At 35.6% G+C, this 72,089-nt stretch overlaps 1 protein-coding gene across 2 annotated transcripts; it reads right to left on the reverse strand.

Annotated features, from left to right (window-relative positions):
- Positions 1-470: 470 nt before the first annotated feature.
- Rgs21 (regulator of G-protein signalling 21) lies at positions 471-48,448 on the reverse strand. Of its 2 annotated transcripts, NM_001290269.1 has the most exons (5): positions 48,143-48,448; positions 26,091-26,163; positions 22,006-22,082; positions 17,611-17,777; positions 471-674 (listed from the first exon to the last, which is right to left on the reverse strand). In NM_001290269.1, exons 2-5 carry the CDS (start codon positions 26,099-26,101, stop codon positions 471-473), a joined length of 459 nt encoding a protein of 152 aa, NP_001277198.1. In that variant the 5' UTR covers positions 26,102-26,163; positions 48,143-48,448. The 2 variants fall into 2 exon arrangements, 1 of the variants encoding a protein (NP_001277198.1); NR_110891.1 differs by lacking the exon at positions 22,006-22,082.
- Positions 48,449-72,089: the final 23,641 nt, after the last annotated feature.

Raw genomic sequence — 72,089 nt, forward strand, 5'->3', positions numbered from 1 at the left:
TAAAGCCACAGTAGTTCAGATACTTATCACATTATTAGTTATAGTTCATAAGGAATAGTTGAATCCAGCTAATGAAAAATTTTGTTTTGGTTAAGAATTTTCTTTTTACAGAATTAAGGTTTTTGAATAATGCAAATGGTATTTTAAATGTTGTATATAATGCTAGGCAGTCCTCAACTCGATGGCATGAAGATTTGTATATTTTCTGGAAATTATAATATATAAAAATATTCACTTATGGTGGAAAAGTTTTATTTATCTTCATCAACTTACTCTGTATTCTCCCAGAAGATTGTTAAGAACCTGATACAATGACTAAATTTGCAATATGTAACTAATATAGCCATATATATGTGTGTGAATATATATATGAATTCTTATAAAGTAAAACTTTTCCAAACCCTGAAATGTATTGTATAGTTTGTATGTTTTATATGGTAGCTTTTCGTATACTATTTTATTTACCTTCTTTACAGGAAAGGCAGCCATCTTTTATGATTTCCAACCTGTTGGCTATTTACCAATTTCTTATAAATTTCTGACTTTAGAAAACGAGGGAATGAATCCTTGGCCATCAGACTATAGATTAATTTCTGAGCCTCATCAAAGCATTTTGGAGTTGGTTCAGCAATATTCCTTGAGATGAGGTCTCTGGTACTGAAGTCAATGTTAATCTGTAGAGAAAAGATAGCATGTCATTACATGAGATTCAAACTTTATCAGGATACTAGATATACTTAACTGCTGAAAAAATTTTAAACAAAGTTATTGGATAGAAAATTGCAGCAAGGTCATGCATTTATTTTTTGACACAATGAACACATTCTTGGTTTTAAAATTTATTATAGCTTGAGAGGATTGGTATTGATAGGAAACTGTTAAAGCTGGCCTTTAATATTTTTAGATGCCAGCAATTTTATTATTTTATTTTATTTTTCCATTTATTTATTTATTTATTTATTTATTTATTTATTTATTTATTTATTTTTTCAGTCCAGTTGTTATCCCTTCCGGTTCGCCCTCCCACATCCGTACCCATTCCTTCTCCCCCTCCCTGACTCCAAGAGGTTGTAGCCATCCTGTACCCATCCCAATATTTTAACGAGGCAAAATGAAAATGCAAAAAAGACTCATGATAATCTGAGATGCCTCTTCCTCATTCCAGTTTATTTTTCTAAAACTTTGACCTGAATTCCAAGCATGTGTTTACATAGGAATAGCCATAATATCCTAGATTGTGTGTCACCATTCTCCATATACTCAGTAAACCTGTGGTTTCCTAAAGTATTGCTCTTCTATTTTGTTTCTTTCTACTTGACAAAAGTGCAGCAAGTTATATGTTTTCTTCATTGCCATCATACCTTCTGCAGGTGAAAATGTACACATGGTGCATTACACATACACACACAGAGACAACAAACAACAACTACAACTACAACACCACCACCATACCAAGAAAGGCCTAATAGAGACCTATTACGTTATAATACCTCATTCACCTGAAGAACTGCTGAAGTATAAATCAAGTTTTTCAGTACTTCATCATTTCCACCCATATTTCAGAATATTTCAACAGCAAAAATTTTATTCAAGGCAACTGAGTTAAACTAAAAATATTCATGAGATCTAAAATATATTTGAATCTTAATATCATAAGCTTCCCAAAGGCAGGTGCTGTATATCATTTATCATCATTTCTGGTACTTAGGTGAATACTTACCACAAAATAAGAAACCAATAGAAATTTATGAATCAGAATGAAAACATCTCAGGAGAAAATGTGAGAGTTGATAGAGTGCTACAATTTGGGGATTTAGTAAAAGAAAACTAACAAATATCACTTATACAGCATTGAAGTGAAGCTAAATGATAGGTAGATTGAGATGAAATTAAGTTCAATTCAGGTTGTAACTTGCTATGTGTCTAAAAGATCAAATTTGTGGTTTTAATTTCCAAGGCAGAAAAGTGAACAATAAGGTCTCTTACCTTAAAGTGTTTTGTTTGCTAATGAATAAATATTATAAAATATTTTAGTGAATATTATTTTAAGGAAAAATAATAAAATATAACTAAATTGAAGAAGACATTAAAAGTGCATGATTACGTTTCATATAGTTTCCTTTGATGAGGATTTCAGACTCTCACTGGTCCCAGATCCATCTATAATTTTATTCTTTTGATCAGTTCCTTTGGTCCTCCCTCAAAGATCCAGATAAAATGTTGAAACTTTTGTAAACATTCCCCAAACCTAGTGTCAATTGTCCCTTCTTCATATAAGATATCACATGGCTATTTTCAAACTTGATGCCTCAGTGACCTTGGACCTTGGTACTGCTGAGCTTCTGTTTTCTGATATTAGTCTATTTTTAGTCTGAATCAGAGGATGTCACTAAAGTGAATTGTAGAAGAATTTTAATCCAGCAATTGCTGGTCTGGCAAGGGATCACACCCAAAAATATGATCCAGCCAGAATGCAGACATGACCTGGGCTACTGTATGAACTGACAGAAATAACAACATGCTCTTAGTATACACCTTTAATCTTTATCAATGAAAGCAAGGTTAGTTTGTAGAAGAAAGCAGTCAGGCTTGAAAGTGACCTTTAAATGAGGACAAAGTGATGAATAAGAGGAAGATTTGATAGAATAAGTCACAGATAGGATACACCCAGCTCACATGAGAATAATAGAAGAAGAGAGGCTACTTAAGAGTAACAAGAAAGAAAGATGATGTGCTGTGTGGTGGGTGTTATGTGTTTATGGCAATTTTCCTTGGGGAGTTCTATGAATCCAGGTTACTTAGGGAACAAGGTAAACACTGGTGAATGAAGAATAGCCACAGTATGAGAAGGAGTCAAATGATTAGAACATATTGCCAAAGTTAGTATGAGGCCAGGAAGAAGAATGTAGCCAGAAGCCAAAAGAATCCAACTTGAGTCAGTCAGCTTGGAGAGGAGGTTGAGCCAAAATAGTTGAGTTGAACAAACCAGCCAGAGTTCAGAAAATGCTAGAAAGGGTGAATTTATTCAGCAGTAAATATGGGAGGCTGAAATATTTTAGGTCTAGGTTAACAGATGGAGACTGGAAGCTGAAGCCTTCAAGGACTGGGCCTGCAGAGGCTTAGATTATATAGAGGCTAGAAGCTTCCAGGCCTTGACCTAGGGATAGTTATAAATGCGTTGGGATCAGCCCAAGCCATGCATACCTAAAGCTTGGGTCTCATCTCATCCCTTCATTAGAAAATAATAAGTAAAATAAAAGTGACACATTTACAGGGAGATACACTAATTATTGGAGGTGTCTATTATGTGCCATATGCTGTCTCTATTTTGGGGAAAGATACCTGATGAAATTAAATAAATCATAATTAAAACTGAACAATAAAAAGATATCTAAGAATTTGGAGAAAGATTTCTGACAGACAATACAGTAAAGATTTTAGGTAGTAAAGAGCTACTTTCTTAGATGTCTAGGGTGTAATATGAAAGAGAAGAAGTGCAAGATGTTAAGGGGAGTCCCAGCCAGGTCTAGTATATCTTATGCTCAGCGAAAAGGAATTTAGCCTTCTTTGTAGTAGAATGGAAGAACATTGACTACTATCAGGAACTTGTCTTGTTTTGTGAACACCTAGGCTAACCAATTAAAAAATAAATATAGGAATATGTGAATATAAGCTTCCATTTGTTTTAGTTAGATATGTAAAAATTCTTCAACAGCATCACAAATGATTTATATTCTCCAAATGATGTGTGAAACAACTTATCCTATTATGACATTCTACAGAAGAGGTTTGACTGACAATAACATTCTTTGATGCCTATTGTATAGTCATGTATACTGTTATCACATCATTATCATCACCTCCACAGTCATCATCCTCATGATCATAGTCACGCTTGATTTAGGCATTCATGACCCTTGCTATGTAGTCCTGAGTTACTTGATTCTTCTGTTCTGTGTCTACTCTTGAGCCACTAGCACTATCACTGAGATGTATCCCCTCTGCCTCTATGTACACTTTGTATCCCCACAAAACTATACAATTCCCAGCATATTCTTTACATTTTGCTGCTTCTGACATTTTTTCATTTATCCTGCTTAGCCTAATCATTTTTTTTCTCATCTAAGTCTTTCACAAGACTTTTTGAGTTTAAGGTTAAATTCAAGTCACATTTTCTTTGTGGAATTATGAATAGATTAAAAAATGATGACTTCACAAAAGGTTTTCTGTCACAGAAAATCTGTCAGACAGTTACACTTTTTGCATTCCTCACAAGGCTAAAGACCCAATGACTACATATTGTAAAAATTCAAATGAAGAAATGGTGGGATATTTATTCAAAATCATTCTAAAATTTTAAAAGAATTCCATTTAAATGCATTAATGCTAACTAATATTTCTATCAAAAACATTTGTGACTTGCTTGTTTCCTTTCCAAGGAACTGCCACCCTCAGCTCTTGATATCTCAGTGATGAGCAGGAGATAATCAGTAGTTTTATGAAGACGTGTCTTGGCAATTCTGCTTAATGCCCGTGACAAAAACATCACACCCACATGTTTATATAAATGTCATTACTTTCTTTACTTGTTCAAGCTTGACATAGAAGAGTTATTCCAGATAACTTTTTCTTTTCTAATAATTATCTAGTATGTAGTGTGTGTGTGTGTGTGTGTGTGTGTGTGTGTGTGTGTGTGTGTGTATGAGAGAGAGAGAGAGACAGAGAGAGACAGAGACAGAGAGAGACAGAGAGAGAGAGACAGAGAGACACAGAGAGAGACAGAGAGAGAAACAGAGAGAGACAGAGAGAGAGACAGAGAGAGACAGAGAGACAGAGAGACAGAGAGAGACAGAGAGAGACAGAGAGAGAGACAGAGAGAGTAAATTGTGCCTTTGATCCTAGAGTTTTACAGCAATTCTTTTTAGTTTTGGTCTTGTGCCTACAGTTTAGGTTTTACTACATAAACTATTCCCTTCCTCTACGTTATTTCTTATAACATCTTTTCCTTTCAACCTCGTGGATGGCATTACCAATTTCTTAACTGTTTATTAACTGTTTATTATATGAATATTTATCTGGAATTCCATTAATTTTCTGTGATATGTATGTGAAACATCCCACCATTACATCTGTTTCTGTCACTCTCTGTTTTCAATATTTTGATTGTCCCTGCTTGTAATAGTAACTTTTACTTGTCTGATGTAATTGTCATCTCAAATGCTTACTGCCTCTGTCTGATAACTTATGCCTAGTCCTGGAAGCTTCGATAGTCTTTTTTTTTTCCATTTTTTATTAGGTATTTAGCTCATTTACATTTCCAATGCTATACCAAAAGTCCCCCATACCCACCTACCCCCACTCCCCTACCCACCCACTCCCCCTTTTTGGCCCTGGTGTTCCCCTGTACTGGGGTATATAAAGTTTGCGTGTCCAATGGGCCTCTCTTTTCAGTGATGGCTGACTAGGCCATCTTTTGATACATATGCAGCTAGAGTCAAGAGCTCCGGGGTACAGTCTTACCTAGCCCTAGAATATTTTCAGACTCTGATACTTATTACTGAATAAGTTCACCCTTTCTTGTTCATTGTGAGCTCTGGATGGCTGACTCAATACACTGTTCTGTCTCAAACTGCTCTTCAAGCTGACTGATTCAATCTGCCCTCTCTCTGGGCCTCTGACTGAATTGTGCTTGGTCTCTAACTTTAGCAATCTGTTCTGATCTTCTGGCTCATTCTCATTCTCTTTTTTATTCTGTCTTCACATGTGTCTTGCTTATTTTTTGTCTCTGTAAAACTCTCCCTGTAAAAGTGCCTCCTCTTTCCCTCTGCACTGACCCTCAAGTAGCTTCCCTTTCCTCTTTCTTCTCATGAGAGTTGGGCATATTCTAGTCTGTCAAATCTTTCTCTGATCCATCAGTTTGTCTGCTACTCAATTAAACCTCACTCTCAAACATGGGTGAGTCCTTCTACAAACTAACTTTACCTTCATTATTTGTCATACATATGTGTGCTAACTGATAAGCCATGCCACAATTAGAAACTGGTTTTTGGTTTTGTTTTGTTTTGTTTTGTTTTCCCCAGTAAATCTCATAATCCTAGAGTTCACAATGTGATCAAGTATCCTGCAAACACCTGGTAATATCCCAAAACACACTACTGCATTTTCTGTTCCAAAATGAGTCTCACATAAATATCTTTCAAATTGTTTTCCCACCTAAACTTCTCCTGCCTGTGTATCCCTGTAGCATTTTTTCTCCATACGCTTGATTTTACAATGAGTATTCCTCCTAAAACCTTCCTGTGTCACAGAAAGGGTGTTTCTGTTATTTTCTTGTTATTGTGTATAATGTTGGTGTAGAAGTTTTAAGAAATTGGGTTTATGCTTAAACAGATTTGGGTACAAAAGCTTTAGTTAATGTTAAGTGTTTAGTTTTGATTACTGAGGAAGGAGATTTGTTATGAGAAAAGTATTCAACAATTCAGGGGATGGAATTAACCTGTCTTTTATTTACTATCTTTCCAAGGTTTTCCTAATCATTCATTCTCTACATATCTCAAAAATATCAGCAGAATGTATATTTATTTCCAGTACTTTATTCTCTCTTTTCTTTCTAGTTTTATTTTCCTTATCACCTATGTCTTTTCCAATGATAAAAATTTTTGAATAATGGATTCAATTCTAAAGTAATTTGCAAGATTAAATAAAGATGACTTTAAATATGAAAAAAATTCAAGTGGAATATTAGTAGTAGTGTGCTAATTGTTTATGTGGATCTTTTATGCTGTTACATATACCTGTAAGGTGATTACAGCTATTTACCTTATTGTTTAGGAAAGTGTATCATATATTTAAAAATATAAACTATTTCCTGAGTTCAATTTATTTAGGGTATTTAATGAACAGTTGTATACAACAGTGTTAGAATCTGAGGATACCAAGAAAATCAAGATGTGACTAGGAGGACAGATTTTGAGAAAGCAATCGAAAAGAAAAAAACAAATATGCTTTCTAGAAACAGGTCTCTCCCAAGGAAGTGAAATTTGAAACTGGGCTTTGCATTATTATCATGTGTATGAAATCCGGGGCATGTCTGTAGGAGGACTCATTGAAAGAAGCCTGTTGGGCTTCAAAGGAATAAAGGCAATAGCTAAGCAATTTAAGTAGGTCATAAGCCCTGTAGCACTATAACACTTTTTTTATATATCATCAGAGAAAGGAGGAGAATTTTAAGTAAGGTAATAAAGTGAACACGTGTTTAAATAATCACTGATTCTGGGTGAGCTTACTAGCCAGGTCTGAATGAGGACGGCAATCTAGAAACCTTATCAGACAGGTGGGCAATAGATGGTAGTTAGAGAGTGATGCTGCAGGGACAGCGCATGTATTTTCCAAACACATTTAGTAGGTAGAGAAAGGAAGACTTATTATCTAATCCTTGTGACCTGAGGGCATGTCTTAAGAATGGCTGGCCTTGAGGAATATTCTAAAGAATGATAGAAAATGCTGATTAGATATGGACTCTTTAAAAAGGGAAGATGAAGAGATGGCTTACAACATCTAGTCAAAACAATGGCAAACCAGAAATACCATTAAGAGATTTAAAGGATATTAGCAGATGAAAGCTTTGAATGGGAAATAACACTTAGCTTTCAGTTTTCACACACACACACACACACACACACACACACACACACACACCAATTATATATTACATATTGACAATATAAAATTGTTTATATGAGAGTAACTATATAACAATTTATATTACTATAAATGGACATTTGCTTTTGTTTGTATAGTCTTTGATTTCAGAAATAGTATTTTATTTGTATATATTTTAAAAGGTTATCTTATATAACAGACTGATGTCAGTCTAAGAAAGCAGGACATAAGACTGTTATTCTTTGAAATGAGAGTTGTGATGTTATCACAACCATTTTGAGGTTTTTAAAATCCTGTTGGTTTTTGAAAAGGCCTTTGCAAGGTTGACATGGAGAATGAACAATTTGTTGCATTGAGAAAATGGCACTATAGATGTTGTAGTTATTTAAAACATTTCTATTTTAAGATCCAGAATATTTTAATACTCATGATTTTGGTTAGCTAAAAATTATGAAAGTCAAATTTCTTTTTTGTACACCCACAGTTTTAAATTCTTTCACCTTTCAACAAATTATTTTCACAGGAAGAATATATCTTAAAGATCACCTGTTGGGTCTCTCTTTTAATCTTAAACTCTAATATATATATATATATAATTTGAGTGGAAAATTTTCAGTTTTGCTCCCAAATTAAATATAGGTGGTCTATCCTCATTTAGAATGCATAGAGTAGCAGGAGATTCTCATTGAGCAAAGATGTAAGCATGCATGAGTAAAATGCTTTGCCAAAACTGAGCATTTAGCATCTGAGATGTCATTCACAACAATGTATAAAAATTACTATTTAAATCAAAGTCATCTGTAATCATGTTTTTGGTTACTTAATTCCATTTAATCACCACTAGTACCTCTTGTATTACTTCATTTTTGGCATCATTAAAGGCAAATGAAAATCCTGAAATATATTCTCAAGGTTTGTGATTAAAGAGAACATAGCTTTTGCAGCATCTACAAGGAATACATGACTACTCAAGACTGTATCTACTTGTTGTTATCAGTGGTTTTGGTGACAGAAATAGATGACACAAGTTGGGAAGCATTGTTAACACATTAAATCAGGCAAGAGAAAGAAAGGGAATAGAATTAAAAAGCACCTTCGTTAATTAGACAAGTAGTCAAAGCAAAGATGGAATTGAATAAGAACCAGATGCCTCTGCAGCTTCTGTGGGAAAAAGAGCTGACACACATAAAATCACGATGCACACAGATTTCTAAGTATACATGCTTGGGATGTTATCTTATTGTTAGTGACACTGGGAAAATGTCAGACGGCGTGCTCTTACCAGCACAAACCTGGTTGCCCTGATTTAAAAAACACGAGACAGCTTAAAGAATACATGAGGTTTGTGTTTTTAATCTGAAAAAAAAATGTAAGTTGTTTTTCTGAACAAATATACAATTGGAAGAAACATTCATGTCACCCTTTGCCTCCTAAGACCACATTTGAATTTGGACTTCAAAGTCTAAGATGTTATAGAAATTAGAGAAAATATGAGAAGGAAAATTAAATATTTCATCGAAATGAAAATGGATTTTATGTGACTGTTTATGTGTTTTATGCCTTTACGATAAATAGCAAGGTTCCCAGGCTATGTCATAAACACTTAAAAATGAGTCGTAGATTGAGAAGAAAGAAATTGAAAGCTAGAAGCATGAGCTGAAGACCTCTTTCTTCACCAATCCTGGTAGCTGGGAGGCTTATTATTATTATTTTTTAATGATTTCTTTGTTTGTTTGTTATTTGCGTGCATCCCTAAAGTTCAGATCATTTTCTCCTGCACAGTAGATGCTCGTAACATTTCTCTGAGGCAGTGAATACATGTCCTGATAAAATAAGACAGTCCACGTAAAATCACTTGACAACTACTTTAGTTCTTGTTCTCTCTCTCTCTCTTTCTCTTTATTATCTGTTTGTCTTCATCTGTCATCTCTGATACTCATTTTTAAAAGAGATCCCTTTAACTGAAGATAGATGAAATGGTAGTGCAGAATTCAAGGTGATATGGAAGGGGTTTTATACACCCTGCCAAACAGCTGCTAGCTGCTATCACTACTAAGGTAAATTGCTCTGGGTTTGGATAGTCCTTTCTTTGACTCTTTCCTTCTCATTCTTCTGTCCTTTACATATATTCTCAAATCCTGGTCAAGGTTTACTAATTTGTCTTTCTGATACACATTTTTCTAATCTCCAAACTCAGATTTTCCCATTATATTATATCCTTGTATCTTATTTTATTCTATTTTTATTTTAGAATGATTGTGAAATCTACTGTAATTCTTTAAATTCCAAGGCTTCCAAAAAAGTTGGGAAGCTGATTTACTGAAGAAGTGATATCATCTCTTTTCTTAGATGTACCAACACAGTGTGTAGCATGCACACAACTGTCAAAGAATAAATAAAATGGAAGGCAACTAAGAAATGAACAAAAAGAATATATTTGGAGATGACTAGATTTGGGAGTAATTTGTTAGCTATCAATAGCTGGTAAATAAAAAAGTAATTCTCAAGGTGACTTCAACACATTGGAGAATCGACAATAAAATGATATCTATTAATGAATGTAGGATGGAAAATACAAAGTATTATTCCAGAAAAACGAATATCTGCACACTCATTTTCAAAGGCTCTGCTCTATCAGCATGTCACATACCTGTTTCTTTACTCAGTTCAATTTCAAACTAAGTTATTTGAAATAAAGTATAATTTAATACCCTATGCTGGAGTCATCATGTCTGTCCAGATACAATGCAGTTTCATCTATCTTATACTTAATATTGTATTTTAAGCCATTTTTCTAATTAAAAAATGGAGAAAACCAATTATTAAACACCTCATTCTTTTTATATATCCTTATTCTCACAGGTAAATGCTGTTTGTACCCTTCATTAAAGGAACTCTTTTTGTAATTGATGAGACATACAAGTGGAAAAACTAGAAATTAAATAACTGTGGTGTGCTTATTCATTACTGGTGCACTATAATGCACTGCCTCTATCTAAGGCTCAGGAAATACTGGGACAGCAGACAGTTGTAAGTGACAGAATACAAGGAATCTCTTGCACCAATATAAGGAGAAGTTGCATCCAATAACAATGGTTGACATGTCAACAGGGATGGGGGAAATTTCACAAAGAACCACCCTTAGATGCAGAAGTTGAGAATGAATCAGTTTTCTTTGGGCATAAGACCTTGCAAGTTCATTCAAGCTCAAGTGTTCAGCTTTAAATACATGTAAATATGAGCAGCACTAAAGGTATACAGTAGGATGTGTATAAATGTATATATATATAAATAATGATTAAAGAACAACTTAGGGTTTTAAGAGGGAGTATGTGGGTATGGGAGGAGTTGAAAAGAAGAAAGATGGTGAATATTATGTAATCATAATAGCCATATATGAAATTGCTTTGAACATTTTTAAAAAGTAAGATAAAATATAAGAATAAAATAAGAAAATGTTGCTTGGTTGGTAATATTTGTTTTTATTAGTTTAATTAGTCCAATATCTATCAATTGAACTCAGGGCCTTGTGCACGCTCATTATTCACTGTGACATAAGATTGTACCTCTGGATTTATATAATTTATAAATATTTTGGTTTGATTGCACAGCTTTCTAATCTTACAGAATGGAAAGGATCTTCCGGCTACTAGTACTAGTGAGTATAACCATAAACTTGATACTACTGTCATTTTTTTACAAGATTTATTTGTTTTATTTTAGGTGTGTGAGTGTTTTGTCTTCATATGTGTATGTGAACCATATGAAGCTTGGTGTCTGTGGAGGTCAGAAGAGAGGTTGGATTCCCTGGAACTAGGGTAACAAAAGATAGTTTCAAGCTAACATATCGGTGCTGGGATACAAACTCAGATCTGCTGCAAGTACTACTTACTGCAGAGTTAAATATCCATCTCCTAATAATTTCCTTATTAATGACATATAAGACCATTGGTGAAAAATTAAGATAGTATTATAATTTATTTTATAGGATAAACAGTTTTTCAGAGCCAGTTAATATTTTGGCCTCACACTAACTAAATGTGTAATAATGTTCCAAACTGAATTATGACTAAGTACAACCAATATTGAGAATTACATTTTCTATTTAACATTTTTTCTTTTATTATTATTAATCATTCTATTCGTTTACATCTCAAATGATATCCCATTTTCTGGTTATTCCCTCTACCAATCCCCCATCCCATGATATCCTACTTCTAGGTTACCCTTCCACCATCCACCATCACATGTCTGTTCTCCCATTTCCTTTTTGCATATATGAGAGTGTTACCCCACCCATTCATACTCTACCACCCCACCTATCCAGCATCCCCCTACTCTGGGGCATCAAGTATCCCTGGGACCAAGCACCTCTCCTCCTATTGCTGTTGGGCAAGGCCATCCTCTGCTACATATGTATCTGGAGCCATAGATCCCTCCAAGTATACTCCTTAGTTGGTGGTCTAATCTCTGTGAGAACTGGGTGGCCAGGCCAACCTATGTTGTTCTTTCTTTCCTACTCCCAAATGCTTTTCACATAAATCAGTGAAACATGAAAAAAAAAAGTTGTCTAAAATGTTCAAAATGTCTCGTCATCTACTCAACAAAATAACCGGGTCATACAATTTGCTTCATGAAACTTATTTTGCTTAGCCCATTGTGGTGGGATTTCCTCAACGAATTTCTCCTTTGAATGGCAGATGGTTTTTTATCACATTTTTTACAGTGTATATTTACACTTCCCTCTATTAAAGCCTTAAAAATTAGTCTTTATCTTTACGGAAATCTACAAGTGAGATTTTTAATACTTTAAACATTAATAGCTCACATAAGGAAATGCTTATATAAAAGTACAATTAAATATTTTAGAATATCAAAGATGGGATAATTTCTACTCAGAATATTTCATTGATCACTGTTCTATCCGCTTTATGTACATAGGTTATTTCCCTGTTTTAGATGAGGAAAGTGAATCTCAGAGGTGAAAGGCTCCACAGCAAAAATTTGGCACTATATTTGAACTTGAGATATATCCAAGCATTAGGAAAAGTGCTATGTCAGAGGATCTTGTGGTTAAAGGGGGAAGCAGAGGGAAGATGACAAGATGAAAGAGAGTGTGTAAAATGCTGCAATAATTACATCTGTCATAGAACCTGAAAGGCCAGGTTTTATATGTAGTCTCTACCTGTTAGGTTGGTATTCTGACAACCATATGAACAGTTTTTGTACAAGTGTCAGTAATGAATTTTAGTACAGTCTAGATGCAGTCAATTAAAATTAAGTCAGTAGCATTTTTACAGCTAAAAAAATAGACATGAGTGTTTGGAAGAAAAGAAGACTTAATAGACACCTAGAAAACATGTCTCTACCTCTTTTCTTCATGTATAGGATTTTCTTCCAAGAAATTGATTATAATTTAATTTTTTATCAGAGTCAGTTATATTCATATGAGATGAATATAGAATAAAGGAGAATAGCCTCTTATGAACTGCTCTGAAATTAACTTTCTATTTACAAAAATCATTGTGTCTTCTAACCCAATTATAAGAAAAACATGTAGTCTCAAATTTACCTACCAGATATATCTAGAATCTTTCCCATCACTTCTTTGTTGCAGGATTTCCCCTGTCCAATCACTTTAGGGCAGTGGCAGACTTGAGACTGGACAAGAGAAGGGAGGCAGAGCGAAGAGTTGAGACAGAGAGAGAGAGGTCTCAGGAGGAGAGAGAGAACCAGAATGGAGGTTGAAGTGGTGTTATTAAAAGGTTAGAATAATGGGATTAAAGCTTTATCATTATCATTTGGCTCTGAAATTATTGCATTGGAATCTTGTAAATTGTGTTATTATTGATACACAAATCTGATTGGGTAATTAAACATTAAGAGTCTTGATTCTACCAGGTAATGAGGTGTTGATATGGTTAACCAGGGTGCATGGGGTGTTGTGTGAAAGCGAGAGGAACTGCGGTGTCAGGGTGTCCCAGAGATAGCCATGTGGCCTCACAGGGCTGGCGAGTTGGTGGGCAGAGAGGTTAGCTCTTGAGAGATGTAGGTGGAAGCAGGAGCACAGGAGCATGGCCTGGCCCCGTTGAGAGTTGTTGGGTTCACAACAATTCTTTATCTCCAACAATGGAAATAATGATCTCAAACCTATTCTCCATCCTTCGGCTGACATTAGCAGTTTTAAAATACTTGCAAGTTCTGAAAGTACCACAATGCTTTATACCACAGTGGTAAACTCTAGTATGTCTTCAATATGAAATATTCTCGCTTCATTTTCTTTTCAGAAAGCATGGATTATGTTTCAAGACCTCCCTCTTTAATCAGTGAGCTACTCTGGAAATCGATTCTATAACTTTCTATGTGGTTATAATCTCTCTTTGCAGCTATGGCAAGAGTTAACTTTAAGTGTGTTTTATTATTATATGCCCCCTTTCTATTTGTGCAGTGTATATAATATCTTTGATATGTAATTGAAAGTCAATAATGATTTGACAAATTAGTTGGTAAATAAAACAAAACATTCAAGTGCCCTGAGTCTTTTGCATTAGAAAGAGTTAATGGTAAATAATAGAAATGAGAGTGGTTATACACACACACACACACACACACACACACACACACACACACACCACTGATATCAATGAATTTTGTCATGTTTAAATGCATACTTCAGAGTCATTTTGTAGCAGTATAACCATTACTTGAAAAGGTTTCATAAATTTATTTGTATTTTATTTAGTTAATTAGATGTGTAAAATATTAAAACCTATAAACGTTTTATTTATGGAAACAACAATTGCATTGTGTAGGTAAATTTTTACTGAGGATGTTTATTTCAGAAGGAAAAGTTGGGGAATAAGCAAGTGTTTGTCAAAATTGTTATTTATAATCTTGACTTTAGCTGCATTATTTTACATTTTCAATTTTTATTTTATTCATGTGTATTGATGTTTTGCCAGTATATGTGACTATGTACCACATATTTGCCTGTAATCCTTGGATGTCGAGGAGGACATCAGACTGTGTTCTGTTCTGTGGATGCTGGGAATTAAACCCTGATCCTCTGTAAGACCATTGAGTGCTCTTTACCACTGAACAATCTCTTTAGCCTCTCAGCTGTAGTTTTAAAATTATATTTTTATCATCTTTTTCGTGATGTTTACTGTTATATTAAAGTAGCCACTGCTAATTATATTTGTAAGGAAGAAAAAACCACTGGCTTTGAAATGAGGATCACAATGAAATACATTTTTCAGGGTTGCTTTCAATCTTTTAGGAAATGGCACATTAATCAACTTGACAAACCATAATACTACATTTTCAATTTTCCAGAATTATTTATTGATTTTTAGGTGGTGACTTGGAAATGAATGTTGAAGCATCTCCACATGAGTTGAAGTTCTTTTCTACCCCCTGTGAATTCCAAGCCACACTTGAATAGTTCTTGGGTCTGTTAGTGTTATAGCAAACTAGTAACAACTGCAGTAATTAATGTCCATCTAAAAGTTGAACTTGCTATAACTTTGTGTCCTAGATTCTTAATCAATGTATTTGCATTCTATTTAACTTACTCAATACCTATAAGAACTGACACTTTACTCTCAGCACAAATCCTAATGTTGGATCAGAAAATATACTAACTATTAGTGACACATACGATTTCCTTACATTTGTAGGAAGGGTCATTGGTACTATGAGCTAATTTTTGATATTACTGGGTTAATAGATCTTCCTATTTTCCCACTACTTATTTATTAAAAGTTTTGACTTTGTGTTACATATTTCAAGGTATCTTCATCAACTTTAACATGTAAACGGCTTAAATACCATTAACAATTAATACTATACTATTTGGTATCCAATCCTTGTACTGAAAATTAAACCAAACACTAATGAAACTTTCTATATCAGAAATATCATTAAAGGGCTCAGTGAAAAACATTCTTACCCAAGTATGATGGTCTGAGTTTGAGTTTCCAGCCCACAAATAGTGTTGGGCATGATTGTAACCCTCATGCTGACGGGTTAGAGATAGATGCATTCTGGTAGCTAGTTTGACAGACAGTTTAGCCAAAACAGTAAACTCAAGTTGCAATGAGAAACCTTGTCTCAAAAATTAAGGTAGACAATCAATTCACGTGCTCTTTCCTGGGAAAGACCTTCTCTCCTTTCTGCATTTTTGATTACTTCCAATTCTTCATGTAGTGGTAAGGTCTGTGTCCATTTTGGCGTGGATGAAAAATGGAAGACACAAATTTGAAGGAGAACAGGGAGGGGTATATGGGAGGTTTTAGAATGAGTAAAGGGAAAGGTTTGTAAATGTAATTATTTTATAATCTCAAAAAATAAATAAAATTTAGAAGTTAAGGTAGATGGTTGGATAGTAACATATCTGGAAGTTCATGCCTGGAATATACAATACAGCTGAGTGAATCTATACATAAATATTCATGAATGCAAAACACATATGTGTACACAATAAAAATTAAAAATGAACAATATTTCAAAAGATATTGTCTGAATCATTCTAGAATTCCCTGTAGAGGGATTTTTTAAGCCAGCAACATGGCTTCTCTGGCTGGAATAAAGAGATGCTCTTATTATACTCCAAACAGTGTAGCTGTAAACTTAGGTTATAGAAGGAAGCAGCCATGTTTGAAAGTAATGTGTAATTGAGGGGCAGACAAAATGATGAATCAGGGATTGACAAAAATGAGTCAGAGGTAGGATACACACAGCTCTCTTGAGGACAGACAAGAAAGTCTACTACTTAAGAACAGTGAAGCAAGAGAGAATTGAATCAGTTCTGCTCAGTCAGGTGAGTTCAATTAGTACAGTTTGGAGCAGTTCAATTCAGTCATTTGATAGTTCAGTGAGTGCAATGTCTTAGAGTTGAATGTATTTGTGATTTCAAGCAGTTCTGTGCAGGTCAGCAGAGACAGTTGAAGCCAGAGAATAAGAAGGAGCCAGGAGATTAGAACAAGTTGCCAGAGTTAGTATAAGGCCAAGCAGAACAATTCAGTGAGAAGCTGAAGAGAGCCAGACCGAATTTGTCAGTTCACAGAGAACTTTGAACCAGAACAGGAATTGAACCAGCTAGCCAGAGTTCAAAAAAGCTAGAAATGGTGAATTTATTCAATAGTAATTCTCTGAGATGATAATGACATCACACGAATAAGCTACTCTTACATTCCTCCTTGAGATGTGTTGTATTTTGCTGATTTTTAAGTTGCATACAAGGGACTTACTCACTTCCTAAAGATATCTGGCTCATTTTTAAACAAAAGTTTCATGCTCCCTTTTGGAACATATTACATTCTATAATGGAAACTTCTCAGAAATTAAAAATGAAAACTGGTGATATTCCAGTGGTAAGATTGTTTTCTTTCACATGTATTATTTTCTTTAAAAATGCTGGCATTAAATATATTTATATATTGGAGTCTACTGATAATTTTTAATCTATAAAGAAGAAATGATTAGGTTACTCTCTTTTTTTAATTAGGTATTTTCCTCATTTACATTTCCAATGCTATACCAAAAGTCCCCCATACCCACCTACCCCCACTCCCCTACCCATCCACTCCCCCTTTTTGGCCCTGGCATTCCCCTGTACTGGGGCATATAAAGTTTCCAAGTCCAATGGGCCTCTCTTTCCAGTGATGGCCGACTAGGCCATCTTTTGATACATATGCAGCTAGAGTCAAGAGCTCCGGGATACTGGTTAGTTCATATTGTTGTTCCACCTATAGGGTTGCAGTTCCCTTTAGTTCCTTGGGTGCTTTCTCTAGCTCCTCCATTGGGGGCCCTGTGATCCATTCAATAGCTTACTGTGAGCATCCACTTCTGTGTTTGCTAGGCCCCTTTAGATGGAGTTAACTCCATTTCTAAATGTGAAGAGCTTTTGAGTGATGCAACTTCATTATTCTGAGATATTTCACTAACCTCTTTTGGTGCATCAGCTACGATGAATTCGGAGTAAATCGTCTTAGCTTTGGTAGCAATCTTTTCTCTACATTCTGTTTTCTTGAAGTCTTCACAGGCAAGCCAGAACTCAACATTTTCTTCACTATATTCTGATTTTAGAAATGTTCGGAAAGCATCCAATCCAGCTACAACATATTTAAGAAAACATTTCATCATCTATAAAATAGCAACATTCCCCAAATAAGTCCATTGCATCAAATGAGAATTTATTGATATAACATCTACTGGCAAACATTTATCATCAAGACAATGTAATATTTTTATCATTTTCATATTAGAAAACTTAGTTTTTTGTGAGAAATCATAAGTCCAAGATATTTTCATTTATACTTTAAAATTAACTTAATTAACAAAATATATATTTTCTATTTCTAGATCTGACTTATTTTTCAGAGAATGTCTTGGATGACTAGTGCCTTGGGCTATTGAACTGCTTAGCTCAAGTTAATTATGTTATATTAATTAGGCTAAGAATATATTTCTTTGATGTAAGCTTTTGAGAAGAAATTTGAAACTGAGGGAATGAAATATGTTAGTTGGGGCTCAAAGGAGAAGACACAATGTTTGCATTGATTATATTGGACAAATATGATCTTTAAACCAAGACAGTAACTGGCAAGGCTTTGGGATTGAGTCTTTATTCTCCTCTTCTTTGGACAATTTTAATTCTGAAAGACAAGAAAGGGGGATATTTTTTCCATTGTTGCTTTAAGCAGTGTTCTCAATGTGAGATGCCACATGATCATGTTTTCTTATGAGCATTCATTTCTCTGTTGACTTTGGAGTAGGGGCTACATGGGCCCACTTATTTGCAGGCTCAGTTCCTTTAACTTGACCGGGATAGAGAAAGGACCCAAGGAGCTGAAGGGGTTTGCAGCTCCATAGGAGGAACAAAAATATGAACCAACCAGTACCTCCAGAGCTCCCAGGGACTAAACCACCAACCAAAGAGTGCACATGGAGGGACTCAAGGCTCCAGCCACAGAGGTAGCAGAGGATGGCCTTGTGGGACATCAATGGGAGGAGAGGCCGTTGGCCTTGTGAAGGCTCGATGCACCAGTGTAGGGGAATGCCAGGACAGGGAAGCGGGAGTGGGTGGGTTAGTGAGCAGGGGAGAGGGTATAGGATAGAGCGGGTTTTGGAGGGGAAATGAGGAAAGGGGAAAAATTTGAAATGTAAATAATGAAAATATCTAATAGTAAAAAGAAAAAGAGAAAATAATCTCAGTTCCATCTTTACATACAGCGTAAAATGTCCAACATATACCCCATTATCACACATGCTTTCAAATATGCAGCAAATTTCTGACCTTGATAAATATTTATGTGTTTAAAATTGCTGCTTAGTTTTCTATATTGCTGTAGTCCTCATAAAAATGTGCCTGTGGAGTTCTTGTGTGAAATATTCACAGCTAACTTGAAAAGGTGATTCTTACCCAGTGTTTTCAGCTGCGTATGATTGAGAGTATGACAATAGCTACATGCCAAGTTTGAAAGACTAAGTTAAGATCCCTTATTTTGACTATGCTCTTCAGGTATCTTAAAGTCATGCTATTCAGCTTTTCCATTTGGATTTGGTCAGATATTCTTGTAAATTGAGACTTAATGTTGGATTAGGAACATGTTCTTCACAGGACCAAGGGCCTCCTATAGATGACCGACTAGGCCATCCTCTGCTACATATGCAGCTAGAGCCATGAATCCCACCATGTGTACACTTTGGTTGGTGGTTTAGTCCCTGGGAGCTCTGGGCGGGGGTACTGGTTAGTTCATATTGTTGTGCCACCTATGGGGCTTCAAACCCCTTTAGCTCCTCGGGTACTTTTTCTAGCTCCTTCACTGGGGACTCTGTGCTCCGTCTAATGGGTGGCTGTGAAGGTTCAATGCCCTAGTATAGGGGAATGCCAGGGCCAGGAAGCAGGAGTTGGTGGGTTGGTGAGCAGCGGGAGGGGGAAGGGATAGGTGGAGGGAGTTTTTAGAGGTGAAACCAGGAAAGGGAATAACATTGGAAATGTAAATAAAGAAAATATCTAAATAAAAAATGGAACAAGTTCTTCTTGATTTTGTCACTGAGGAATTTGCTTTCTGAAAACACTGGGGATTGTGCTCTGAGCACTTGTTTTCCCAGTGCAGGCTGAAGGAGTTACTCCCTGCCCCCTTGTCTAATCATCTGGAAGATGTAAAATTATGAAAATTCAGGGGTTGAAAGACTGACTAGGAATAGAAGAAAATATGAAAGGAATTGGGGCTGTCTCATTTTTATAGTTTGTGCAGGTGGGAAACAAAAGTGAAATTTAGTAAGAAAAATATAAAATAAATCATAGATTTCTAGGACAAAATCTCAAGTGTCTAAAACGCTGTATAACAGTGGCATGATATTTTTCTTACATGAAGTAGTATAAAAAGGAAATTTAATTATAAATATATAACAGATACTAATTAAAATTCTTGAAATAAACGTAAGAATGTAGTTGTCATTATTAATTATTATTAATCATATGAAAATTAAATTAACTGTCTACTAAACTTTTCTGTCAAAATTTTAGATTTTTAAATTTGTAGTAAAAGGTAAAACTTTCTCTGAAAAGAATCCAAACATTGCTGGATTTTTGAAGTCCAAACGTATATGATAATGTATTCACTGATAAAGAAATAATACTTCCATTCTTGCATGATAATATTGTGGGTGTTACTAGAATGAATCATGCTCTTCTCCTCAAGGATTTTTATGAGTGCATCCTAGCGATATGGACATCAGGAATCAGGAAATGACCTCCTTTTCTGCTTCCCTTTAGTTTCTAGAAAGGCTGACACTGAACAATGCTCCCTTCCATACCTTAGTTTGCACCCAAGGAGCAAAATCAACAATTAACTTTCAGGTCATGAAGCTCTGTTCCTCTATTCAATATTTCACTGACTTTCCTGTTTTAGACACTTTTTAATTTGAAAACATTTCAAATCTGTCTGGCCTAACATATTACATGTAATAAAATCCATTCTTGAGGGCATTGTGCAGGAGAAGATGACTTTATTTGTTTCACCATCATAGAGGACATTAAGTTGGATAGAAATTAAAAAACTACCAGGAAAGCCAAGTCAACATAGGGGCAAAGTTAGTAAAAATGTTTAAGTAGTTTTCTAATATACTAAGTATTTAAAGGGTTAAAAATAAATTACACTATTATTATTTATCTTGATTTACAAAGCTGTATTAACTAGCTATTTAAAAGAATTTATAACTTTGGTCTTTTGTTACACAAGTGCAATTCTCTATATCTTAGATCTCTATATCTTAGATATCTATATCTCCTCACTTCTGTTCTGCATATCTGTTGTACAGAAATCATTTTCTCTGCTGTGGAGGAACCATGTCCATCACAACCAGGAGAGGGAGGGACTCTAAGAGTCACTTACCAAACTGGACGTAATCCCTTGGTTACACACTGAAGAACATAGGAAAGTTCCCATTCTAACTTAGAGGTGTTTCATATCCAAAGCATTTTCAATGAATGTCTTTAATTGTACTTGAGGTAGTAGGTAGATTGATTTAGGATTTAGCCAGTAAAAATTAACTCTTCAGAGTATCCTAATGCATTTAATTCAATCTAACTTTAAGTTTGAACAAACAGCAGTGCAGAATGTGCCCCGTTTTATTATTTTACACTTTTATGATACTTTACTAATTTTAAAAAGAAATGTTACTTTGTTAATACAATGGATACTCTAAATAAGATCCGTCTACTGTCTGTAGTCCCATTCCTCTCAGGATAAATGTACCTTGAAGCAGATTGATTATTAGATAAATAGGAATTGTGGAAAAGTTTGTGACTATTTTGTGTACAAAAATGCATGTCAATTTTAAAGTATTTTTATATCTAATTGATCACAATTGCCACACTGAACTACACTTTTATATATAAACACATTTTCATTAATAAAATATAAAATGTTTTTGTATTTAGTCAAAAAATGTCATTTATTTTAAATATACAATAATTTTCTAGTTTAGCTCATGAGATTGAAAAATAAGTGGTTAATTTAAATTTCCTGTTGTTGATAATTTGTATAGTTCTTTCAGCTTTTTATTATTGGCAGCAATGATCAAATTCATCTAATTATGGGCTAAAATAATGGAAAGCTTCTTATTTTTTTATCATGTTGATTTCCCTTGCATTCATGTTTGAACTACTGACCAATGTCATTTAGACTAAATTAAATCTATTTTGACTCCAAGATCTTAAATTTTTATGCTTCAAATGCTGATCAATATCATATTTCATGAAATATTTGGCATTTTCAAGGTTTAGTGAATTGTGTTTATCATCTTTAAAATGCATGATTGCTTGAATCTTACCTTGGTTAGCTAAGAGTGAGTCCATATTTTCAGACCATGCCAGTGTTTCCGTAGTTGGAGACCTGTAGAAACAGCATCTACCCTTGACAATAGCATTGTGATCTTTTTCTTTGATAAATTATAGTAATACTTGAGCTGAAGGTATTTTTTACACTACATCATTAAAATGAGCCGTTGATGAAACAAGAAAATGTCAACAAAAATTACGTAGTGTTTTTTCAATGTGGAATATAATTTGATATCAGGAAATTATTTGTCAATCTAGCTAACAGTGCTAATATTTGTACATAATAAGTTATACTATTGGCACCAGAGAAACATTGGTTTTGTGAAGCAATTATAAACTTTTCTGAATATATTACTAATTATGTATCTGTGGATAGGGGCTTCTGATAGCAATCAAAAGGAATGAATGGTTTTTAAGTTTTCATAGCATACAAATTTGTTAATTTAATAATCATGAATATTTAGAAATGTCTAATGTGATGATGTTTGACTTTGGTATTTTGTTGTAGTTACCCGATTCTGAATCAGATTTTACTTCTTTGTTTGGTAGACTAGTTCTGGTCTGGTTTGCTTAAAGGTAGGAATCTGTCAAAAGATTGTGATATATTTTTTTCAAATCAGTAAAAATTTTGAACTGAGGTTTTCTGAAGAAGGTATACATTGGGGGATATTACATAAAATAATAAATCAGCTTTAAGATATAAACTTTGTGAGATACAAATATACCATGTATTATTCCTTTTAACAGATAAAGATCCTGATGAAAAAGCCCTTATCCACAGGAAGCCATGCCAAGCAAAGGAGTTCAATTATGTCGTTATGATGTACAAACAGAAAGGAGCTGGCTAACTAAATTATATATTTAAACAATTGACAATAAAGTACAGATGATCTCACTTCCAGCTATCCTTATAAATGTTGCATTGCATATCATTTTGTTGCATTGGATATTGATAATTCTAAGTATGGTTTGGTGAAGTGCTTATTATGCTTTTATTTCTTATTGTTTATAATTACTTCAGTTTTTTTGTATGCTTTTTAATGGGTTGACTGTGTTTCCCCACTGTTTTAATATTAGTTGTACTTTCATATAATACGAGGATTGAGGAAAGGCTACTGGGAATTTATTTTTCTTTCTTCTTTTACTGACATTTTCTAGCTCAAATTTCCAGTCTAAGTGATGGGCTTTGGATCTCTATTTTTCCTTTATCTTACTAATATTTGAAAGCACAGGTTGTCTAGGAGACTTTTTGCAATGCTGGTCTCTAAATAAAATGGACATGTAAAAAGAATTGCATTGTTTAGTTTTCATTGTTCATAAATTAAACGTTAGTCATAATCCTGGATTTAAATTCACATTGAAGTGCTTTTGTGTGTTTAAACTGTTACTTCACTATGATTATGTTGTATTACATGACTCTCAAACTGTTTTGTTGTAATTCTAAAATTATCATAAAGGTCAATTAAATTGCACTTGTATAAAAATAGTCTTTGCAGGCAGAAATACAGTGGTTGGTGTAATATTTAAATTATATGAAACTCAACCTCTGCAGAGAATATGCTAATGCATAGGGCAGAGAGGAACTTGGCCATCAGTATATCCTTCAGAATGAGGAGTAGCTATCAGAAACAGAGAAATAGCAAATCCAATCTAGTATAAATGTCTACGTCTCCATTTATATGTAGGTTCTTTAATAAGACATACAAATAGTTATTTTCTAGCACCCAGAAGAATGTGGCTAGGCCAAGAAGTTAATGCTCAAAATCTAGATAGTGGCTGGTGTAAGACCGAGGAAAAGGATGTCGGAAGGACAGAATGAAAAAGCTTGCTAAAAAGTGTAGGCAAATTGTTCAGGTGAACATCCTACAGTGCAAAGGAAGCAGAGACAGAGTGTGACAGCATTCCCGAAGGACCACAGAACAGCAGGACCTCCCTGTCACCCCTAAGGGAAGGGACGGCAAAGATTGTACCCTGCGCCTTTAGGTAGAGCCAAGAAGAGCTGGAGCATGGAGGCCTGTCAATAAGCAATTGCCTTTCAGATTTTCAGCATTGTGTAAAAACAGGAAGAAGTCTGGAAGCAAGAGTGGAGTTAAGAACAAAAGGAAGAACGTAGTTTTGAATTACAGAGCTGTCCTTAAAGTGCTCTGTATTCTGTAGATATACACACAGAATATTAGACATCCTACAATTAGAGTTGGTAGAGTGTCCTACTCTAAATTCAGGTCAGGAAATGTTGACTTGGCTTTAAAGGCGTAAGCTGCTGTTAGCTCTCAGAAGGGACACCCCCGTGGCTTTAGAAGATTCCTGGACGGCTCACTTTTCGGCCTGCTTTTCATCTACAAGATTCAGTTTTGAATATTTATTACACTGTTAGAGCTGGAAGAACTGCAGTGCTTCCTTTTCCAGAAACTAGGTAGACTGTAGCTGTTTTAGTAAATACTATTTCCTACTATTAAAAAATTTTAATTTGGGTTTCTTATGAGTTTGTTTCTTTGGAAGGATGAGTTTTGGTATCAATAAATAAAGCAAAAGCTAATAATTGTCAGAACACTAAAGTGTACAACTGTGCCTTGAATATTTATAGTATACTCGGGGTCACATTAAGCATGTCACATATCTTTCATCAGTTAATAGTGACAATAATAGTGTATTGAATTCTCCTGTTACCAGTGGGCTATAATGCTATAAATGCTAGTGACTTGGACAGTATCACGCAGATAGTAATGAGTAGAGTTAATGTTTAAAAACAAGCCTGATAAGACCCTTACTTTTTGCAGATTTCTTCTCCAAAAACTTAAGTTAGTACATATGCATTCTTTTGGGGACCCATACAGTAATTTTCCTGCAGTATAATGTCACACAAATCACCCAGATACTGTATACAATACTTACATTGTAACAACTAATTACTCAAAAGAAAGTTTATGAAATACATTCTTATAGCTTTTAAATTATGAAATAAATGTAGAAATTTTTTAGTTTAGATGTGCATATAAGAGAAATACAAGCATGTGTTTTATAAAATGCAGCTATACAAATATTAATGAAATCCATTAAATAAAAATTAGAGAATAAGGAATCATAGGTATTTAAAACTATAGAGGATTCATTGATTTTCTTAACTTGTGTGTTAACTGAAATAAATGGTCAAATAAATTATTATTTTTCTGCTTTTCATTTTATTTGTGTGTTACTTATAAACGTAATGGAGGTATATGTGCTTCTTTTCCTTTGTGTGTGTGTGTGTGTGCATGAGAGAGAGAGAGAGAGAGAGAGAGAGAGAGAGAGAGAGAGAACTTTATAAAAGTCTGGTGCTTTAATCAGAGTAACTTTCCATGTGTGTATGGTTTGCCAGAAAATTCACTGTGTATTTGGAGCCAAAATCGCACTTAGTATTTCATGGGGTTTTGGCTGATTTCCTGCCTGTTTTCTTCATTAAGCAAGTGCCACCAAGGCCGGCAGTACTCATATTATATGTCCAGAGAAGAGCCAGACCAGATGGGAACTGCGTGAAAGCTACCAGTTATCTTGCTAATTGAGCCAGCTAGAACCAGTTGTATTGCATTAAAAAATGTGGAATCCAACAACTTAGCTGTTCACACTCAATTAGCAGTGTGCTGGAGAATGGAAAACTCAAGCGAGGAGTTCATGTGCCCGAGGAAGCGACAGCTGCTTCCTTACCCAGCACTGTCTAGCCATGTAAAAGCTTCTTAATAAGTACTGTGATAATGAATAACTCTTACGAAAATCATATATGTTGTATCTCTAACTCACTACTTTGAAAAACATGATGAAAAGAGAGGTCAACTTTCTGTTGACTTTATTTATTTATTTATTTATTTATTTATTTCTAGTAAACAGAGGATTTAGAAACAAAGCAAGCCACACATTGTGGACATACTTTAGAAAGGAAAATGTGATAGAGAAAGGCAAAAAATAAAATGACGTTACAGTGAAAGGCAACAATTAGCATTTTTTTTTATCACAAACAAAGGCAGCACGTCATATAGACTACTGAAGCCTCAAGGGTTTCATGTATACATCTTCTGAGATAAAAGAGCTTTAAACAGCAACTCACTTCACTGGCATTGTGCGTCCCACTGTCTGCCTGTCACAGATGATGCAGTTTCTCTTTCTGACTGATCTTCAAGCTGAAGGTACATGACAGCAGGAATATTACAATTAGTATGCAAATACCCGTCCCTGGGTTACAAGTTGTCATTTTTTAAGTCCTGCTAGTCTCAGGTTTTATCATTTTGTTAAGTTCACTCTCATCAAAACAGTTTAACTTCCAAGGAACCCACAATTCTTTGAATAAATGTGACATTTCTCTGAGTTGGGCATAAAATAATAATTATTCCATTAGAATAATAATTCTGCTAGTTTACATGCTAAATTTCCTATGCATTCATTGATATGAAAACTATCATTTTCAAGATATTCAATAGTATGATATTATTCCATGTGCTTAATAATCACGTTCAGGCTTTTATTATGTACTAAAGATTGTTCCTTTTCCTCTATTTTTTGATTTTGTGAGGCTGGCTCCACCTTTTAGCGCACTCAAACAACCACCTAAGTTAAAATTTTTACTGACTAACAAACATATTCTAGGAAATGCATTATTCTGTTACCTCTAATTTTGTTCAGCTGCTCATAGCTTAATGACAAGAATTTCTCTAGTATTTTAAGCTATGAATCTCATTTAATTTATGCCCATATATTTTAATCCAACACGGATGCTTAAAATAATAATGTCAACATATTTACCACAATAAAGTCCAGAGGCCAGTGTCTTAGTAAATGATGACTGGTCTCCCTATTCTTTGTCAAGCTTTGATTGCAGTATAATAATGGTTAACAGTGAAAACAGACCTCCTTTTAACGTGGAGTTGAAACATTCCTATTTGTTGCTTTATAAACATTCCTAGTATTTGAATTATGCTGGAGTGCTGAGGCTAATGGAAATAGAAGTGATGACCTAAACACTCAGGGTATTATTAAGCAGTGAAATCATCAATTAACTCAATTGATTTTGTTACTTTAAGCACCATTAAGTAATGTTCTTATGACATGGATAAACTGAGTCATTAAACATGTTTTGATTTCTTTGTATTGCTGTCGAGGGATAATACAACACTAAGTTTATAATACACGTTTGAAATTATTTTCAGTATACATATATTAGAAAAAATTTAAATTTTAGATGTTTTCTTTGTAAAGTCAGTCAAAATATTTAAAAACTAGGAGGCAGAGAAAGCTTATTTTTTATTGAAACTCTAAGATGAAATTGAAATATAGGCTTTAAGTTCAATAAAATTATTTTGTCAAATCCTTCTATAAATCACAATCACTATGTACCTCACTGTGACATTCTGTTCCCTTTAAAAGGCTTCTGTTCGTTCAGAATGAATTTCTGAATTGACTACATTTCTATAGTTATGATTATGAAGGATTTATTGTTTCTGACTTTTTCACCAGCCTTTCTTTAGAATCATAACTGTAGAAAGATAGTTATTCAGAAAAAATTTAAAAAACAAATTTTGTGTATCAAAATGAAGATTCATATTCAAATGAGCAGGAAAACAAACTTTCTTTGGAGGTTAAATGTTCAAAACATTCTTATAGATAAGTGCTCAAATGAAGACATTGGACATCTAACCATCACTAGTTGGTTTGTTTTAATTTTAAAATTGGATATTTTCTTATTTTAAATTCCTTTTTTAAAATTAGATGTTTTCTTTATTTACCTTTCAAATGTTATCCCCTTTCCTGTTTTCCCCTCTGAAAACCCCCTATCCCCTTCCACCTACCCCTGCTCACAAACTCATCCACTCCTGTTCCTGACCCTGGTATTCTCCTGAACTGCTGTACTGGGGCATGGAACCTTCACAGGCCCCAGGGCCTCTCTTCCCATTGATGACCAACTAGGCCTTCCTGTGCTACATATGCAGCTAGAGCCACGAGTCCCACCATGTGTACGCTTTGCTCTTTGGTTGGTAGTTTAGTCTCAGAGAGCTCTGGGGGTACTGGTTAGTTCATATTGTTGTTTCTCTTATGGGGCTGCAAACCCTTTCAGCTCCTTGGGCCCTTTCTCTAGCTCCTTCATTGGGGACTCTGCGCTCAGTGCAATAGATGGCTGTGAGTATCCACTTCTGGTTTTGTCAGGCACTGGCAGTGTTTCTCAGGAGACAGCTATATCAGGCTCCTGTCAGCAAGCACTTGTTGGCATCCACAATAGTATTTGGGTTGGGTGATTGTGTATGGGATGGATCCCCTTGTGGGGCAGTCTCTGGGTGGTCATTCCTTCAGTTGCTGCTCCACACTCTGTCTCTGTAAGTCCTGATATGCACTCGCCAGTAAGTGGATATTAGCCCAGAAGCAAGGAATACCCAAGATACAATCCACAAACCACATGAAACTCAAGAAGAAGGAAGACCAAGGTGTGGATATTTTGATCTTTCTTAGAAGGCGGAGCAAAATACCCATGGAAGGACATTTTCTTTATTTACCTTTCAAAGGTTATCCCCTTCCCCTGTTCCCCCCCCCAAAACCCCGTGTCTCATCCCCCCTCTCCTCCTGCTTCTATGAGGGTGCTCACCCACCCACTTCTGCCTTCCAGTCCTGTAATTCCCCTACACTGGGGCTAGTTTTTAATTCACTGGTTTTCACTTCAGTATCAGAGCTTCCACTCAGTGCTGGAAGTCGCCTATCATCTTTCTAAACGTACTGGCATGCTCCTACCTAGATAATATGAATATTTTACATGGCAAAGGAACCCAGTGTAATTATCTGGGGTCATTTCAGAGGAATGGAAGGAGGGTTTGAATGAATAGAAAGATGTTTGTGAATGAAACTTGAGATTTTGTTTTTCCATAAACCTATGTCCTTTTATTTACTGTTTTGGGATCCTGACTAATTTTTTATATTCTCTGGCCTTTGTAATCATAACTGTAGAAAGGTAGTTTATTTTATTTTAAAGTTTTTCACTTTTTTGTATTGTGTTTCTAATTAATTTATTTGCATCAAATGCTGGCCCTGTTTCCCCCTCATAGACACCCTGCCCACTACCCTCTCCCCTTCTCAGAAACATGAGATTGAAACAGTATGAGAAGCAGCCAAGTGCTAAGGAACTTAAATGGCATCTAGACTTAAACCAAGGGTTAGGGAATGGAGGTTTTCATCAGACCATCAAGTTGTCTACCATAACAGCAGTCTGATTTAACTCTCACTCTAATTTGGGCTGTGATACCCAGGGCTTGAAGATTTTTAAGACATGAAGTGTGAGGTGTGGTCATTTCTTATATCAGCAATAGGTGTCTGATATACCCTGGGAAATCTCCTTAAATTTTAAAAAGATGGGCATATAATAAAATAAGTATAAATTTAGAGTGTAGATCAGAGATTTCATAGAAAAATATGACTTTTAAAAGTTTGGCACATTGATCTTGACTTCTTTGATCCTCATTTTAGTGAAATCAAATGCTACCTACATCACAAGGTTCTGATATGAGGATAAAGAGAGCTGTACATAATAAATCAGTGTGTTTTGATGTTACTATTTATAAATGATTGTTTTATTCTTTCTCCCAATCTTAAAACCCTTTATGGACCCATTGTTGAGATGCTCGAGTAAAGACGATTAGGGGGAGCACAGGTACCTGGAGCTTCTGTGGGGAGAAAGGAATTGTACTGTACCAATTCTTAGAATGTCAGCACGCTAAGTGTCTTAGGGACACCAACATTTACATGATGAATTTGAGGTTGATAATTTTGGAAATTGCCACGCTCAAGTTGTATGTGGGATGAATGGGGAAAATGTGAGAGTAAAGGCGAGTGTGAATGAACATCGTCGGGAAGTATAAATGTATGTTTCAATTAAAGTAATTCATTTGTTTATTGCTCATTTATTTACATCTGAAACACTGCCTGCCCTCTGGTCCCCTTTCTAGAGTCCCTCTCCCCATCTCCCTCTCCTTCTCTCCAGAGAGGGTGGAGCCAATCCTTCATGATAATATATATATATATATATATATATATATATATATATATATTACACAAACACACACCCTCTTTTATGCTTACAGACAGGAGCCTACAACTGTCCCCTGAGAAGCTCTACCCAACAGCTGATTGAAACACATACAGAGACTCACAGCTAAATATTGGATGGAAGTCAGGGACTCTTGTGAAACGTTTGAGGGAGTGATTGAAGTTCAATTAAAGTAATTTAAAAATTCATAAAGAATCAGCAGAATCAGAGTTTTACGGTTTTGGGTTTATGGATTAACAAGACAACTTGCACTCACAGAGACCATGTTTATGCTTCACAGCATCATGGTTTGGAGTACTGAGCTCCATTTAATTTCCTACTTTAATAAGTAGCACACTTCTTTCTTCTTGAAATTTGAAACCAAAAAAAAATTAAAAAGTTCAGCTCAGGGACACAAAGGTAACAGGAGATGAGCAAAATGTCAATGAAGGACAAAGTCATAGAGTTGGTAAAATTCTGTTTAAGACTGTGATTCATAGATTTGGGGGGTCATAAAGAGGTCAGAAGGCAAAGATTGATGAAATAGAATCAGCTCAAAAAATTACGTGAGATTGCCAAGGTGATGATTAGAGGCAAGCTGAAGCAAGGTGGGGGAGTGGCCAGCACCTTGGCAGTGGGTATTTGTGAGTGGTATATATGAGTTTATATTTTGCCTCTTTAAATCACAAAGGGAAAGAGTGATCATTTTCATGAAGATCTTTAGAGATTTATGATAGAACTACAAAAGCAGTTTGGTTTTGGACTATATACTTTAAGTTTTAAATTTCTGTTTTATAAACGAGAGAGGGGGGTTTGGGCTCACAAATGTTTTGGGGAACACGCCTCAGAATGAGCAATAGCAATACTGCTGTAGCATATCTCTCAGATTAGTCGATTAGACTTTTGATCCTAATTTTGATATAGAATTCTTGGTAAGCTTGTTGGCAGGTCACATTATTATCTAGACATACCTCGTGGTAACATGTTCTAATATATGTTCCTATTTTCTACTTAGGGTAACAGATTACTACCATTAAGAGACGTCTGCCTCAGAAAAGAGAAAAAAAGATTTCTGATGTTAGTAAAAACTTTGTCTTTTAAAAATAGTTAAGTGATATTTGGATCTTAATAGATTTAAACATACAAATTATTCAAAATTAATTTTGGAAGTGATAGGAATTAGTAACACTATGATTATCCATATACCATTCTAGCATCACTTTAAAGGGAGACAAAAGAACTTTTAACTTCATTTTATAATGTCATAATCTCATAATATCTGCTATTAGTTGGACTCCTAAATTTGAACTTTTTCTTATTATTTCTGAATATTCTAAGTACACACACGCGCGCGTGCACACACACGCACACACACGCACGCACACACACACACACACACACAGAGGCACTTAATTGACTCCCTTCCATCCATGTTTTATATATCTACATTTCCATTTTATATATGCAGCATCTGCTTAACTCTTCTCCTGAGGTATCTTTCCCTTTCTTTAAACACTCTGGTAAAGAGCTTAATATTCAATGTAAAAATATGCAAAACAAGGTTATAGTCTTGGGAAATATTCACAAAGCTAAACAATATAATATTAATGAAGTTTGTAGTTAGACCATGTACATTCTTGGCCAAAATTACTTTGTTAACTTTCTTCTGGTTCAACTTTTTGCAGTGAAAATTTGATATATGAAAAGAGCAACTCTCTCTAAACTATTAATGATATATTTAATAATGAATAATAGTTAGAAGCTGATTAGATTCTCCTTTATTTCAAAGCCTCATTAAAAGAACAGACATGTATTGAAATGCACAGAAACACACACACACTGACACTCAGGATTACATCCCAATATACGTTATAAGATAACAACCCCAATTCCTTTATTATATAATATTAAAACAAAATACATAAGCAATGACATAAATTATAGCTTATTTTATTTTATTTCAACCAAATTCATATTTCCCAAATGGATAATTTATCCTATATTTATTAGTTAACCTAATTAGTTAAAATGAATGTAAAACTTACTCCTCAGAAAATTACTCTTTTCCCAAACACATAAGATTATTTTCACATATTTTGTTCACAGCCAATTATCAATATCCCTTTGAATAATAATTTTGATTTCACATTTTTATCTTTTAAAACTATAAAAATTAAATTTTCTTGAGTAGCAAAAGTAATAAGAATGATTCCCTCTGTTGTAAAGTACTGATTAAATACCTGGCATGCTTCTTAGGGGCACTCAATCATGTAACTTTTCTGACAGGCTAAATGGGTTTCTCTTAATTTGTAGATTATTGCTGAAGGAACTCCCTTTTCAGCATTATGAAGAAGGCAGGAAGTCATCAAATAAGTGCACTGCCGGGAACCAGACAGTAGTGAGTCTCCCACTGAATCTATCATCCTCTGACTATTGGGCCTTTTAATCTTCTGGTTAGTGGTGCTTAAGCTTGACTTATAGACTGGGTACAGGAAATTCAGAAATGTCATACATGCATTAATTTTCAATCAATTGGTTTTTTAAAAATATGCTCCTCAGGAAAGGATAGTATGCAATTTGTTATCCTGAATGCTATTATAATGATATGGTATCTTAAACAATCACTAAACAATATATCCACCACTTTCTTATCGTTTGCTGGCCGTGTCCAAAATTCCTAGTATGATGTTTTGTAAATTATTGCTGTAAAAAAATAGAGATTTGTTTGTTACTCTCATATAAATTGATTTTTTTTTTCTGTTATTTCCTAAGAGTGTACTTGATTTATAACTATTCATTTATATTTTGTGGTGCTAGGGTTGAACCCTGGGTTGCATAGAAGTTATGGACGTGCCCTATCATATTTGTTTATTTATTTTTGGAAGATTCTAGATTCATAGGTAAGTGCCCTATTCCATTTATTTTTGGAGGATGCTAGATTCATAGGAAGCATGGAACAAAAGAGTCTTTAGTGCACATCAGCCTTTCCCAGTGGTTCATACTGTATGTAAATGTATACTTTGTAGCAAAAACAGAGAATAAACACTGATAAATGTGTTTCTGTTTTTCCACTTACCATGTGTATAGATTTAGCCACCATAGTAACTAGGCGGAGAATTATTGCATTAACAATATCCTTCAAGCTGTGACTTTAAAGACATACCTCTACATCATCTCAAATCATTAATTTTTAGTGATCTTTAATTTTGGCATTTCAAGAATTTTCAGGAAATGGTATCACACAGAATATGGTAGTGTAAGACAATTACGATACTGAAGATAACTCCTGTCGTTTTCTGTATGGATAGTCCTTTTACTTTTCACAGTGTAGTGTCCCACTAGCATGGTTATATTATCATCTTACCATTCAATTTTTGAAGAACACTGCTTATATTTAGAATTTTAATCTATTAAAATTAAAGCAGCTACTGGAATCATACGTATGTAGATGACTATGCTATATGTGCATATTTATTTAAAACATTTGAGTCAACTTTTGTTGTATTTATCTACACATATACTAAAGCATCTGGGTAAGTCCTTAACAGAGAGACCATTTCTTTTTTATGGCCTCTATAGTGTGCATATTTCTGGGTTTCTGTCTTCTTTAGATGACACTGCTCCCTTGGTAATTCTGCCCAATATTGCTGAATGACCCCAAGCCTTTTTTTCTTTATATCTTTATTGTTGGTATCATGGAGTTTTAATTTTTTCTTATTACGTCCCTTTTTCGTTTATTGATCTGGACACAAGACATATCCTTTCAGTAGACTGTTGTGTGCTTTCACCTGGGAAGGTGCTTTTCAAACTTCCAGCAACTGCTGTTTCAACATCTACTGCTTTATTCTCCTTGGACCTCACCTTTACCAAAGTGACCATAAGCATTTAGTGAGCCCTTGGTCTGCAGTCTTGCCCTGTTTGCCTTGCCATGTTGTTTTGCTCATCAAATATATATATATATTTTGGAAAGAATTAATTATAAAACTTAAGACTCTCATAGAGATATATTCATTATTGTGTATTTGAATAATATATAGTGCTTTAGATTATTTTAATTGCTTTTTTTAGGGAAAAGAGGCAACTGTATTGCCAATCTTATATTTAATAGAAAGAGATTCCTGGATCCAAATTTAAAAACAAATTTCATCTAAAACATTTTTGATACAATTTTTGTAATTTCTCATAATGTTTCTTTAATCATGCTTTCAATTATTTCAAAATATTTTTAAGCAAATGCCCCTACCTTTTAAATTTATTTTTGTTCTATTTTCTTGTTATTTTTTTGAATCAGAACATAACTACACAGCCCAGATTGCTTCAATCTCATTATAGCCAAGGTTAGCTCTTTCAGGAAAAGTAAAGCTGATATCACAGTAATGCATCATTTTCCCCAAAGTGTACAATGAAACTTGTGTTTATATATGCCATGTAAAATATAAATGTTATTTTAAACTTATATTTTAAGCAGAAATCCATTTTAATAGGTACACTGGTGTCTGTTCATTCATATATAAATAAGATAGAAAAGTGTTCAAATTCTCAACATTGTGTTCAGATCTATCTCTAAAAAGAATACTGTATCATATAGTCTTTCTTAAAGTGGCCAGGATACACGCAGACAGGTGACACCCATCAAGTATAAATATGAACTCCTATTAATGATACATGGACACAAACATAAGACAATATCGTAATCACCCGCAAATCAGCTCACAAAGTTCAACATATTTTGGGTGGGGGAGCACACTCATAGAGACAAAGAGGAGGGAGGAGAGGGCAGATGTGGGATAGGGCTTTTTTTGGAGGAGTAACCGGGAGGTGGGATATCATTTAAGATGTAAAGGAGTGGAATGATTAGTAAATAAAAAAATGAATTTGTAGTTTTCTATCACTTTCTTCTTTCTCACTTCCTCCATTTTGCCCAAACTTACTCTTCTTGCTATGTTAAAAGTATGCATTGTCATTCTAATATAAAATGTCAAAGTTATAAAAATGCTGAAAGACAGTACTTTGTCAGGTTGTATTTAGAAATCCTTGGTATTTGTCTATCATCAGATTTCTACCAATGTCACTCCTGCCCATCATTTCATTGTAACTAAAGTTCTCTGTATAGTTCTCAGTCAAGTCCATTCTGCATACCTTCAGAGAGTCATACTGAAGGGAGTAATTATCCCAACACTTTTTTTGATAAGACTGCACATTTTATGCAAACCTCTTATGATTTCTCAATTCTCCAATATGTGGTTCTGATCTGATTTTACAGTCTATCTTTCAAAGTTCTTTTTTTAAATTTAATTCTTCAAAGTTCATTTTTTTACTGTAGGTCCCACTTAAGGCAAACAACTAATGTCAGGATGACCACCATTAACTGGAATTGTGTGAATTAGTCCTCACACAGATTTCACTGTGTATTTGTCTCATTCTTACCAACTATGATCTTCTTATTTGTGCTCTTGCTCAAACTTTGGTCTGAATGCTGTTCTGACTCTCATCAAAGGAGCTGGAATAAACACCAGCCTCTGACCTTTTCACCATCTCTTTAGTCATTTGATCTTGTGCATTTCTAGTCCATGGCCATGTCTTACCACATCTTTCAGATCAGATTCAGGTCTTAAGAAAATAGATTTAAGCCGGGCAGTGGTGGAGCCTGCCTTTAATCCCAGCACTTGGGAGGCAGATGCAGGCAGATCTCTGAGTTCGAGGTCAGCCTGGTCTACAGAGTGAGTTCCAGGACAGCCAGGGCTACACAGAGAAACCCTGTCTCGGGAAAAAAATAGATTGCGTATTTAATTATATATATGATTGGTTTTATGTGTGTGGGTATGCAGGTACCCAGCGAGACCATAGTAGGGCTTTGCTTCCCTTGGAACCACTTGATTTGGGTGTGAAAATCTAAATTCAGACCCTCTGCAAGGGCAGCATGTGCCCTTAACCTCTGAGATGTCTATCCAGCTGCTACTTTTGATTTCCTTAGTCCATGTGGATTAAAGAAATAATTGTACACGATTCAGTTCTTCTTAGCATCTAATATAGTACTCCATACATAATAATATCAGCTTAGATATATTATTAATAATATGGATTATGAAAATATAATTTAGTGGATTACAATGGAAATTTATATTTTCATTGTGCTTGTTAGACAGGGAGTAACTTGTGCCTTGCCACAAAATAGCTACAAGATAAACATTTATTATTGTAAAGTAAATAAATTCTTATACTTAATCCTGTTCATAATGTACAAAAGGAAGAAGATGTATGTATTTCTTTATGTGCACTAGAGGGCTTCGGGACTATTTAAATATTTTCAGTTTCTTATCTGTGCTGACCTCTTTTTTCTCATCTGTATTTTTCTGCAGGCATTGATATTAGAGAACATAGATTTGGGGTACATTAATTGTATGATAATACAACTCATTTAAAAGCATCCTTCTCTTTCATAAGATCTAGGAAACTGCCATAGCAGCTTAATTCATGGTAAAAGCATTTCTTTAGGTCAAAATGATAAGTGGTTTCACAATCTTATTTTTCTTAATGGCCAGAGGTTTGCATTTTATTTTAATTATAGGATTATATTTTTTAAAAAAATCCCAGATGTCATTCTGTACAGAAATACTACAGAACTAGAACTACTTAAGGTGTAACTTCAGTAAGTATTATAGTTATCTTCTGAGTCTCAGTGTAATGGCCATGGGAAATGGAAAGGAATGATGTTTCTCTTATGCTCAGTGTGAAGCCAACATATCTTCAAGGGAGAAAATGGAAGAGGTATTTGAATTTTGTGTTCACATTAGAGAGGTAAGTCCTGTCTATTTTAGAAGACTAGTACTTATTTTCTCTGAATTTAGTCAGGAGTTGTCAATTTATTTCTAGTTGAATGTGACAGTAGTAAGGTTTTCAAAGTCTACTAAAAACAAGTAACATTAAACTTGTGATTTATGAGATTAGGTTCTCTGTGTTATTTTGACTGAAGTCAACTTTCCTTTGTAAGTTCAAAGGAGAAAAAAAATGAATGGCCTATAAAACTGTCAGAGTTGATCTATCAGAAATTATTTTCAATTGCATAATGTTTTTTCAAAATGAGTTAATTTATTTTAATCATATTTATAGTGTGAAAGTATAAGATAATGGTATTGGCTTCTAAGGTTTCACCCTAGTAAATAGGGCTTTAATTATGATATAAATGTCTACAAATATTTTTATAATTTACTAAGGCTAAGTCTGTATATAATTTTGACATTTCTCATAATTCATCACTGTATATAATACTGTGATAGATATCCCACAGAACACACATATTTTTGTCAACATACATTCCTAGAAATAAATTTACCAAATAAAATTTTATTCACAATTTATACTTTGGTACTTGTTGGAAAGCTGTTCATTAGAAGTATTGTATTGATTGTACTATTATATGGAACATTCCTCTAAAATTTTCTAACAATTAGATTTTATTATAAAATGATTTTAATTGACAAAAAAAATCCATGAGATATACAGCTCCTGTTTTATTGAGACTCTTATTTGGAATTAAAATATATTCAATTTAGAAGAACACAATAAAGTCTGAAAGCAAATTATCATTCAACTACCAAGCACTTAAATTACAAATTTTAAAATCAACTTATTCCATGTCATCTGTATTTGTTTTATTTCCAATTTTTATACTTTTAATTCTTATACTTCCAATCTTGAAAAGAGTGATTATATCTTATAGCTGAAATGTGATTGTCAATAAGACTATAACATTAAGTATACCTTTCTTTTTAAAATAGAGGCTATTATTCTCACTTTTCATGTGGGGTACAATTACTAGCACCAATCAATTGGATTTTAGTCCTTGAAATAAAGACAAACTTATTGGTAAAGTGGGAATATAAATTAGAAATTGTAAATATCCTTAATTACTTGCTAGAGTTGCTCAATGCAGAGCCTCTACTTTTTTGTCATTATGACTTTTTTCTCTAATCTTTTATGCATGTGATTGGGCATAACAAACTTTGTATATTTACCAAATGCTCGATTAATTATTTAATAGGCCTTTGCTTTCCAGATGGCAAACATTTTAAAGAATGCTTTCTGTTTCCTTTGTAAAGTGTAGTAATTTTTCATAACACACATATTTGTTTAAACTCAGCATTTTTGTCCTTATACTTTCCTGCTTTCTTGAGGTTACATGACATGTGGCATTGTCGATCCCACTTGTTAAAATTTTTTTCTGTGTTAATTTTTATAGTAATCCAGTGCTGTTTTCCTAAGCCCTACTCATGCTGCTTTCTCTTGTAATGTTATTTGTTTGTTTGTTTTAAACCCTATATCCAGCTTTGTCTTAAAGCTTTGAGATTAAGGCAATAAGATCAGGTCTACACTCTTAACACCTTCTTAAGCAAATCAACAATTAAATTACATACAAAAATGTACATTTAAAGGTATATATGTAATGAGATTATCTTGTTATTTTTGAAGAAATTGTTGATCATTATTTTGAAAATATCATCATATAGTTACTAATAATTGTCAGAAGACAAACTTTATTTTCCTCCCATCTTCAGGCAGAACACAAGGCAGGACCACAGTGACTGGAATTGGAGCAGGCCAAGATTTTGTTGTTCTTATGTTTTTTGAGAATATGATATAATTACATCATATTTCTCTTCCCTTTCATCCACCATATTTCATCATATTTCTGCTTCCATAATTACATCATATTTCTCTTCCCATTCTTCCATTCTGGCTTCTTGTAAGAGCCAGAAGTTCAGCAAGCTGGCTGTGTTGAGTCTCCTATTAATGTCAAGCTACAGACACAGAGCCTCATCAACATGACTCTCTAAATATGGTCTGTATGAGCATGACGCCAACAGACATGCCAAAATCGGGGAGGAAAAGCTCACACAGCCTCACGCTTACACAAAGAACTACAGGCAACTGGGGAATTTTGAGAGTAGTCTAGGACTTTTTGAAGATACCTTTTGACTTCACAACATGTTTGGAATATGAAGATATGTGCACTAGCTTATTGGCATTATTCACTTACTCTATGCAAGTGGCTAATATAATTCAAGTCCCTCTTATGTGATGGGAGTATACATGGAGAGACTACTTCTAAAGTCCAAGGGGCAGGCAGGTGAATTGGTGGTATATGTATGTAATTAACCCTGACACTTGGATAGCAAAGGCAACAGGATCACAGCAGGCTAGTCTAAACTGCATAGAGTGACCCTGTATCAACAACAACATGAACAAAAGACTCACAGGGGGAATACTGAGCATATTGTAAATGCAAAGTACATCAGTGTATTTTGAGCATCAAAATACTGAGTTTCAATTTGTAAAGTTACTTCTCATCATCACTTGAACATCATAAAATAACTTTGAAGTAAATATCATTACTTATGCTTCTTTTACATGTGACATTGCTCACACACTTAAGTTATAAACCTAGCTGCTAGCACTCAAAATGAAAAGATAAGCATTGTAATCCTCTGGAGAATCTGTTGAAGTTGTTTTTTTTATGTTGTGTTCAGTAACACAGGGTAGACTATCCTTGTTTTACTCATAAGTATTAAAATATTTTAAAATCATTCCACTCTTCCAAGTGATATAATACTAAGAGACATCTCATTGCTATAATACCATATTTAGCATTTTCACATTCCAGTAACAAAATGACTATCCAGACTTGTGAATCAATAAAGTCAGTAATCATTCCATCATCTTGGTACTCAGGTACAGTAATTGCAGAATCCATATTTAGATATATTAATTATTAGTCATGGAATCACCACATTTTATCTATGTAATTTATCAAATATTACTCGTGTCTCATATAAAGCATTACTCCTTTTTACATAATAACTTTAAGAGAGGCATATTCTTCCTTTAGGATCTGTTTGCCCAAGTGAGTCATAGCAAAGAAGATTAAAATTTGAATGGCGAGATATTTATATTATATTATTTTTCATCCTCATATCAATATAATTAAAGGAAAAGAGGAGGTAATTTTAGGAAAGGCAAGCAGATCTCTATGAGTTGAAGGTCAGCCTTGTCTACATATGTAGACCTAGGTTAGAAAGACCTACATAGTAAAACACTGCCTCAAAACAAAATTAAAATGCAAAGATGCTAAGTTCTTGTATATCACCATTGAGTGAGTCTTTACAATCATTAAATAAGTCTTACCTTCCCTATCCATCTTAGAGTTATCAGTTTCCTATTATTTACATTTAACTTTCCAATAATTGTCTGTGCAATGAAGATATTTGTTGGCACACAATAGATTATGTGTGCCTGCCTTTGGCAAGGTATAATTTAGCTTATCTTAAATATTAGTGTCAGAAAAGATGAGCAGTATTTAAAAGTACATTAAACCAATATAACCTTCTATAGATCTGGATTTTTCAGTGTAAAAAATGTCAATATATGTATATATGTTTGTATACAAACATAGTATTGCTATTTTGTTATGATTAGATTTCTAAGTACAATGTAGTCATTATTCATATTTTCCCATGAGAAACTCACATTGAAGTGAAATACTATTCTTTGGGGGAAAAGAATCTTGTTACTGACTCTCAGTTCAGTTCTATAACTAGTGTAATAGAAAATCTCAGTTAAATGCAGCAGGGAGAGATGAACCCTTATGTGAAATAAATCTTCACAACAATCCCCAAAAAGGGAAAAATCATGCTCAAATGTAGAAGAAAAGTTAACCCCAAGTAAAGGCTCATGTAATAAGAACATTGTGTTAGTATTTTATAGGATTTTCCACGACTTGACTAACTTTAATATTAACAAAAATGAAACTATAATTGATATTCCTTTCAAGACTAATTGATCATCTCATTTTAAACAAAGCTATGTTGATTTTTTTTCCCTTTGATTTTTTTTTGGGGTGTGGTGTGTGTGTGTGTGTGTGTGTGTGTGTGTGTGTGCATGTGTGTGTGTGTGTGTGTGTGTATACCTGCAGAAGCCAAGGAGCAAATTGTTGGCTCTTTTTTCTCTCTCCCTTATTGTCTAGAAAAGGGGTCTAGAATTAACTCTGTTGCCTACTCTTTCTGGTCAGCAAGCTCTAAGGATCTGTCTCTGCCCTCCAATGCTTAGCTACAAGGTTTGCATAGTCATGCCTGACTTTTTCTGTGAGCACTGGGGATGTGAACCCTGGCTTTTACTACAATGCTAATGACTGAGCCGTCTATTCAGTACCTTTACTCATGTCTGTTTAAATAGTTTATAACCAACATATATAACGTTTCTATTTGTACTTAGATGTATATTTGCTTCATCGATTACAGTTTTGATGGGGATGAACAGCAAAGCATCATATAAACACAACCCCACAGGAAGAACAACAATATCAACCAGCCAGTCCCCCAAGAGCTCCTAGAGACTAAGCCATCAACAAAGGAGTACACATGGCTCCAGCTGCATATGTAGCAGGCAGAGGATGTCCTCATCATGCATCAATAGGAGAGGTCCTTGGTCCTATGAAGGCTCTATAGATGCCTCAGTTTTGTGGAACTGAGGGCGGGGAGGTGGGAGAGAGTGTGTGAGTGGAGGAATACCCTCATAGAAGCAGGGGGAGGGAGGATGGAATAGGGGGTTCCCGGGGAAGGGAAGAGGACAGGAAAAGGAGATTATATTTGAAATGTAAATAAAGAGAATATCCAATAAAAATAAAAAATAATAAAATATAAATAAGCACACTTATCACTTTCATACTCCCCTGTCCTCCCTCCAACGCTGCCATGTCCCATACTCATTCTTTCTCAAATTAATGGCCTCTTTTTGATTATTGAATACTAGTATTATTGCTTACTGGAGCCTGTTTTTAATAAATTCTTTAATATAGTGCTGTAATGGTTCTAATATTATAAACATTATAGTAAAGAATCTTTTGGTTATATACTTTTCTGACTCATATCTTCATCTTTTTTTCCCTTTGAATGTATGTTTCTCTTATGGGTAGTCTCAGTACTTAAGTAGTTTTACTAAATCTGTTCCCTTGAGTGCTGATTGTTCTGTCTTCCTGTGTTTCTCAAATGCCCCTCTTGATATTTTTTTCTTTGTACCATTCTTTGAAACTTTCACAGGCTCTGCACTTTAATTTCCTCATCAAGCTTGCCATCTATCTAAGTAGCTCCCCCAGCTTAAATTTGCATGTATCCTTTATATACAGAGTTGGCTTTTATAATGGTAATTTCTTTTTTGTTTTGTGACTTTTGATTTAGCACTTTTCAGCCATTGTTTTTCCCCATCTACTCAATATTCTGAGCAAGGGCCTGGGAGTCATTTTCTTCCCTTTCCTCCCTTCTGACATATTCTATTTATGTTCATATTTCATGACTTATTTTACTTTGCCTTTCCCTTTAGCAGAGTAAAATCTCTTTTTGACATTTACACAATAGAATCTTAACTGTATATCTAGCACCCTCTCTTCCCTTGCTGAAGACCACACCCAGTAAGGCAACAGGTTTCCATTTTCTCAAAAACAAATCTGAGATAACGTCATTCCCTGACCAGATGCCATGCAAAGCAATGCAATTTCCTTCGTGGCAAACCTTTATGCAAAGACAGAGAGAGGCAGCTGCCTCTGGGAAGTGAAGCAGGGAGATTCCTTTTCTCCAACACAAATGTTTGAGTTCCCAAAACCATTATGTCTAATATTTCCATCTCTGTACTTTATGTTAACAAATTGAATTCTCTATGAACAAAACACAACACTTGAATTTTTTAAAACAGAAATAAATTGAGTTTAATATCAGTTACACATGTAATTTGCAAAGCTGGTACTGAATGTACACTGACCCTTTATCCATTTTCATCTTTTCACATTCTTTTTTTTTAAGACTTATTTATTTATTATTATATGTAAGTACACTATAGCTGTCTTCAGACACACCAGAAGAGGGAGTCAGATCTCATTACGGATGGTTGTGAGCCACCATGTGGTTGCTGGGATTTGAACTTGGGACCTTTGGAAGAGCAGTCAGAGCTCTTATCCACTGAGCCATCTCTCCAGCCCGTTCACATTCTTTACCATGTTGTATTTATTGAAGTTATTAAAGACTTGGGGCATATTAGTATAATATCTACTCCAAATTTTATTCATATTTCATTTGCTTTGCTTATGATTCCCTTTTTCTGTTCTCAATATTTAATCCAGAATGTTTGAATGTACTGTTCTTTAAAGTAGGAAAAACTGATGGTAGCAATTAAAATTTTACCTGTACATACCCTTTAGTAGGTTGAGCAATAAGAACAGAGGTGAATTTGGGAATTAAAATGTGGGAATATTTGCTGGGTAAGGAGTTCTTTGCTTGAAAGTTTTATTATTTTGGGAATCCTGAAAAGCCAGGAATACCTAATGCCTTTTACTTAGGGGACCTCAAAAGTAAGGAGCAATAGAATAGAAGGATTTCAATTATATTTAAGAAAAAGATACCTTAATTACAACCTCTGAAAATACTTGGAAACAATAAAATATGCACCATTGACTAAAGCTTCACATTTACAAATCAATAGGGACTTGTTTTTGATTATACACAATTTATAGTCAACCTTAATAGTCCAAATTCTGTGTATCTATGTTAAATAGATCTCAGGTTTCAATAGGACAACTTCCTAAGTCATCTCCCTAGTACCCTGAGGGAAAAAATCTGTGTACCTGTTTATTTCCCTGGAAGAATCTTCTGTAGACCTTACACAGTCAGGATATTGGATTAGCAGGTCCACTTTTAATTTCCTGGGAACATATTATATAGCTATGAGTACATTATAAGAAAATAAACAGCATTAATTGTCTTTAAAATATGAGATATACACAAAATTCATTTGCTGGGGTATGTGTGAATGTGTATTTATGATTTTGGCTTTATTTTAAAGTACATCTCTCTCTTTTTGATATAGTATGAAATAAAAAAACTTAACTGTTAGAAATGAAAAACTTACATCCCAGATGCTCATTATTTTCTGATCAGGCTCTTGTTATTATACAAAAGCATGGGTTTTTTTTTTTTTAAGACTTCATTAGGAAGTAGTTTGATTTATTCTGCTCTGCATCCAACTAATAAGTCTTTTACTCATCATCATGTTCTTATAATATATGAATATGCAAATAATTTATATAAAAGCAATTTAAAAGGCATAAAATAAAATCAATAAGCACTTGTTTTTTCTAATAAAGTGTTAATAACTCCCTCATTTCTTTGTGTTTTTAGTGTTTAGTACCTGAAGTTATAATTAGAAAACAGTGAGGCTCAGGAGGAGTTTTACATGAGTTGCATTTCATCAATGTGCCTTGGGACTACAAATTCCCCAAGTTATAAACCTTCCATCTATTTCCAATGGAAATTCAGCCCTAATGTCAAGTCGTTATAAGTTTATTAGGTCCTTGTCATAATACCAGTTATAAATGAGATCATTTTATAGTCTCAAGAGTGGAAAAGTAATTAAATTGGTGGTTTTATTAGTTGATGGACAGTTTCAAAGAGTTTATTTCTCTTGGAAAAATCAAGGTATATTGTTCTTTTATCTTCCAAAAAAGTGGCTAATGGAAAATGGTGCTGTACAGAATTCTAAATGCAACAGAATAAGATAATTTTAGCAAGAATATCAACTTGATTTTATTAATTAGTATTAAAATATGTATTTAAATATGTGAGGTTTTGCTTTACAATTTAAATATTAGGATTTTTCTTCATTAGTATGTGAATTCAATTTCAAAACAGGTATTTAATTTGGTGAATTAAAGGTAGTCATGTTAATATTACAGTCTATTCTTTGAAAATATGCTAATTGAAGCCTTTATAAAATGACATGGAGATTAAATCTTTGTAAATTCTTAAGTGTTATAATTAGTCTTTATGTTTTTTTTCCTCTCCAGACTCAAAAGAATACAAATGATTCAAGTCAGCTAAATTGAATAGGAAATCTTGAGTGTCTTTATTCATTTAGCTAATTCTAAACTTGTCTTCTTGCCTCTCATGTTATTTATTATTTTCATTTTACTCTGGAAATGTTAATGCAGCTACAGGAATTAAATGAACAGTATATTACATCATAAAAATCATGATCCAAAGTGTCTTGAGCCAGTTCTTCGGTAGCTCTGTTAGAACATTTGTGTTTAATAATGTGAAAAACATGGAGATATACAATTCATTGTCTTACAAACTGAGTCCCATCTAATATTTTGGTGTCTGAACTTCTTGAAGATGGGGTGCTCTGATTCTGAGCTTTTCAAGCTAGTATTATAATGATGAGCACTGTGTATGTATATCTGCAAAATGCATTTTGTTAGTATTAGACTAATTTAAATAAGTAGCATTATGTAAAGAACTTCATTTGAGTTTTCTTAGCATGTTTCAATTACCCTTGTGCATTAGATAATGCTTTACACATAACTGTGTTTGTCTTATAATAGCCTTTACTGAGTGTGCCTTTTGTATGTTTGGTTATTAAAACAATTTTACTTTTCAGAAACTACAGGTAATGGGAACACACTCGTTCAGATTCCCCTTTACCACCACTTTTAGAAGAAATGGGCAGTTGAGTAATCTTACCGTGACTATACAATGAGTAGAAGCCTGTGAGTCTGCTAAGAGATTCCATCACTCTTTCAGCTTCTATACTGTATAGTTTTGATTTGTTAGCCATGAACACAGTAATTTCTCTTATCATAGAAACATACAAATATATGATATATAATATAACATCATATTATATGTTTGAGTATATATAATATAAAATAATTTGTTTATATTACATACATATATCACATATGTGTACATGGTATGGTTCAAATGATATGATGTGAAACTATACTCGCTTCAATTTTGATTTTGTCTATAGCTTAAGAAAAATAATTCAGTGGCTGAAACTTAAATCTAAATACCATTAGTCTCATAATAATCTACAGAATAAGAAATGAAGGATAAAAGGTCTGGTCAAAATTAAAGTAGAGAAGAACAGCAGTTAGGAGATAAATACTCCTTATGATGCACTGTAGCAGAATGGTGTTTGATTTTACCCAGCTAAGTGCCCTGGGACACCTTTCTAACAAATCACAAAAAGATGTGTCTACTTGTAAGTGAAAATTGTTGCAGAATCAGATCAAGTGCTTACTTAAGAATGTCTACCTCAGATTATTTTCTGTAACTAAATTATAATTTTTCATCTTTATGAACAGACAAATTTAAAAATAGGTATGAGCGGTCCATTGCACAGGTGTTAATCTAACTGTGACTTGTACACATAGCTTTAGTGAGAATTCCATGGGGAGATATACTTTAATATTAATTTTGTGTATTTTTCATAATTAATGGTAAAAAGTGGAAATAAATATTCCATCTTTTATTTTGTATGAGTTGATTATCCTAGAAAAAATATTTTGAAACTACATGAAAAAATTGAAATGAATTGTCATAATTAAAAGCTTATTTTACTCTAGAAGTTGATTGACTTTGCCTCTTTTGTTAATTGGTACAGAATGATTCCATACTTACCCAAAAGTTCACTTCTGCCCTCAGTTTAATGTTAAGTGTAATGGTCAGCATGTATTTATGATGATGGTGATGACATAGAATTATACAACACCTGTAACAGCTCTTGAATGAATTACTCTTTCAAAACAATGTTTAATGAAAAAAAAAAGTCTTACTTTTTATATAGGCAATCTTTTCCTTGAGTGTGAACAGTGATGGATCCATTTCTGATAAAGTAATGTAATGGCCTTTGAAAGAAATAATCTATAGAAAAGCATCTTAATGAGGAACTAAGTTATACCTGACTTAGGAGTGTTCCTCTAAGTCACATCTTTCCTCCTCTTTTTCTCATAGAAGAAAAACCTTAGGAGAGGACAGTATCATGGCACAGCCAAAACAAAGAAGTGAGCTCATCACTAAAAGTTTCGACAGATTCCATTGCTCTGAGAGACCCATTGTCCAACTTCAGGAGACAGGAAGTTATAAGTGGTCTGATGGGGTGAGAGCTCGTGATGTCCCTTAGCAAAAAAGAAAGTCTTAAAGTTTTACTCCTTTTCCAATTGCTCAGAAGCAATTAGCAGAAGTAATTAATACTGTTACCTTGTGAATTCTTTGGCTGCTTGATTTAGTTTCAAGTCATATGGACAATGGTAGTATCTCCTAAGTACATCTGAAGGCATAATTGTTATTTCTAGGATTATTGAATATATTTCTTATAAAATAATACAGTACCTTAATATTTTCTATTGGTTTCTTAAAAACAGACCTTAAATGGTAGAGCTATTAATACTTATTATTTTAGGATACAACAAATATTAGAAAAGGATCCAATGAACTGTCAGAATTTTGACATATGATACAAACTTTGAACATGTAATGTGTGCACATAAATACTAATGTAGCTAGCTCATGGAAGAAGAGAGACAAAGATACAGGAACCATTTCATTTTGAGCCAGGAATGCACTTATTGATTATCAGAATCTTATTAAGCTGAGAATTAAACCTATATGGACTAATTTTTTTAAAAAAACCTAAAGCTCCCATTGTATTTTAAATTTTATTTTGTGTGAAATAAAGACAGTTTTAAGCCTTAAAGATAAAATCGAAAAAGACTGGTGAAAAGAATAAGCTATATGTATCCATTTTAGCAGTACTATGATTGCCATCTTAAGTTTTGTCCAAATCAGGTGAATTGCAAAAAAACTATATTAAATATGTACTACATCCTATATTTAACCCCATCTTCACATTAAAAATAACTTATTATTTTGGGATTTGGTAATTATTTCCTATGGGCTCGGTGGTTCTGCATCTTGTCTCTTCTTTCCTCCTGTGGAGTCTGATATTATTCTCTGTTCAATTTTCCTTTTCAAATTTGAATCAAACTATTTGGCAGAGTGTCAGTGCTCTGACAATCTGTGACAATATATTATTTTGTGTGAATGTTAGCAAATGATTAGCTAGTAAAAAGTTTTTCATTTTATGATTCTCAGCTTGCTGAGTTTGATGAATACGATCTAATATCTGGAATTTTTATGTTCAAATGTCATCAGTTCCCTCTTTGTAGTAGATTCTTTTTTTTTTAAATAACAAAGTGTAAATGACTTTATACTCACACAAATGTGATGCAGAGGAAGCCACTTCTTGTTCCCTTGATGTGCTCTTTGCTCTCGGGGCTGATGCGAGGATCCTGCTTCTATAATGTGTTTGTCTTCCAACAGGTAACCTTTCTATAGCATACTCCCTACCATGTATATTTATTTTCTAAACAATCTTTAAACAACCACATTATTCTTTAGCTTAGTTTCTGAACATCACTGAATTCATTTCATACTGCAGATATTTAAATTATAGTTTGAAGGATCTTGTTGTTTCTATCAAGTTGTAATAAATCAAATCCACCCATTACCCCCAACTGTTCTGGTCTCTGTTTAATGACCTATTGCTTGAATGTGTATCCTGGAATTTTCACACTGTGAAGTCACTTACCCTGTGGTATGTAAATTATTTTTTCAGTCAAAAAAAATGTAAATCTTTACTTTGCAATTGTACTCTGACGACAGAGATCAATTTGAAAAAAAAATAATGACAAACTTTTTCCTTCTGAAGGTCGTATTTGCATGGCTTCATATGGTCTAAATGTTTGCATGGGAAATTCATCTTTCATTTCACATCTGCATACCTTATTCTTTAGTTTCAAGCAATCAACGTGCATCTGAAGGACACTTAAAATACTGAACAAGCTTTTGGTATGTAAACAACATCTTTATTAAGAGAAGACATTAGAGAAAATTGTCCAACTATTTAATAAGTTTGAGAGTAATAGGAGATACTTGAAATATAAAAGAAGTATACCAGCTACTGTAGTGAGATTATCTTTAATGACTCTTTTACTTATGAACTGAAGACAAATCAAATCACATCAATATGGGTTCACTATGGCATGATTTACCATATAGCAAACCAGTTGATGAGACAGTGAGATGGCTCAGTGGTAAAGACACTTGCTCCTGAGCCCGATAACCTCTATTTTAATCCCTGGGTACAAAAGATTTGATTCTAGCAAGTTGATTTTTTGTTTGTTTGTTTTCATATGAATGAAGAAATAAATGAATGTAATAAAATTTGAATACCAAACAAATCTAGAATAATATTTACTTTCTTTTAATTTTCAACAGGTTTGTGTTATTAATAAAAGCACGAAACCAAGAGTTAATAAAATGTGTTATACAGTTAAATCATTTGATGTGAATATATGAAGACCTGAGTTTGGATACTTACCAACCACACAGAGTTGAGAAGCCCCTGAGGTGGACCTGTATATTCCATTCCTGAGGGCATAGGGGTAGAAAGATCCCTATGTTTTCTGGCCAGTCAGTCTAGACAAATCAGTAAGTTTCTGATTCAGTGAGAGATATTTTCTCAAAATCTATGATACAGAGAGGTGAGGAGGAGACAACCAATGTTGACCTCTAACCTATACAGACCTGTGCACCTGTGTTCTCTTCCTATATAGTCACATGTGAAAGGAAGAGGTGTATACACATATGAGATGAACAATCACACACACACACACACACACACACACACACACACACACACACACAAATTTAGAAATGCATATTGGTGAGTAGTTAATGTTCAGGACTTGGTGCTTCTGGAGGGAATTTTTAATCATTTTGAGTGAGCTTAAAGAACATGGCTTATTTTTGAGTCTCAATTTGTCATCACATTTGAATATTGATGGTCTTCTTCAAGTAGTCAGAATTTAGACTAAATTTCCAAACCGCTTTCCACCTGGAATTTAGTCCTCAGACATAGGACAACAATTTTATAGAGGACTGATGAATTCTGTTAAAAACAAAAATGTATCTATTGTTTTTGTAAAGCTTTGAATACATTAAATAATTGCTTAGAGAAAACAGATTCAAATGTGGATATACTTCAACACAAACCTACCTTCAACAAATCAGCATGTTTGTCCTAGGCCTAGTTTTCTGCATTTGGAGAGCTTCATGCTCCACCATTAATATGCAGGCTCTAGACAGGAGCTCATACATGCTGTAAGGAGTAAATTAAGTATCACACTCATGCATTTACCACCAGACTGCCCCAATCGTAAATACAAGCAAATGCTAGCCATCCCTCCTGGAAAAAAGTATGTTTTAATAAAAAAAAAATCAACATGAGTATGGGTCAAACATAATTTAGGATATAACTTCACTTAAACTAAACTAATAAACAAAAGGAGGATATAAATATAATTTAAAACAAACATAGGTGACATCGTTGAAAATAGGGACACAGGTGCAGTTTGTTTCAAAGTTAGATTATTTCACTATATTAAAGAAAAGTCCCAGAAAAGTGGTAAAATCTTAGTAACCTCATGCTTGCCATGTGAACAGGCAAAACCTTGAAACTGAGCCAGTGAATTCTCAGCACAGGGTTAGAAAGAAAGGTCACCTGTGTGATAGAATTATGCATATTTGCTCCAGACACTGGGTTTTGAAACTGATTTACAGAGTTTATAGAAAAGGCAGCCAAGGAAAGAAGAACTAAAGATATGGCCAGGGGTTTCGATGGAGGCATACTTTAGTCAGGGCTATGGGTGTTGTGAGAGAAATTTTAAGGATGAATGTGGTAATATATATGAAACACTCTCTGTTCCCTGGAAGAAAGGTTCTATAAAAACATAACGTATTGCTGATTCTTAGAATGAATGGTGAAGGTTGAAAGATTTTCAGACATAGGGAAAGGGCACATTCACAATCCAGTGAGAAGCAAAGGATATTGAAAATGGAAGTCAGAAACAAGAAAGTGAAAGTAAAGCAATTTTAAAGCTCCTCAGCAGCACACACACACACACACACACACACACACACACACACACGGGGGCGGGGTAGAGGGAGGGAGAAGAGAGGAAGGGAGAATTAAGAACACAGTTATCCATATTCTAATATTCTTGTTGCTTTGTAAAATTAGTTTTTAAAGGGGTTTTGCTGTTGCAAAATAAGTAATTTGGGCACATGAAATGTGAATGTTATGATGGTCAAGAAGACCAGACAGTGGGATGTCTGAGAATGATATGAAACAAAAAGCACAGTAGGGACAGGAAATAAGAATTCATTTAATCATGGTCTGTCAGCTAAATCTTTCTGGCATATGCAATAGTGTCTGGGTTTGGTGGTTGTATATGGGGTGGATCCCTGCGTGGGGCAGTCTTTGGGTGGTTCTTTCTTACGTGATATAGCTATCCCTTGTGAGGCTATGCCAGTGCCTGGCAAATATAGAAGTGGATGCTCACAGTCATCTATTGGATGGAATATAGGGCCCCTATTGATGGAACTAGAGAAAGTATCCAAGGAGCTAAAGGGGTCTGCAACCCTATAGGAGGATCAACAATATGAACTAACCAGTAACCCCCAGAACTGTCTCTAGTTGCATATGTAGCAGAGGATGGCCTAGTCAGCCATCAAGGGGACGAGAGGCCCTTGGTCTTGTGAAAATCATATGCCCCAGTACAGGAGAATGCCAGGACTAGAAATCGGAAGTGGGTGGGTTGGGGAGCAGGGCATGGAGAGGGCATAGGGGGCTTTGGGGATAGCATCTGAAATGTGAATGAAGAAAATATCTAATAAAAAATTAACAACAACAAAAAAAGAATGCATTTAAAAGGGCTGAGGGTGGCGCTCAGTGATAGGGGCTTCTTTGCCAGGCCGGAATTGTGTTTTAACCCTTGGGCTTTATTCCCAGCACCTCAACAATAAACAATAAAATAGAAGTAAGGTTTGGAGGAAAAAAGTGTTTTTTCCAAACAGTTCAGGGCCGTGTTTGCAGGTATGGAATTGGTGAAGCGCGGCTCCACAAAGTTCTGCACGGAATGGGTAACTGTCTCTTGAACATACTTATGACCCATTTGCAGTGAATCAACTGCACTGGAGGGAAGGCACGGAAATGAGAGTGTGCCACCCACTGAGTCTCACGTAGAGCTGCTGATTATAAATCTGTAGCTCATAATTGACACAGAGGTGGCTCCTTGGTAACATGGCCAGCAGAATGCATTTGATACAAACCAAATTATCTGCAAACCCCAACGAAAAGGGCTTCCGCTGAAGGTCCGTACTCTTCCATTTAGGCTCCAAATCTGAATATGGTATTGATGTGCTAATTAGCCTACACTATTATGTTGTTACTAAGCAATTCTATCAACTAGAATTTTATAGTTCAACAGAACATGGATCTAATAATAAGTGATGTCCTCTGGCCCGAGGAAGAAACTTTAGGGAACAGATTTATTAGATGATCATAGAGAATAATTCAGTTTTAGATGTTAGGATAAATCGAAACTGAGCTTTGTTATGCATCTAGAATAAACTTGAAAAGTTAAAAGTGTTTTTCATTTGTGGCAACTCTGGTCATATAAATCACGAGTTTAGACTCTTAACAGAAGCTTTCATCAAACTATGCTACAGTGCAAATAAATGATAATATCTGGCTAACATCTGACTATCCCACTAGAGATTTCCTATGATGGTGATTTTCATTTGTTTTATTTGATTTGTTTGTTTTTGTTGTTTTTTTTTCTTTCTAGATATGGAAGAGGAAGACAAAGGGAAAGAGGGAGGGAGAAAGAGAGAAAACTAATTTTGAGCTTTGCTCATAAACCTTTCCTTTAGTCCTCTAGCTTGTTCTTGCATTGTTCATGCTTCTTTCTTTCAATTACCCCATTGGAACAGTTGTCTCTGAGCCATCTGTGTACAGTTTTCCCTTGTATACACCCAGGTCCCACTCTGGAACCTTGGGTAATATGGCTTTCTACTTCACTCAAAATCAGAGCACCCTCCAGAGGACACAGCACCCTCCGAAGGACACAGAACCCAGTAGAATGTGTCCCGTGTTACTTGTTTTGCACTGTCTCCAAGTCAACACAACGTTCACTCTGTCCCCTTAACACTAGTCTGTTGCTTGGGTTACCTTTCCAAATATGCTCATCCCCTGCCATCAAGACCCCTGCTTCTCCCTCCTGCTGAGTCTCCTCTCCATGGCCCCTCCCAGGGCTCTCTCCCTCTTTTGATTCCCATTAGTGTCAAAGAAGGATTAATATAACCCGAACATGTGTCTCTGATGACATTATGCATTCCCTATGCCCAATTACCTTTTATCCTCTTTACAGCTGTAGTTTATCCATCAACATGTAATAGCACAGCTCTTTGCTGACAAACTATATCGTCCTTTTCTCGTTTTCTATTATTTTCTTGTAGGTTACAGGAAAGCTGGGATTTCTGAGCTGCTTACCTCCATGTCATAATGCATCACATTCTTTACAGTATCTAATATTTAAAATTATAATTGAGCATTTTAGTCATATTTGCACAAGCTTGCTATTGTAACGGCATCACACTGTGCACAGGTGTCTTGAGGCGACAGATTCCTGGATCTGTCGGGATGAAAGTCAAAGGAGTCATACTTAGTCAAACAGAAAAAAAAAATGGAGAAGTTGTTTGATACATGAACAAAAGCTCACAACTGTACACCAAAGGAAAACTTTAGTGATTTGATTTGTTTGAAAATGTATCAACCTGTCTTTTCCTGTCTCTTGAAAATTGGCAGCAATTTGTGGGGCTTTGCCTCCTCTTTCTTAAATTTCTAAACTTTAAAGCATAATCTTCTTCTAATAACAAATGGGTTTTCATTTCTAACATACTCTTGATCTGAAAACCTACAAGGTTATCTGCGCCACTGTAAACGCTTCCTTTCCATGTTTGGGGCTCTGTGTTTTTAGTCAGGGTCTTATTGTACTTAACCTAAACCATGACTAAAAACATTTTTAAGTCAATATAATATTCAAACTAAGGTAATTTTAAAAATCCCATCTTTGTTCACTTTAGCTAACCCTGTCTGACTTATTTTTTGCCAATAGATGTCAGTGGTTGACTACATTAGTGAAATCATTGCAGGCTCACTTGTTTATTCCACTTTAAAAAAGGTATCTCATTCTTTAAGTTTTCTTTTATTATTTCAACCTGAGAAGTGATATGCATTACAGTGTGATAGATTTGAGTATAGGATCTCTTTAAAAAAATTCTATAATTTTCTGACATTATTAAAAATTTGGATTATGAAGGTCCTATTAAACATTGAAATGATTTTAAGGATTTTAAGTGGTTGCTTTTTAAAAATGGGCTTATGTATATTTCTTTAATCATACAGTTCTTTGACTACAAGAGGACTTTTTTGTTTTGTTGTGTTTTTGAGACGTGGCCTCATACATCAGCTGATATTTAAGCTTGGTATATAGGTGAGAATGACCTTGGACTTCTAAATCCCCTACCTTCACTTCCTGAGGTTTGGGTTGCAAGCAGTAGCAGGCTTGATGGAATATTTTAATAAAGATCACATACTGTCATTTGTTTATTAATTCTACACATTTAGTAGATGTCAGGAGTTTATGTTAAATACATGGTTTATTTCACTAGCAAAAGAAAACACAAGCCACAGAGTGGCATTTCCAAACTTAATGTAACAAAATCTGTGCAAACAAAAATCACAAGGCATTTTTATGACAAAAAGTTAGTCACAGACCAACTGGAAACATGTAAAGAAGAGCTAAGCATGCAGCAGTAAAAGAAAAGTTTTGGGCAATAAAGCCCAAAAATGACCAATAAATATATGAATGAATCCTTACCACTATTATTATAGAAATAATGTGGTAACCATTATATTCAGGATAGTCTTAGCTAGGTAAGATTGCAAAATAGGATCTGATCCACCCACCACTTTTTAAGTGCTGAGGGACAAAGGGTCTTCCATATGCTGTGCCACTCATCGACTTTCTCAGCCCTTGGTTTTTTAAGACCAGGTCTCTGTGTACCTTGGGTTAACTTTGAACTCACTATGTAGCTCAGACTAGCTTCATATCCTTGATTCTCTTGCCTCTGCCTGTCACGCATGTGTGTCACCATGCCATGTAGCAATCTTCAATTTTATGAGAATGCAAAATGTCATTTTTGGAAAATTAGCTAAAATGTGAACATTTGCAATCCTTTCTTAACTAATGAATTATTTCTAGATCTGCATCTCACAACTATATATTGAGAGACCCTAGCCACAGATATAGATAAATAGTTTAAATACATTTTGCCAAGTCAATGACAGCGAAAACTAATGTAGAAACATGGAAACAACAAAGCTTTTAGGAGGATAGCAATTTAATGTGTTTTATGGGAAGCATCTAGAAAAATGACTTTTTTGATTTGTATGGTTTTACATAGTATTGTACTGTGCTATTTGAAAACATGTTTAGTCTCTCATGTTGTTTTTTACATTTAATTCTGAAACATAGCGGGTAATGTTAAGAGGGCTTAGAGTCTAATGCTAGTCTAGGGTATCAAGAGAATCTGAGAATAGCCTGGCTCAGAAAGAAAAATCTGATTTTCCAGTCTTCTATAATATGCCATTTCCAATAAAATACTTATGTGATAATCAAATTAATAACTTTTCCACAACAGCTAACAGAGAGATATTGAGACAGTTACAGTATCATGTTCAAAATATGATCACTATTTCAGATCCTGGATTCTTGAAGATTTTTTACAAAATGAGAAACATTTTTTTTTTGGTCTAACAATTGACATTTTCGATGTCTATAGCATTAGACAGTAGACAAGATCACAGGGGAGGACCATAAGTGAAATATAGAATTTGTGATCATCATGCATTAAAATAGCAAAGCTTCATACCTAAGTGCTTTTAAACTTCTTTCATAAGCAAGTATGCCAACATCGAAGCAATTGCTTTGTATTTTTCCCCTTGTAACAAAGCATATAGAAGAAACAAATCTTGTTATCCATTTGTTATGAATCTGCATTACTACATATCTTCCTTATATTTAGCATAATACCCATTTAACTCTATTGATTGTGATTTATACATATAACTTCCCAAGTTCCCAGGTCTGCTTCTCAGTAGATGTTTATTTTTGTGTGGTTTGCTATGCATACACTTCAAAAACCTTTCTTTAAGGTCTAATTCTGACTGTGTATCAGATTTCCCCCATGGATACATGTTATAGTCAGGATTTTTCTTGCCTTTTAATTCTACTTGTCGAAGGAAATGAACCAAATTACGACTCTGAAAGATTATCTCTTTTCTGAGTTCCCCTGAATTACCAAGCTGAATATAATTCATGCCGAATCTGAAAGGATAAGAGGGTGTGGCTGTAAGTTGCCAGCACCCTTTTGTCATCCTGGAACAGTTGTGATTATTTTTGTTTCTTATTCTTTCTAAAAATGAAAGTGCCCTTAGATGGATTGTTGTTTTTGTTTTTGTTTTTATTTCTGATGTCTGTGTATCTTAGAAAGCATGCTAATGTATTTGGTGACTAGAGGTTCATGAGCGCAGACTAACACTCCATCACTAACCTATAGCTTGGCTCCATAAAGATGATACTCCACAATGGTCAGGGGAAAACCTGATACAGATGCTAAAAGGAGTGGTATATTTAGGAAATTACTCTTTCTCTGGAGACAGACAAAACCTTTTATAAAAGGTCCACATCATTTATCCTTTTCTTGTCTCTTTTACAACACTGAAAAAGAGTCAGGACCACTATTGTTTGGAACTAACATTTGGATGATGGCTGAATTTCTTCTCTTTTCCTTTATAGAAGCTATCTGAGAGAGGCTTTACATTGATTCTAGGTACTCTTAACAGTAACTTGAGGATTCTGCATTCTTGAGCAGAGATCATGAATGCCTTTCAAGCTTGCTCCCAATCTGGATTTTAAAAATACAGTATGGCTTTATACATTAAGAAAATGAATCTGAGTTTAGGGAAACCCTACAGCAGAGCAACTTTCCTTTCTATTTCATCAGAACACTAACCTCTCCTCTCCCCCTTGACCTGTTGTAAATTCTCAAAATGTATTTCCTGCTATTGCCCTCATTAGCTATCACTTGTTCGTGTATCTACTCCATGGGATAGGGTAAGGCCACTTCTGTCGACATGCAAGGGGTTACTTTAGGTTATGAAAGAACCTTAAACCATTATGTAGCTTTTGGGAAAGAGAAAAACTTTTATCTCTTTGACTAAGTGATTGCCAATTTGTTCTGTCTGTCAGACAAGTTTGAAGCAGAAGACTGGTGTCTACCACTTAGAATGAAGGGCTTCTCACTTTGATACATCTTACTGATAAGATTAGAAGGGAACTCAAATAATTCCAAGAATGCTACCTGGGTTACAGATAAAAATAGCCAGGGCCTGGAACAGCAGATTTGGATAAACTTGAATCAGTCCTGCACTGGGATCTAGTCTCGAGGGGGTTTGAGTCATCCAAGTTTTGCTTTTATTACATGCCCTCTACAGATGCTGACCTGAGAGACTCAAGGGTTAGGCTTCCCTCCATCAGTCTCTCCAACTGCTTGTGCTTTACAGATGTGGATGAATGCCATCTTCAGGATCCCCACAGCTTGTCTCTTGGAAAATTAGAGCAAATTAACCCCCTTGGAATTAGGAAAAAACATTTTTCCACCTGTGAATCTTTTCTGTAAAAAGAACAGAGAAGTCCAAGGGAATTCCTAATGTCCAGCTTTTATTTTACCTGTGATGTTATTCAGAGCTCACTAAAGTCTATAAGCAAGGTGGAGTTAGCCAACCATGTTACAGAATTTGAAAACAGAATCTCCCTTAAAAGCCCTTGCTCATAGAAATTCAATTTCACAGGAAACACTCCAACCTCCTAAAAGTTCAAAAGCCTAGATCTCTGAACATCCTCACCGCCATTGCTCAAAGAGAAATGATAGAACCTTGTTTTGTGCAAGAGGAAGCATACTTGTTACACTAGTCAGGCTGTCTGACTCCATCTTCAGACACAGAAACACAGGCTATGAGTGCAGGATTTCAAGCAGATCCCCACCCCAAAACTTGTCAGGAAGGGTTAGACACTTGTAGAGATTCATAGCCCTGTCACCTTGATCATGAATACAGATTGCCACACAATGCCCTTAATGCTTAAGGAAACCATAGGGCAACCTTTGAAAAATCAAATGGTCTGCTTCTTATTACACTCTAAAAGGAAAGAGAATGCTGTCTGTCTCCTGTCAGTCCCTATTCCCAATGCTAATTTCAGAAGATAAAACTCATTTGGACATATCTATCCAGGTGGTAAGGAGGACAGGTGTTTTGGGGAACCAGACAGTTGTCACAGGACTAAACAGCATGTTTCCTATTCACTGTAAGCTACTGAGTTCAGTTTAAAAGAAAAGCCAATGCCTTTTATGCACATGTCTCTTGTCCTGTGCTGTTTAAGCTAAGAAGCTGTCTCTAAATATAGGATTTGTTTCTTCCACATCTGACTAAAGCATGTTTGTCCAAAAATGTTCACCAAAGTTCCTGTCCTGGGTCAGGCTGATCTCCTGACTTTGTGACTAGAAACAGGAGAACAACTCAAGAATAAAGGCATTGTGTCCTTAAGGATAGCTAATGGCTGAACTATTTCCAGCACAAGTTATCACTCATCTCATGAGAGAGAAATGCCTATAGTAAAAATGACTAATGTTGTTCTCATCCAAGGAAAAGCCCTCCTGCCCAAGAGCTTCTCAACCAGTAACTGTAATATAATAGTTTTGACAGGGCTGACTTTGTTTATTCGAGGGAAGATTGTAAATATAGATTGAAAAGTGTTTTGCTATGCATCTGCTGATTTTCTTCATTTGCTACTAAAACTTACTTAAAATCAAAAGTCATGTTCATGCTAGATCATTCTATGGACTATACAAACTATGAAATAGATTAAAAATTAAATCAACAAAGTGCAATTTTCCTCAATAACTTTGATACAGATTTTAGGGGAGTCATGAGTTCATTTTTATTGGGTCCCACCAGAAATACTTGATAGGTTTCAAGGTGGGACTAGAGAGAGAGAAAATGAATTTTTGTTTCCCCAGAGTAAGCTTTGGCAAAAACATAAATTGCATTTGTGATTGGGATATTATAAAGAGGGAATACACAGTGAATTCCCCAAGAAACATAAAAATTCTACAACAAATTGTAAATGTACTTGCTAAATTCATACAAATGTTATTATGGCTTTTAAAAAATCTTATTTTAAAAAATAAAATATGTTACTTCAGAAAAAGATTTTGGGATATAAAAATGAGACTATTCTAATAAAGAAAGGCACAGATAAGGATTAAGATATCTGGATGCTTTTCCAGAATGGGGAAGAAATCTGGACAACTCATGCAGGTTATAAGTGTCTGAATAAGTCATTTAGAGTATGTGAAAAATTTGACCTAATTTAGGCATTAACTTAAAAATGTAAGCCTATAAGCTTCTCTCCCCCTTCATTCTCCTTTCTTCTTTTCTCCTCTGGTCATGTTCTCATGGCCCGCAAGCCCAAATACTCAGTCATACTTGAGTCTTCCTCTATCAGATTACATAGGCTATGACACAGCTGGTGGCAAAGGGGACAGAAAGGTGGATCCTGATCATCAGGATTGGCTTATCTGGTTGGTGCCACCATAGTCTTTCTTAGAGCTTCTTTACATCCTGTGTAGAAGTTGGACACATTGATAGCTCTTCAAATTGATGTATCCATGGGAAAATGTTGTTGAAGTACCTTACTCAGCTATTAGTGTACTCTGCCTTAAATTCCTGACTCTCAATATTCTGTAGTTATTCTGACTGCTATCATAAAATACAACTAAATAGGCAGATTCTTTGGGAAGAGCTATGTCTGAAAAGAATATGGAAAAGTTATCTCTCCTCACCTTTTCAATAACATTTAAAAAGGAAAAAAATATTTAATTCCACAAGTGCTTATAGAATGCTCATTTTCATATACTCATTACATAAATAATTATGAACAAACAAATCTCCAAGCCCTGTTAAACTGAAATTGTTACTGCAGTGAGCACCAGACACTGAACACAGATTCTCCCCGTACTTCTATCTAATAAAACTGAATATGCAGTTACAATGGGTAAGGAAACAACTGGTTATTCCAAAGAGAGGAAGAAAAAAACCTTTGTGATTTTCAGGAATCACAGCATCCTTGAAAATTGTGGCCAAAAGGCCAGTGTCACTTGGAAAAGAAGCCTGACAGAACAGAGCTTCACCTGTACAGTCCCTGCCCAGCATGGAGGATTCAAAGCAGAATAGCTTCAAGGGTGTAATGCAGAAAGAGAGGGTACTATTCAGATCCCATAATCCTCAAACTCAAATTTGGGTGAGCCTGTGATTCTTTTGTCAAGATGAGTCAGCAGTGAAGAATGATATCACTCCGTTACTCTGTGTGACTATGATGGCCAGGGCAAAGCACTATCTTGAGAGAGAAACTGTTGTTTTAAACTGAGTGAGCTATCTCAGATACCTGAAAGCAAGGACATACACAAGACAGTGTCTGTCTGAACTTAAGCTGACACAGCCATGCCAGGGTGATAGCTATATAGAGAACAGAAGGGAGAGAAGTTGACAAAATAAAAGATTCAGCTGGCTTAAGGCTTATTTTCAACAGTGAAATGCTTAGAAGGAAGGCTAATCGTTATTATTCTCATTATTAGAAGATTATTTTTCGCTCTTTCGTTTTTCTCTTTTCTTATTGATGTTTTTAAATCTCTTGGCCTTTTCTATTCTTTGCCAACACATTCATTTCCCCTCTTTTTTATTTTGATTGAATTTGCTTATCTTCTCTCTCTCCCCCTTTGTTTCTTTCTCTCTTTCTTTATTTCATTCTTTCTCTCTCTTCCTTCCTTCCTTCCTTCCTTCCTTCCTTCCTTCCTTTCTTTCTTTCTTTCTTTCTTTCTTTCTTTCTTTCTTTCTTATTTTTTGTTTTAGCATGGTATTTTTATTTTATTTTACTTTTAAACAATTTTTATTTCATTTTATTTTAATTAGGTATTTTCTTCATTTACATTTCCAATGCTATCCCAAAAGTCCCCCATACCCTCAGCACCCCCATTCCCCTATCCACCCACTCCCACTTCTTGGCCCTGGAATTCCCCTGTACTGAAGCATATAAAGTTTGCAAGACCAATGGGCCTCTCTTTCCACTGATGGCCAACTAAGCCATCTTCTGATACATATGCAGCTAGAGACATGAACTCCAGGGGGTACTGGTAAGTTCATATTGTTATTCTACCTATAGGATTGCAGTTGCAGACACCTTTTGCTCCTTCGGTACTTTCTCTAGCTCCTCCATTGGGGGCCCTGTGATCCATCCAATAGCTGACTGTGAGCATCCACTTCTGTATTTCCTAGGCCCCGGATGTTCTCACAAGAGACAGCTATCAGGGTCCTTTCAGCAAAATCTTGCTAGTGTGTGCAATGGTGTCACCCTTTGGAGGCTGATTATGGCATGGATCCCTGGATATGGCAGTCTCTAGATGGTCCATCCTTTTGTCTCAGCTCCAAATTTTGTCTCTGTATCTCTTTCCATGGGTGTTTTGTACCCAATCCTAAGAAGGGGCAAAGTGTCCACATTTTTGTCTTAGTTCTTCTTGAGTTTCATGTGTTTTGCAAATTGTATCTTGTATCTTGGGTATTCTAAGTTTCTGGGTTAATATTCACTTAACAGTGAGTACATATCATGTGAGTTCTTTTGTGATTGGGTTACCTCACTCAGGATGATGCACTCCAGGTCCATCCATTTGCCTAGGAATTTCATAAATTCATTATTTTTAATAGCTGAGTAGTACTCCATTGTGTAAATGTACCACATATTCTCTATCCATTTCTCTGTTGAGGGGCATCTGGGTTCTTTCTAACTTCTGACTATTATAAATAAGGCTGCTATGAACATAGTGGAGCATGTGTTCTTCTTACTGGTTGGAACATCTTCTGGATATATGCCCAGGAGAGGTATTGCAGGATCCTCCAGTAGTACTATGACCATTTTTTTGAGGAATCGCCAAACTGATTTACAGAGTGGTTGTACAAGTTTGCAATCCCACCAACAATTGGAGGAGTGTTTCTCTTTCTCCACATCCTCTCCAGCATCTGCTGTCACCTGAATTTTTGATCTTAGCCATTCTGACTGGTGTGAGGTGGAATCTCGGGGTTGCTTTGATTGGCATTTCCCTGATGATTAAGGATGCTGAACATTTTTTCAGGTGCTTCTCAGCCATTCGGTATTCCTCAGATGAGACTTCTTTGTTTAGCTCTCAGCCCCATTTGTTAATGGGGTTATTTGATTTTCTGGAGTCCACCTTCTTGAGTTCTTTATACATATTGGATATTAGTCCCCTATCTGATTTAGGACAGGTAAAGATCCTTTCCCAATCTGTTGGTGGCCTTTGTGTCTTATTGACAGTGTCTTTTGCCTCACAGAAGCTTTGCAATTTCATGAGGTCCCATATGTCAATTCTTGATCTTACAGCACAAGCCATTGCTGTTCTATTCAGGAATTTTTCCCCTGTGCCAATATCTTCAAGGCTTTTCCCCACTTTCTCCTCTATAAGTTTCACTGTCTCTGGTTTTATGTGGAGTTCCTTAATCCACTTAGATTTGACCTTAGTACAAGGAGATAGGAATGGATCAATTCACATTCTTCTACATGATAACCACCAGTTGTGCCAGCACCATTTGTTGAAAATGCTGTCTTTTTTCCACTGGATGGTTCTACCTCCCTTCTCAAAGATCAAGTGACCATAAATATGTGGATTCATTTCTGGGTCTTCAATTCTATTCCATTGGTCTACTTGTCTGTCGCTATACCAGTACCATGCAGTTTTTATCACAATTGCTCTGTAGTACACTTTTTAGGTCAGGAATGGTGATTCCACCAGAGGTTCTTTTATCCTTGAGAAGAGTTTTTGCTATCCTAGGTTTTTTGTTTTTCCAGTTGAATTTGTAGAATGCCCTTTCTAATTCGTTGAAGAATTGAGTTGGAATTTTGATGGGGATTGCATTGAATCTGTAGATTGCTTTTGGCAAGATAGCCATTTTTACTATATTGATCCTGCCCATCCATGAACATGGGAGATCTTTCCATCTTCTGAGATCTTCTTTAATTACTTTCTTCAGAGACTTGAAGTTCTTATCATAGAGATCCTTCACTTCCTTAGTTAGAGTCACACCAAGATATTTTATATTATTTGTGACTATTGTGAAGGGTGTTGTTTCCCTAGTTTTTCTCTCAGCCTGTTTATCTTTGTGTAGAGAAAGGCCATTGACTTGTTTGAGTCAATTTTAGATCCAGCTACTTCACTGAAGCTGTTTATCAGGTTTAGGAGTTCTCTGGTGGAATTTTTAGGGTCACTTATATATACTATCATGTCATCTGCAAAACGTGATATTTTGACTTCTTCCTTTCCAATTTGTATCCCCTTGATCTCCTTTTGTTGTCAAATTGCTCTGGCTAGTACTTCAAGTACAATGTTGAATATGTAGGGAGAAAGTGGTCAGCCTTGTCTAGTCCCTGTTTTTAGTGGGATTGTTTCCAGCTTCTTACCATTTACTTTGATGTTGGCTACTTGTTTTCTGTAGATTGCTTTTATTATGTTTAGGTATGGGCCTTGAATTCCTGATCTTTCCAAGACTTTTATCATGAACCAGTGTTGGTTTTGTCAAATACTTTCTCCGCATTGAATGAGATTATCATGTGGCCCTAAATCCCTGGAATGAAACTTACGTGGTCAGGATGGATGATTGTTTTGATGTGTTCTTGGATTCGGTTAGCAAGAATTCTATTGAGTATTTTTGCATCGATATTCATAAGGGAAATTGGTCTGAAGTTCTCTATCTTTTTTGGTCTTTCTGTGGTTTGGACATCAAAGTAATTGTTGCTTCATAGAATGAATTAGGTAGAGTACCTTCTGCTTCTTTTTTGTGGGATAGTTTGTAAAGAACTTGAATTAGATCTTCTTTGAAGATCTGATAGAACTTTCCACTAAAACCATGTGGTCCTGGTCTTTTTTTTAGTTGAGAGAGTATTAATGACTGCTTCTATTTCTTTAGGGGATATAGGACTGTTTAGATCATAAACCTGATCCTGATTTAACTTTGTTACCTAGTATCTGACTAGAAATTTTTCCATTTCATCCATGTTTCCAGTTTTGTTGAGTATAGCCTTTTGTAGAAGGATCTGATGGTGTTTTGAATTTCTTCAGGATCTGTTGTTATGTCTCCCCTTTCGTTCTGATTTTGTTAATTAGGATGCTGTCCCTGTGCCCTCTAGTGAGTCTGGCTAACGGTTTATCTTTCTTGTTGATTTTCTCAAAGAACCAGCTCCTCCTTTGGTTGATTCTTTGCATAGTTCTTCTTGTTTCCACTTGGTTGATTTCACCCCTGAGTTTGATTATTTCCTGCAGTTGACTCGTCCTGGGTGAATTTGCTTCCCTTTGTCCTAGAGCTTTTAGGTATGTTGTCAATCTGCTAGTGTGTGCTCGCTCTAGTATTTTTTTGGAGGCACTCAGTGCTATGAGTTTTCCTCTCAGAAATGCTTTTATTGTGTCCCATAAGTTTGGGTATGTTGTGGCTTCATTTTCATTAAACTCTAAAAAGTCTTTAATTTTTTTCTTTATTCCTTCCTTGACCAAGGTATCATTGAGAAGTGTGTTGTTCAGTTTCCATGCAAATGTTAGCTTTCCATTATTTATGTTGTTATTGAAAAATCAGCCTTAGTCCATAGTGATCTGATAGGATGCATGGGACAATTTCAAAATTTTTGTATCTGTTGAGGCCTGTTTTGTGACCAATTATATGGTCAATTTTGGAGAAGGTACCATGAGGTGCTGAGAAGAAGCTATATCCTTTTGTTTTAGGATAAAATGTTCTTTAGATATCTGTTAAATCCATTTATTTCATAAATTCTGTTAGTTTCACTCTGTCCCTGTTTAATTTCTATTTCCATGATCTCTCCATTGATGAAAGTGGTGTGTTGAAGTCTCCCACTATTATTGTGTGAGGTGCAATGTGTGCTTTGAGCTTTAATAAAGTCTCTTTAATGAATGTGACTGTCCTTGCATTTGGAGCATAGATATTCAAAATTGAGAGTTCCTCTTGGAAGATTTTACCTTTTGATGAGTATGAAGTGCCCCTCATTGTCTCTTTGATAACTTTGGGTTGGAAATCGATTTCATTAGATATTAGAATGTCTACTCCAGCTTGTTTCTTCAGACCATTTGCTTGGAAAATTGTTTTCCAGCCTTTCAGTCTGAGGTAGTGTCTGTCTTTTTCCCTGAGATGGGATTCCTGTAAGCAGCAAAATGTTGGGTCCTGTTTGTGTAGCCAGTCTGTTAGTCTATGTCTTTTTATTGGGGAATTGAGTCCATTGATATTAATAGATATTAAGGAAAAGTCATTGTTGCTTCCTTTTATTTTTGTTGTGAGAGATGGCATTCTGTGCTTGTGGCAGTCTTCTTTTAGGTTTGTTGAAGAATTACTTTCTTACTTCTTCTAGGACGTGGTTTCTGTCCTTGTATTTTTTTCTTTTTCTGCTATTATCCTTTGAAGGGCTGGATTCATGGAAAAATAATGTGTATATTGATTTTGTAATGGAATACTTTGGTTTTTCTATCTATGGTAATTGAGAGTTTGGCTGGGTATAGTAGCCTGGGCTGGCATTTGTTTTCTCTTAGTGTCTGTATAACATCTGTCCAGGCTCTTCTGGCTTTCATAGTCTCTGGTGAAAAGTCTGGTGTAATTCTAATAGGCCTGCCTTTATATGTTACTTGACCTTTTTCCCTTACTGCTTTTAATATTCTATCTTTATTTAGTGCATTTTTTGTTCTGATTATTATGTGTCAGGAGGAATTTCTTTTCTGGTCCAGTCTATTTGGAATTCTGTAGCTTCTTGTATGTTCATGGGCATCTCTTTCTTTAGGTTTGGGAAGTTTTCTTCTATAATTTTGTTGAAGATATTTGCTGGTTCTTTAAGTTAAAAATGTTCATTCTCATCTACTCCTATTATCCATAAGTTTGGTCTTCTCATTATGTCCTGGATTACCTGGATGTTTTGAGTTAGGATCTTTTTGCATTTTGCATTGTCTTTGATTGTTGTGGCGATGATCTCTATAGAATCTTCTGCACCTGAGATTCTCTCTTCCATCTCACACATTCTGTTGCTGATGCTCGCATCTGTGGTTCCAGATTTCTTTCCTAGAGTTTCTATCTCCAGCGTTGCCTCACTTTGGGTTTTCTTTATTGTCTACTTCCCTTTTTTGGTCTATAGTGGTTTTGTTCATTTCCATCACCTGTTTGGATGTGTTTTCCTGTTTTTCTTAAGGACTTCTACCTCTTTCGTTGTGTTTTCCTGTTTTTCTTTAAGGACTTGTAACTCTTTAGCTCTGTTCTCCTGTATTTCTTTAAGTGAGTTATTAAAGTCCTTCTTGATGTCCTCTACCATCATCATGAGATATGCTTTTAAATCTGGGTCTAGCTTTTCAGGTGTGTTGGGGTGCCCAGGTCTGGGTGAGGTGGGAGTGCTGTGTTCTGATGATGGTGAGTGGTCTTGGTTTCTGTTAGTAAGATTCTTACATTTGCCTTCCGCCATCTGTTAATTTTTGGAGTTATTTGTTATAGTTGTTTCTAGTTAGAGCTTGTTCCTCTTGTGATTCCGTTAGTGTCTTTCAGCAGACCTGGAAGACTAGCTCTTTCCTGAGTTTCAGTGGCTAGAGCACATTTTGCAGGCAAGCTCTCCTCGTGTAGGGAAAGTGGACAGATGTCTGCCATTCAGACCTGCCGCCTGGCAGAAGATGAAGGCCTGAAACAGGGCTTGTCCAAAAATCTGTGTAGCTTCTGTAGTCCACACTCTCTCCTGTGCAGACTAGTCTTGATGGAATCCCGGAGCCAAGATGGCTCCCTCAGATTCTATGGCAAAGCCCTCCTGGGCGTTTGGGGTGGACATCTCTTCTATGGCAGGGAAGATACCAGGTTGTCTGGAGCCTGAAAAGCTGTGTGGCTTCTGCCTAGCTTCTGTAGTCCACACTCTCACATGTGCAGACTAGTCTTGGTGGAATCCCGGAACCAAGATCTCTTTCTTTCTTTCTTTCTTTCTTTCTTTCTTTCTTTCTTTCTTTCTTTCTTCCTTTCTTCCTTTCTTCCTTTCTTCCTTTCTTCCTTTCTTCCTTTCTTCCTTTCTTCCTTTCTTCCTTTCTTCCTTTCTTCCTTTCTTCCTTTCTTCCTTTCTTTCTTCCTTCCTTCCTTCCTTCCTTCCTTCCTTCCTTTCTTCCTTTCTTTCTTTCTCTCTTTCTCTCTTTCTCTCTTTCTCTCTTTCTCACTTTTGGAGGTAAAAGTTGTTTTAACTAAGCATCCATTCCATGAATTTCAATCACAAATCATAATACACAGTAATAGAAATAAAGAAAAATATTGTACATAGTCATTTTTCTTGATATGTTTGAAGAGGAAAAGTTTCCCTCTTTATTTAAAGTTGAAGCCAAGATTTTTGATGAAAGAGAAAATATTAAAGAGAGGTCTCATTTGTAGCAGAATCTAAGAAAGGATTTACTCAAAACAAAGCCATACCCAGCTAAGTTTCCAATACATCAAATGAAACCTTCTGCAAATGTGTTCAAAGAGGCAAGGGTTGACCCCACACTGGTAGCCACACTTGGCAGTGTCATTCATGTGGTACTGGTTATAGAATAATGAATGATACACAAGTAAAAGCATTGTAGAATTTTCATTCATGGCTGAGCAGAGCAGCTGAAGCCACTCATGTTTGGCCATTGTGTGAAGATATAAAAGTGAAGCCTGGATCCTATAGGAGACCTCGCATGTTGCCAGAGCCATGGGACATCTGCCAAGGAGAGTTGCATATATGGAGTGGAACCAATCCATAAAATAGAAGTATATTGCAGGCATCAAAGGTGGAATGTGAGACAGGAAAGCCCTTTCTTTCTTTGACACTAGACATGGAGATAAAGGAATTGGAAATTACCTGCTTGGTTTGGTCTCTGTTGGTATAGTTTATCCTTATTGTGACCCCATATCTCCTATTTAGAATGGCAATGTATATTCTGTAACATTGTTTTTTGAAAGTATGTAATTTATTTTTGGTTTATAGAAGGGTTACAGTTAAGTGACTGTCATGCATCTGAGAAGTGATTTTGAACTTTGGACTTTTAAATAGTGTTGAAACTAAAAGACTGAATGCAGTTTGCATTATAATACAGCCATGAGGCTGAGGGAATCTGGAAGAGGAGTATGGTGATTTTAAATGAGAGTGGCCTTTACTGAGTCATATGTTTGAATTCTTGGTACCCAACTGGGAAAAATTATTTAGACATTTTTAGAAGGTATGACCTTGTTGAAGGAAGTATATTATTAGTAAAAATATGGAATTTCAAAAGATTTATTCCTAGTGTGTCTTTGCCTCTTCCTTGTGGATTGAGGTGTGAGTACTCAGCCCATAGCTCCATCTACCCGCCACTATTCTTTCAATCCATCATCCTAGACTCTAACCTGGAGCCATAAGCCCAATTAAATGTTTACTTTTTTTTTTTTAGTTTAAAATTATTTTTATTTATTCTTTGATAATTTCCTAAATGCTTATAAGGTATTTTTAAAATATTTTTATTAGGTATTTTTCTCAGTTACATTTCCTTGGTGTATTAGTGAGTGTTGCCTCTGCTCTCGACCAGCAAGAATGACAGGACACAGTTGGATTCTTCTCAATAGCCTTTATTGCAGGAACGCCTCGATGCTTCTACAGGGACCGTGGGCGCCCAGGGAGCTCTGCTTATATGCACCCCAGCACAAGAGAAGGCTCCGTGGCCCCTGGGATTGGTCAGTCTGCTGGCACCCAATTTGCATGCACCCGCTCGGGAAGGGTTAGTGCCAAATTTGAATTGACGCCTGTGCAGTGGTGTTGTTTATGACAATGGCAAACGGAAACCGGTGCCATCTTGGAGTTGGCTTCCCACATCTCCCCCTTTTTTTGTTTAATGATGCTGGACTAGGTCTAGGCAAATCTGTCCATCGACCACGGCTCCTGTTTTAGGTCTATCCTCTAGTGTCACAGCCTTAACTGTCATAGGGTTGCCCTATCACCTACAGGCCCTGTGTCTTAGGTTGGTCTGTGCAGGAGGAAAGTTGCCCGTCTCTGGATACCGTGGATCTGTGTGACTATAATTGCCAAATGACCTAGGCCAAACTCTTAGTTTTTCTTTTTTTTTTTTCTTTTTTTTATATTTTTTATTACATATTTTCCTCAATTACATTTCCAATGCTATCCCCAAAGTCCCCCATACCCTACCCCCCCCCACTCCCCTACCCACCCATTCCCACTTTTTGGCCCTGGCGTTCCCCTGTACTGGGGCATATAAAATTTGCCTGTCCAATGGGCCTCTTTTTCCAGTGATGGCCTACTAGGCCATCTTTTGATACATATGCAGCTAGAATCAAGAGCTCCGGGGTACTAGTTAGTTCATAATGTTCTACCTATAGGGTTGCAGATCTCTTTAGCTCCTTGGATACTTTCTCTAGCTCCTCCATTGGGGGCCCTGTGATCCATCCAATAGCTGACTGTGAGCATCCACTTATGTGTTTGCTAGGCCCCAGCCTATTCTCACAAGAGACAGCTATATCAGGGTCCTTTCAGCAAACGCTTGCTAGTGTATGCAATGGTGTCATCGTTTGGAGGCTAATTATGGGATGGATCCCTGGGAGGCCAGCCAAATATTGGGAGATGCGCCATCTTCAATTGCCAACAGAGTTTGGTACACCACTGCTTTATGAAGAGCATGCTCTCTTTTTAGTCGACACAATAGCTAGATGCAGAAGATACAACACAGGAGGACCACTACCCCCCAGGCCAAAATTCCTGCCCATTCCTTAAAAAATGAGAAGGCAATGGTGATCCAGGAGGTGAAGTCCCCCAAGGTGACTGGGTCCAGTCGAGTGCCGTTGAGTTTGGCAATCTGGTGGAGCAGCTTTCTGGACAACTGCTCTGCTTTAGCTGACAAATTTCCTTTAAGATAGTCAGGTAAGATCCGACTCTGTTCAAGAGACTGAGAAAAATTAGCTCGCAAGGGGGTAATGCACAAGCCTTTAAGAGATGAAATGCAGGACATTTGTACAACATTATCTATATCTTTTGTTGATCTGCATTCATTAGCCCAATGTTTTCCCTTTCTACATTTATGACATAATCTTGGCTGTCTAGGTTTCTCAGATGTAGTCCGTTTTTCATTTTCCGGGCATTGTCTCCTAAAGTGTCCTTTTTGGCCACACTTATATCAAGCATCATCATTGGATTTGCCTAATTGCACTACAGCCGCTGCTAGGCCTGAGTTGGTCAGCGGGCCCCCAAGTTCTCGACAGACTTTCATCCATACCTCTAAGCCTTTATGTTTATAGGGTGTTATGGCTGCCCTGCATTCTTTAGTACATTGCTCATATACTAGCTGCTTCACCAAAGGCATAGCTGTATCAGGGTCTCCAAAAATTCTAGTGGCTGCTTCAAAGAGCAGTGCTACAAAATCTGAAAATGTTTCTGTGGGACCCTGTAAGACTTTCGTAAGATTGCCTGAGACTGCGCCTTTTTTCTGCAATGCCTTCCAGGCTTTGGTAGCTACCTCATTTATTTGCGCATAGACTGCTTCAGGATAATTTGTCTGATCTAAAGCAAAGTGCCCCAGACCCAGGAACATATCTTCGTCCCAATGTCTCTGGGGATCTTGTCCTGTGGCTAAATTTGCTGCTGCCTGACTGTTTGCATGTTCATATGACAAAGACCTCCAATCTAAATACTGACTGGATGATAGGCATGCCCAAGCTATATCGTTCCAGTCCCCCGGGGTGAGGCAATATCTAGCAAGCACCTCGACCTGTGCAACTACAAAGGCTGCACTCAACCCGTATGTACGGACTGACTCAACCAGTTGCTTAATAGTTTTAAAATCCACTGGCTCATGATACCGCTGCCCTTGTCCATCAACAAAAACCGGAAAGGTTAATCCTATTTCTTTCCACACCTCTGGGCAGAAGGAGGTACCTGGTCTAACAGCCCTAGCAGACTCCTTTTTTCCTGTGTAATCAGGGTTGTAAGGTGGAGCTGTCGGCACTTTTGGTTTTGTTCTTTTATTAGCCGATGCTCCCCTTTTCATTGGCTTGGTTCTATATGACCAATCTGGGTCATATCTTTCCCTCTCATAAGGAGCTGCCTCTTCCTCTAGGTCAGCTTCATCATCTTTGCTAATCTTGGAGTCACTGGAAGCGGAGCTTGATAAACTTAAATCCTTTAAAGAGGGATATATCTTCAATATTTCCTTTTCTTAATCACTGATTCCTTTTATTTTTCCCCCCTTTTCTTTTACTTTTTCTTTCTTGCCCTTTTTCTTTCTCTTGCTCATATGCTCTTTGTCCTCTTCTGAAATGCTTTCTTGTTGTTCCGTAAGAATTTTCTGACCTGTCTTAATTGCTTCTGTCAAACAAAAGCAGAGGTCACAAATTACAGAAAATGAAACAACAAGGATAAGAGCTACCCACACTGGGTCTATGGGCGAGAAAAACATATTCCCATTAAACCTGGGGATCAATTTGGGAGACTTACTGGTACCGCCATTCCCCAGCTGAAGAGTTCTGAATCCATGAGATCCTCGGGTCCCCATATGGGCCACCATATGTTGCGTCTGCTCTCGACCAGCAAGAGTGACATATGGTGGCCCGTACGAGGACCCGAGGATCTCGTGGATTCAGAACTCTTCAGCTGGGAACGACACGACACAGTCGGATTCTTGTCAACAGCCTTTATTGCAGGAACGCCTCTATGCTTCTATGGGGACCCCAGGCACCCAGGGAGCCCTGCTTATATGCACCCCAGCACAGGAGAAGGCTCAGTGGCCCCTGGGATTGGTCAGTCTGCTAGCACCCAATTTGCATGCACCCGCTCGGGAGGGGTTGGCACCAAATTTGAATTGACGCCTGTGCAGTGGTGTTGTTTATGACAATGGCAACCGGAAACCGGCGCCATCTTGGAGTTGGCTTTCTTCTCTATATATGACTTATAGGAATGATTTATTGGCTGAATCCCAGTTAATTCAAAAATTGGTAGGTGTAAATGTATAATTCAAGAATCTAATAGTTACTCAATCCTACAAGGTTGGGTGTTGAGACATTGTT

This window comes from Mus musculus, chromosome 1 (assembly GCF_000001635.26).
Source record: "Mus musculus strain C57BL/6J chromosome 1, GRCm38.p6 C57BL/6J".
In the NCBI taxonomy this organism is placed as follows: Eukaryota; Metazoa; Chordata; class Mammalia; order Rodentia; family Muridae; genus Mus; species Mus musculus.

Bases quoted from the DNA above. Each gene is read 5' to 3' on its own strand.
- Rgs21 (NM_001290269.1), bottom strand. The intron at 17,778-22,005 runs GTAAGATTCAAG...AATATGTTGTAG, and splicing joins CTCACTCTTAGCTAACCAAG to CTGGATTGGATGCTTTCCGA. The intron at 675-17,610 runs GTTAGTGAAATA...TTTTCTCTACAG, and splicing joins TAGCTGATGCACCAAAAGAG to ATTAACATTGACTTCAGTAC.